The following is a 69,690-nucleotide window of genomic DNA, read 5'->3' as shown; positions in this document are numbered from 1 at the left end:
CGGACGGGTGACCGGCCATCGACGGCGACAGGGAGGAAGCTGGGATTGATGATGACGTCGTCACATCGATGCGATCATGTTGAGATCATATCACCGGAGCGCAGAGATATTGCGTCCAATCGATCCTCGCGTCGTCTCGTCGCGACGTCGGTCTCTCAAGGAATGATGATTAATTGGACTTTATCTTTTCCGGGGGAAGTTCTCCCAAAGGGAACACACCTTGTTTTAGTATCCTAGAATACTTTTACAAGATAATGCTCGTAGTCAATTTTATTACTCCTTCCGTCCCTCTAATACAAGGAATTTTGATATTTTACTTGTACTATTTGACCATTCGTCTTATTCAAGTTTTTTTTAAATTATTATTTATTTTATTTGTGACTTTCTTTATTATTTAAATTACTTTAAGCACAACTTTTAATTTTTTATATCTGTACAAATTTTTTTAATAAGACGAGTGGTCAAACAGTGTAAACAAAATATTAAAATCCCTTATATTATAGGACGGAGGGAGTAATGAGTTTTTAACACTTATTTATAGTTATTTAAGTTGAATTTGAACGGTACAATATTATATTATTTTCTAAGTTTTTAACACTTTCTAAACGACATACTCCATCCGTTTCAAAATGCTTGACATCGTTGACTTTTTAGTGCATGTTTGACCGTTCATCTTATTAAAAAAATTATAAAATATGTAAAACTATATGTGTACATAAAAGTATATTTAACAATGAATCAAATGATATAAAAAGAATAAATAATTACTCAATTTTTTTTGAATAAGACAAATGGTCAAATACGTACTAAATAGTCATCGGTGTCAAACATGGTCATCGATGTCAAACATTTTGAAACAGAGGGAGTATACAACATGAGTGGATGTCCACTTATAAACGAAAAAAATACCCGTTGGCTTCTTCCCCAAACATGAGTAGGCCGCATAGGTCCTTTTCCCATTGGCACGTAAACAAAAAAAGTTGGCAACAGGAAGAAAGCTAGCTAGAGTCCAAAATTTTTGTCACATCGATCGTCTATATGTTACGGCACCTTTCATTGTAGGAAAAGTGTAGGAAATTTAAAGAATTTTAATCCTATAAAAAAATTTCTATGAAAGACTTTGAAACAAAGGATTGAATTCTATACCATCCTTTAAAATTCTTATGGAATGATTAATCCTATAGAGATTTTAGTGGAAAGTTAGCAAGAGGTCCAACCTCTTAGAAAAATTCTTTTGAGTCTATCTCTCTCATCCGATTCCTGCGTTTTTGCTGTAGTCCAATCAAACGGTCATTCCTGTGTTTTTCCTGTATTTTCCAATCCTCTGTTTTACACCTGCATTCCTGATAGAATCCTACGTTTTTTCTATTCCTCTGTTTTTCCATTCCTACGATTCAAAGGGGCCCTACGTGTTACTCTCTGCATCCATAAATAATAAATTTAAAACCGGATATCATATCAGGTAAGACAGAGGGAGTATGTGTATACACAGTTAAAGATTTTTGAACCCGAGCAAATTTTAATATAACAAATATTTACTAATTTTATCATCGATTTACGCATCGATATTAAAATTTAATGGAGTTTGCATCGCCAATTGCTCCGCCCATTTGTGTGACACTCGTCTATATAACAACCTCTTCACATGTGTAAACACAATCTATTCAGAACACCTCTTCTCCCTCTCTTCTTCTGTTTGATCCATGGCAGCGCCGGCGCGCCGCTCCGCCGCCGACGAGCTGGACGAGGCGACGAGGGCGCAGGCCGACCCGGACTACCTCCTCTTCCTCAGCCACCTCTACCCAGACGGCGGCGGCGGCGGCGCCGCCGCGCCGTCGCCGTCGCCGTCGACCTACGTCCTCGACATCCCCGACCTCGGCCTCGTCGTCAGGTACGGACCCTTCGTCATCGGCGGCGACGGCGATGGCGGCGGAGATGCTGCTTCGAACAAGAACGCGACGGTAGGGCGCCGGCAGCTATCTTCGGCCGTGGTGATCAACGACGACGACCTCCCACCGCCGTCCGCCGCCCGAGAGGCGGAGGTGGCCGATTCGGCGCCGTCGAGATCGAGCGTCGCGAGCAACGACGACGACGACTTGGCGGCCGCCGGCACCGTCGACGACGGCGAGGAGGTCAGCAACGACGGCATTGCCGTTGCCGGCGAGGAGGGGGCAGCGCGCGGCGGCCGGCAAGTAGAAGAAATGCGTGCTATCTAACTCCTACTACTTCCTCCATTTTATATTATAAAACTTTTTATCATTTCTCATATTCATATATATATTAATGAATCTATATATGTTGTTTAGATTCATTAACATCTATATGAATGTGGATAATACTAAAAAGTCTTATAACCTATGAAGGTAGCAATAATAAAGATGATCTCTTTATATGTGATTTTTTTTGTTTGCTTAAGTGCTCAAGATTCTTCAGCATGATTATTTGCATTTCCCATAGCTACATTTTCAACTACATACATACAGTTAATTAGAATAATACAAGTAGTAAATCTACGAAAACTGCAGTTAAACAGATGCTGTCAATCAGTTCGTTAAGAAGCCCAGCCCAGTTGGAGTAAGAACTGGTTGACATGCGCCAGGTATTGGGCCCAAAATGCAGGGCAAGAAAATTTCACTTGATGGGCTGCAAAAATTGTGCCTCCATGGGCCAGCAATCAGGTGCTAGTAACTTTTGTATTAGCACGACCCAAAATACAGCAACATAAAACCATATTAGACACATTACTACTTCCTGTATTCCTAACAAGATTCATAGTAATATAATATGTCTAATCAAATTCTAGATTACTGCTATTTTTTTTAGAATAGGAGTTACTGTTTTGGGCCCTCCTTGCAATTCCAATGGATGGGGGTTTGAGATGATAGATCATTCTTACTCCTATTATGCAGAAGTATACATATCAAGTTGAAAGATAAAGACTATAGAGTTGTTTCACCGAATTTGAAAATAACGATCACCCATCGACCAACGTACATGGTTCCATTTCTCAAGCCAAGCAACCAATTATATATGAAATTAAACGGAGCGAGAAATTAAGTGCGTACAGAAAACGAAAACATCATATGAAAAAGATGGAGAGGATGGGATCAGGCTCGGGGTTGCAAGAGAAGAAGACTGATCTGTTATTGAGCAGGAGCAGATTTGCTACGGACTATCCACTTAATACAGACAAATTAAATATTATAAGAAATAAATTTAATAAATAGTTTAAAATAACCGGTCTAAACAAGATGGCAGAAGAAAGTGTTTTTTTTAAAAAAACATATTATTTCAAGCATAAAGTAAATAATCCAATAATCTGAAATGAACATTGCAACGATCTCTCCTCCAACCGCACAACATTTTTTATATAAAAATAATAAAGCTAGTTATTATGTCCCTTTGTTTTTATATAATGGAATTCATTTTACTCTTTGCTTCATAAAAAATTACAACCAATTAATACAAATAAAAGTTACAACCAATTAATACAAATGTTGTAGATAAAGATAATGCGAACTACAAAATCACAATTTGACTTGAAAATAAGAAAACTACGAGTGTGTTTGACCGTAAGTTTTCAAACAGCTGTTGCTGATGGACGCAGTGTACACGGCTGTGGTGCACAGCCGTGGCTACCCACCCACAGCTGCAGCCGCAGCAAAAAATAAAAAAGGCAGGCCAACACAACCAACAAAGATCACCAACTTAAAATAAAATACAAAAGATATCTTATATCGATGGTTGGCAAGAAACTGTTTAACCATTGTTTATTATAGCTGTAAGAAATAGAAACTTCAAAATCAGTGACCGATCATCATGCTTATGCTGATCGAATTCCGCTCGTATGATGTCGAACCTTCTTGAAATCGAGTTTTCCATATCACTGCCTGCAATTCCAATTTCAGCCAAACACGCATGTCCCTGGAATTCGATTTCTAATTATTCCATGATTCCAGCATCAGGCTGCACAGGCATGGCCTAACCTTTCCATGATCCATCGCTTTTGTACCTTTGCTACTTGTTGTTTAGCTCAACTTGTTCGTACTAGTATCACTCAACGACTCGATCTACGCAGACCTGCTGCTCGCGTGCTTTAATACTATTGTACTACAGTAATTCTTTTGCATATAGTACAAAAAGCAGCTAAAAATCTTGCAAATTGGAGTACTTTTTTTCATCAAATTAAGAAAAAACTGCAAATGCATATGAAATATTTACAAGCTTTTGTTTCATTCTTTGTATTCCTTCCATGAATACATGTACAAGATGGAATATTTACAGCGACTGTATACCCCCAATGCCAGTATACTGATGAAACTAATCCTACATGATTTTTTTTCCCTGACCTAAATTTTGAATTAACTTTCCCCCTATGTTTTGTACCATGTGTAAACCTATTTACACCACCCAGCCTACATCATCTTCGTCGTCGTCATAAATCTGAAATCATATTTACAGTAAAATCTAGAAGAAAAAAACATAAAACTAACTAACTAAGTAATTATTTACAGCTAATTAATTAACCCAGGTTGGAGTAAATTAATTAGGAGTAGAGCTTGATGAGGCTGAAGTTCTGGAACGGCCGGTAGAATTTGAAGAGATTCCCGAAGAGGAACGCCGTCGAGCCAGCGACGTCATCGGTGGCGCCGCCGCCGCCGCCGCCGGCGCCATCGCCGTCGGCGAAGGGGTTGTGCTTGACACGCAGCGTGGCCTCGCCGATCTGCGCGCGGATGGCGTCGATCGTCTTGGCCTCCACGGGGTGGCCCTGCGGGTCGGAGAGGTAGAACGTGTCCACGGCCTCGCCGCGCTCCGACGAGATCTCGGCGCGGCGGATGGTGAGGCCGTTCTCGCGGAAGATGCGGGTGACGTCGGAGAGGAGGCCGGCGCGGTCGCCGGTGCGGACCTCCAGCGCCAGCCCGTCGGCGGTGCGGCGCTCGATGGCGGCCTCGAGGCACTGCACCACGCGCTGCCGCTCCGCCTCGGAGCGGACGGGGTCGCCGTCGACGTGCCGGATGTAGTACTCCTGGTACGCGCCGCCGCGGGGCTCGCTGCTCACCGCGCCGTGGTGGATGACGTACCCCATGTCGGTGATGGTGCACACCGTGTCGAACAGCAGCTTGGGCCGGTCCCGGCACCGCACCACCACCGCGGTGTACCCGCGCTCCGCGCACGGCGTCACGGACACCTCCGTCGCCGGGGTCGGGGACCGCCCCCGCGGCGAGGAGGAGGCGGCGCCGCCGCCGCCGTCGTAGTCGCGGTCGTCGAACATCATCTGGTGGAGGCGGCGCTCCTTGTGGGTGAGCCCGCCCGGAGCGGCGGCGGCGGCGGCGCGCACGCCGCTCTGTCCGCGGAGGAGGTTCCCGAGGCGGGTGCTGATGTCGGCGATGCGGGCCTCGTCCTCGATGGCGCCGCCGGAGCCGCCGTCGTCGGTGACGTGCACGACGGCGGCGACGCGGGTGTTGTGCGTCCACAGCTCGGCGCTCCGCACGGCGCAGCGCATGCCGGCGAGCACCGCGCACACCTCGGAGAGGAGCCCCGGTCGGTCGGTGCCGGTGAGCTCGATCACCGTGTACTCCTCCGCCGGCACGATCCCCACCGTGTTCCTCACCTCCGGGTAGTACCAGTCATCCGCCTCCAGCGTCTAAAAATCAATCAACCAACCAAACCACAAATCAACAAACAAATTAATTCAATCCCCAAATTTCGATCAAGAACAGCACTAGTACCGTTTGGATGTAGGAGATGGTTTGGTCATCGAGCACCTTGTTGCCGTCGCGGTCGGTGACGTTGAACACTGCGGAATTTTCCTTTCAAGGGTTAGAATTTAGTAGAAACTCAAATCAAGAAACGGCGGCGAGAGACTGACCGTCCATGAACCAGCTGCCGTCGGAGGAGAAGTAGGCCTTGCGGATGACGAGGCCGAGGTCGGCGATGACCTGGACGACGGCGAGCAGCGTGCCGTGGCTGCTGACGCTGTCGACCCGGATCACCGTCGCCTCGTCGCACGCCTCGTTGTCCACCACCACCCTCGGCGGGTTCATCCCCCGCACCAGCTTCGCGTACTCGTCGTCGTGCGCGTCGCCGCCGCTCGCCGCCGCCGCCGTGAGCGCCATGCCGGCGACCAAAGCTAACTCACATGCGACGAGTACGTACGCGAGTGCGAGTGGTGGGTGGCTTAAGCTAAACACAGCTAAAAGTTCGTTGTGGGCGTAGTTCGTGCTGGCCTGGACCCGGACAGAGAGGAAACCGGGGAAATGCCTCCTCGCCTTTTTATCTGTGCGAGGAAGCCACGACTCTTCTCCCGCTATTGTCGCTGCTGCGGCAAAAATATATAGTTACCCAGATTTCGGATTCCTCTTGTTTTTTTTAAAAAAAAAGAATTTTAAAAAAATTGCTTGGTTTTTCCCTCGTGCGTCTTCTTTTTTGACGGCTTTCACGAGTTGCTTCTCACTTTGTCACCTTTCAGGATTGAAAGTGGCGGAACGCGCACCGTGTCCGTTCTTTTTTTTTTAATTTTTTTTTACATGTCGTTTTATGATTTTTCAAGTTCTTCCGGGGCATGCCTTTGAACATTAGGGAGTAATTTTCACGCCTTATGTTATGATATAATGATAAAAAAAATATGAGAGTATTTTCATTGACAAAGCTAGGGTTGTAATTTTAATAAAAAAATATATAGTTAAAAAGATTATTGTCCCGAAAGGTTGACGAGATGGATTGTGGGAGCATATGAGTAAAAAAACTTGTTAACTCACATGGGTTCAAGTTCTAGACTTAACACAAGTACTTTTATTTATGGCTAATTATTCTTTCGGTGATAGGTGATATACCCGTCGACAACAAGATGTCCATAATAGTTTCGTCAATCGAAAGATATGTTAACCCAGTTTTTTTTTACGACAATAGTTGTTAATAGTTCGCGCAAGGTAGGATTCAAGAATGTTCGAGACAATCTGTCATCATGTTTGATCAGCCATGTAACAATGTGAGATGAGAGCAAGAAAAAATCACATGTATACAACGAGTCATCACTCATCAGTATAGGCTAGCAGCATACCATGAGAGTGGAAGTTGATGTCATCCAATTAAAAATATAAGTCCTTTAAATTGAGAGGGACTATGGAGGATTCGAGGTTGCCCCTGCCGCCTCTTCTATTTGAGCCAAGAAGAGAGGGAGTGACGCTATCACGAGGAGGGGAACCGTCATTTGGCTCTAAAAACACATGGAGTGTAGGTTTTATGAGAAAACATCTTTTATAATTGCATTTTAGAAAAATAAGGAGATATCTTCTTAAAATGTGAAAACATTTTTCCGGTGTCTTGATTTAAGCTGGAGCCTTACCATAACTATTGTGGTTTTCACAACTCAAAATTGAAATAGTTACATTGAGAATGAGCTAGTTGTCAAGTCACTCGTCAGTTAGATAGAATATCACCTTAGGTCTTAACCATTTCCCATAGGATTGTTGTCCTTAAAGCTATCAATGAAAAGAGAAGTATCATGTGGGAATTGAAAAAACCAATGTACACGCACATTGATTAATCCTTCTAGTTCTTTTCTACTTTTTGAGTGAGTCCATTCCGGTGTTTATTTTTGTGAGGCTTGTTAGTTGATGATCCAAAAAAGAGGTGCCACCCACACTAGCTTCACGCATGCTTTAGATGCCTTTTGAACCACAACTCACTGTTTTTGTAACACATACTCGTGGTTTTTTAAGCGGCCATTTTCCTGTGCCTCAGTTTCGTTAGCAGGGTTATACTGGTCAAATATGACAACAAAAAGGCAATAATCCTCAACCTTTAAAAAACAAGCTATGTGCACAATAACTAAACAAATACGTTCGATGAAATGAAAACTTTCAAACTAAACGATTCCATGCAACAATTGTTAAATGGAGTGACATTTGTGCCTACAACCTCGAATTACACCACAATTCAGTGCAACAACTTAACAAGTATTGCACCGTTGCTAAGGTTTCATAATCCCAAATCCTTTCATTTTTAAAGAAAAAAAACAAAATTGCACCCCTAGTTGCCACGTTGAACCGAGGCGTGCCGCTGTAAAAGTTTTTCGCGCTAAATCAAACACGCTTGCCAAGCCGTTGTACCGCAGGCTGAGTGTTGCTTAATTATTCTTATTAGCTTTTCGAAAAGCCGAAAAGCCAGCTAATTTGGCGCCTCCTTTTTATCACTACTCTCCCTGTTGGTCCAAGGATTAGCTGGACGGCCACATTCCACACACATGCTCGCTTGCTTACTTGGTGGCTTGGCTGGCCCCTTTTGACCGGCACAGACGTACGTTGAGCAGCACAGCGAAGCAACGAATGGACAGAAACACCATCAGGTCGGCTGCCAACTTGGCCATCCTTTTCCTTTCATTTTTTTTTTCAAAAAAACTTGGGTATATTCCTTTTTCCTCTCCTCTTTGTGCAGTGGAAGCAATGAGTTAGCTAGGCTGGGGCTATGTTGACGGCGACGACCATTGTATTTTGATATGTGTACTTCTTTGTAGCGACAACGGGGCATTGCTTTGGCGGCTCAGCCGTGGCTTGACAACACGTGATGCTGGCTTGTTATTTTTAGTGCTAGTAGCCTAGAACTTGTTATTTTTGCAATAAGATTTGCTCACTTTTAACATTTTCTTGGAAATGGTAAGTTAGGAGATAGGAAGATCAAATAAGAGGGAGGTCAGAGCATTGGCCTTGTTCGGCTGCCGAGCAAGAAACCAAAGCAATCTCATATGTTTCAAGACAGCACTGTACTTAGAACCTGAACAGTCCCATTTATCAAAATTTTCTTTTCTTAGACCGCAATTTATCTCTTAGATTGTAGTGCATCATCCTTACAACCCTATTCGAAATGTAAGAATTTTACAGAATTTCACAGAAATTTTATACACACGACTTCATTTCTATTTTAAATGGGGCCTAATAAGATTTATTTTGGCGCCATTAATTCCCTTTTTTATCTGCCACAAACGTATTCTCCAGATCGAATAAAGAACAAGGAAACATTCTGAAGTGCAAAGTCTTATTCAGATTAAAGGTCTCTTCCATTTTAGCAGTACCCTTATCCAAGTTGTCCATTTATGTGAGCGAATCAAGTACAACAAATCAGGCATCGGATCTTAATTGTGCTAGAAGCTATCCCTTCTTTTAACAAGTCACTCGAGAACACAATCATTTTCTTTCAAATTTAAGGAGAAAAACTTGAATATTTGCACGCGGGAAACACGATTTTCACACCAACGAGATAGTGCCAAATAAATAAAGCCAAGCTATCTCCGATCCTTTCACCAAGTGAAAAAGCAAACATATATACCATCAACACACCCACCAACGTCCAAAAGGCAATCAGAAATCATACAAAATCGATCGATTTGACAGAGGAGTCTATCTTGCAGGGACCAAATTAATTAACTTGCACGATTAAGCAAGATATGTTAATTATCTTGGTGATACGATTAATTAGATAATCCTGGTGATAGACTAGCTACCTTTTCATATATATTTTTTTTCTACAGTCAGCTGTCCGGCTGATGAAGGATTAGGCTGCTGCTCCATTATTAAGCTCAAAATAACAGGTTAGTTTGGAGATAAACAGTGGGATTTATTGTCTACGATATAATGAGTCAAATCCAAGTCGTACAAGTAGCCATTATTAACAATTTTCCTGACCTGAATTGGAACATTTTTTTTAGATGTGAAATGAAACTTGATAAGCTTCTTGTGTCGTAGCTAGCTTGCACCGGAGGGCAAGGGATATTATGTCCTCTTTCTGCAACTGGGTCATTAAATTAACTGAACACAGATTTGCAAAAGTGATCATATTAAATTATGGACCATTCACATCTGAACTAACTTAAAATTGGCATGTAATCTCTATTTAGTTACCTGAGTGTATCAGCTTTTTTTCCTCTAAAAGAACATGTAGTTTTCTACATCTTAAAATATGTAAAAAAAAAGGCTTGCACTATGAAAAAAACAATTAATTAATTTCTACTCTAATTAATGTGGTTTTCTAGTTAGTGCCATAGTGAGGAGTCGATGTGATTGTCGACACGGACTAGTGGTTTAAGTGGACGAGAACTTCACGTGTGGAAAGTTCTACAGTAACCTGACAGAGAATCATCCATGGATGCTTAGCTTCGAGAATTAACGATTACACACGCGTAGATGCGAGAGAGAAAGAAACAACTAACATTCGACCTGGATACTTTAAGCTGCTTTATGGCATGTCACATTTTGGCACAAGATCCCCTTTCCTTTACATGGTGCAACTGAATCATCTGCAGGTCCAGAGGTATTAATTCGTTGTTCTCATCATCATTATATCATGCTGTGTTATTTATGAGTCTTGAACCTGGAAGGTACAATTAATAGATTTCATATGGGGCAATTGTTTATTTAACCCTGTTTTAAAGTCTAACTACCAATTTGACCCTACTTTTTCTAGTTTGCTTATTTGACCCTCCTTTTTACAAACAAACCTGCTATCTAACCCTATTCCGTTAAGGTGAGTTAACGGTGTTAAATTAGGGGTAAATAGTCATTTTTTCCCTTGCTAATTAGTTTTATTAAATTGAACATTGAATATATTTTCATAATATGTTTGTTTTCTATTGAAAACACTAGTATATTTTTCGCCAAACTTGATCAAACTTTAAGAAGTTTGACTTAAAAAAAAGTTAAATGACTTATAATATGAAACAGAGGGAGTACTACTTTCTCATACCACGAAAACATCAAAATTGAAAATGAAAAATAGGTACGGACTATACATCAGGTGACTGAAATTAACAAAACTCTCTATTACCTTTTCTTTTAACGTTGGATAAATAATAATAATCAGAAAGGATGGACAATCCAAGGGCTTTAAGTATCGACTAAGAGCGAAGTGAGCGTAATTCAATTGGTTAGGTTCCTTGTGTAGGAACCAACACATCTGGATTCAAGTTCTAAACTTGATACGGGTGCCCGTATTTGGTTAATTATTCTTTTAGTGGTAGATGATATACCCGTCAATAGCGAGATGTTCGTAGTGACTTCATTAATCTCAAGATATACCGACCCAATATTTCGGAAGTGCTTATAGGGATAGGGTATGCTTATATATGTATCTATAGGGACTAGTGTGCACGTTATAAGCGCCTACTTTTGTACCGTGTATTTTTTTTAAGAAAAAATATCGACTAAGAGTTAGTATGAAAGAATCAATCACCTGACAAATAGCAATTCCGTAAAAATATGGTACTTACTCCCTCCATCTAAAAACCTCAATATAGGAGAGGATATGACCCCTCATAATTCCTTGTACTAGAAGCTGTCAAATAGTACCTTGAGTTCTTTTTGACGGAGAGAGTATGCTGTAAAATTTCTTTATTATTTATAGATTGTTGTCAGGTCCTATGGGAATTAATTACCTTCTATTAAATTATACATAATTAAACTTCTGCATTGCAAACATGACCTAATTGATATTTATGTTTGTCTTGCCTACTTTTGTTGTGTTGTTGGAGGATCCAGCCATTTCCTTATCTAGCTAGGCAGATAGATAGATCCATCAAGCTAAAACAGCTCCAAGAAAATCACATTCCAGCAACTCCCAACCCAGCACCTAGTACTAATTAGCAGCAGCTACCTGACAAACATTAGTGTAGTATTATTGCCCAGACACGTGGGCGGTTTCCGATTTTCTACGTTAATTTTGATGAGATCACAAAGTGAAAAATATTCTCTTCTTCTTCACCGATCGATATCAGAGATCGAGAGATTTCTCTTGTTGGATCGATCGATCACCTACAACTGGTTACCACGTGTACTATAATTACTGTCCAATTAATTAATTTAACAATTTTTCCAGGGCAATGATTTCACTTAGGGACAGCTTAATTACCTTAATCTTGTTTACCCAAGGGGTTTCCCAGATTAGCGAGACAGCCGGTAGTTAAATTAATCAAACCGAGCTGGCTTAATTATTCACTGTTTGCTGACGTGGCGTCGACCGACAAAGCTGTATTTTAGGGTTTAGAGATGATGTTTTGGCGATGCTTAATCAGCAGGCACGCCCCGGCCCGACAGTAGCTGAGCTTAACTGACAAGGACCCCTGCGCTTTTTAGTTGATATAAGCTCGATTAATTACTGCTAATTGAATCGTCAACTGGCCAGTTTAACAACAATAATTAATTACTGCTTGCCTATTCAAACGTTAAACAGAGTTTTCAACTAAAGTCAGTGTAAGAAAGGTTATGGTTTGTATGTAGTTTTGGCCATTTGTGCCAGTTTCCAAGCATGTGCTCACTTTGTGCCTAGCTCCATAGTAATTAATGTTTTAAGTTATACAAAACTTTGGTTTAGGACATATGTAAAAAGTGAGACGGCTTGAGGACATAAAAGAATGGTAATTTGATTGAGGACATCACTCATTATTTTATCACTTTCAGAACAAATGTAGAGAGAAACGATTAGAGAAGATGACTTTACTCCTCAAGCCAGCAATATGTAACCTAATTTGATGGGGGAGGGAATGGAGCTCAGGTTTGGTTCCAATTAAACACAACTAGATTACATGTTGTTGATCTAAGGGGTAAATTCGTACGGTTTTTCTCTCTATTTGACTCGAAAATAATAAAATATTAGTTACGGTGTCTAATAAATTATTATTTTCTAGATGATCTCAAGTTACGTATCGTTTTTCAGATGTTCAGGAGCAAAGACCAAACTTTAAGTGGCTTGTTCCTTTAATTTAAGAATTCAAGAATTACAAATTTTGTCTTTAATTGAAGAATTGCAAGTTGCGCTAGTTCCTTTTGTCAAAGTTTTACTTTGGTTCACTGATCGCCCAATATGCAATATTTTCACTGCTTTGAACCGGTTTCTAGCACCAGATGTTAGTTTAGACAAGTGGCTCAATAGTCAGTTAAAAACCAATGGGGACACACTTGCGCGTGCTTTTTCGCTGTAATTGGGAAAAAATAAATTATTTAGCAATGTCGTCTCTGCAGTGCCCAATTAATTAATCACGGTCACGAATACGTCACCGTTCATGCGGAGGCGGAGGAGAAAGAGCCCTTTATTTTACGCAATTATTAAGGCCAGTTATCTAGGAGTAGTAGTGCCGAGAAAGCAACGAATAAGAGATTAAAAAAATGTTACTAAATCTTCCAATTAAACATTATTAGTACCCTTCTTTTCTGTTCAAATAAAGTCATGATCTTCTCTTGTGACATGCTAGCAAAAAAAAAAAGAAGATAATTGAATTGCTGTAGTACTTGCTAACTTATACCTGCCTGCCTTCTCTGATCAAGTGGCTATCTGATTTAATGATGTGTTAGAATAAATTAATTGTTTTGGTATCAAAAGCACAAAAGCTATAGACCAACTAAGTGATAGATCAGGATAGATAAAGAGCTTCATATCAAAAGCACAACTGGCAAATAGGATTAGCCCAAGTGGCCAAATCACATGACAGCATCAAGTGCTACAATATTTGATACATGCAAAGATATTAGTTAAAATTTGACACGTGCGAAGGTTAGTTTGAAATGGATAATCTTGTTCAGAACAATTTGCAAATGATAAAAATTAAGAAGGGCTTTGAATTTAAATTGTCCAAATAATTGAGTAACTTTTGTAGTAGTTAGTTAATATAACTAGGTGAAACCCCGTGCATTGCTGCGGGAATTTAGTATGATAACAATAAAAAAAATAACGTGTAAGATATCTAGATAATATCAGATTAAGTAAATTAATGTGGTTTATGATAATTTAAGTTTAAATAGTATGTAGAATGGTGATTCAAATGTAAAAAGTAAGGTGGTATGAGTTTATGGAAGAAGAAAAGTAGGGAGATAGTTTGGACCGTAGATTAATCATCTAAAGGGTAAAAACAATTGATGTGATATGACTTAATTAGAGGAAAAAAGGAGAAAGATAATTTGGACCATAGATTAATCATTTCAGGACTAAGTGAGAATGAACTATATAAGTAAAGATATACATTGAAACATTATGTGAATTATGTTGGATGATAATTTAATTTAATATGTTTGTATTTGAAAAGCTCTTAAATTATAAAAACTATAAAGATATAGCGTGCTTGCATGATGTTTAAATGTGATGATTGTTAGTGGATGATGATGTAGCATCTTGTTAATTAGTGGATGATGATACGTTATCTTGTTAGTGGATGATGATGTGTCATCTTTGCATGTTAAGCTTAAGGAGATAGTGGGGGATAACTTTATAGTAAGATAGGATTAGTGATCAAGACTATGTTAAGTTTAAGGAGATAGTGGGGATAATTTTATAATAAGATAGGATTAGTGATCAAGACTGAAACTCATTGTAACGTCCATATATAATATGACCAATTATTACACGATGATACGCACATATACATAAATAGATTATTAATGTTTGGATATGTCTAGTACCTAAGGGTTGGCCCTATATCACTTATATGCCACTGAATTTTGTTTTGTCATTTACATGCTCATGAGTTTATACACATTCCTGGACCATTAATTAGTTTCTTTAATTAGAAGGCAAAGTTTGCTAAGTACACTCAAAGTGTTTGATCTTTTCTCGTGGACATTGCATCAAGATATCGTAAAAAGCTAGTAATTTATTTGAGTACACCTAAACCATTATTTTATTATTTTCAGGTCAAATGGATAAAGAAACTGTGTAGAAAAGACAAGTTTGCCCCTTAGACCAACAACATGTACATAAGCCAACTGTGTCTGGTTCAAATTAGACACGAGCCTCATTCCCTCCCATGACACCCTCTCCGAAACTCTAAAATTAATTAAAGTATACTTTGAACCAGATACAACCGGGTTACATGCTGCTAAACCGAGGGGCAAACTTATCTTTCCTAATTGTTTTTCTCTCAATTTGACCCAAAAGTGATAAAATAATGGATATGGTATCTTTCGGCAAATTATCAGTTTTTTATGGTGTCGTCAAGCAGTGTCACGCTTTTTCGGTGTCTAGAAAAGACCATAAATTTTTAAGTGTCCTATAACAAATTTTACCTTTTAAAATGTTTTTGTAGCACCTCTCTTTTGCAAAAGGGCTAGCTTATTAAAAAATGATTATTAATGTGAAAATTCCATGTAAAAAAATCTACCAGGACAAATTGTTTGAAAATTTTAATTTTTCAAACAAATTGTAATAAAGGATAATAAAATTTTAGGGGAATTATAGATATCACTTTTTTTTATATTTTCCTCTCCTTAGAAACACTTTTTTTATATATATTTTTAACCAACTTCAGCCAAGTGTGAGGAGATTACTTGGAGAGAGGGGATATAATTACCGTTTAAGTTTAATCAAAATTAATTAAAATTCATTTGAAAATTATTTTTTGGTTTTCCAAATTTGCGGTTAAAAATTCATCTATCTAAAATCGTTTTTCCTTAACAACTGATTTTAAGCTAGCTTTTTTTTTTAAATAGAAGGCAACTCATAGTTAACTAACATAATGGATATAAAAGGAATAAAAAAAATAAGAACTCAGAAACATGCATGTAGGGGATAGGCAAAACTCAATAACACAGAAGAAATAGAGCACACAAGTAATTTCTCATATATGTACATCAATCGATATAAGGGCCACATATCTACACTAAGATATTTTGAGAGTTATTCGATCATGAGTTGGCTCCCCTTTCTCTCAAGGCAAAATTTGCTACAGTACACGCAAAAAACATGTAATTGGCTGGGAGACACTGCAAAAATGTGACACTGCCCATAGACACTACAAAAGTTGTGTAATTGGCCATAGGACACCGGAGGCAATATTTTATAATTTCAGAGACAAAAGAGGGGAGAGAATTTTCTAAATGACCTGATTGCCTCCGGTATCGCACCATCTAAACCCGCAGTTGGAGTCCGCTAATCGGGTTGGGCCCACATGTCAGCGAGGTGGTGGATGGGAGGCAGCTAGGCAGGGCAACGGCGAGGTTTGCGGCGTCGCCTGCAGTGAACGGCGGCTTGGATGAGGTTGCAGTCAAAAGAGAATTTGTAGAGGGGTCCAAGGCGAAGCTACCGTGGTCTTCTTGCAAGCAATGGTGAACGGAATCAGTGGTGTCAGCGGTACGGGCACCGGCCAAGTTTGGGATAGTGGTGCATGTCGTGTTAGAGCTCGATTTAGCCTAAGGGAATGCATGCATGTGGTTTCTAGAGGCTCTAGAGTACTCACCGAATCGCACACAGGGTTCGGCAAGGTCTAGACATCGATGGTGATGGAGAAAGTCTCTAGGCGGCGATGTAGAGCTTCATGACGACGATGATGGCGCGAAAGGGTCGATGAGCCGCTAGCTTGTGGCATGCATGAGCGTGGTGAGGTCATAGGGACAGCACGTGTATAGGGAATCGGGCAATGGCTCACTGGCGTGGACGGATTTGACGACGATGGCGGTAGACCGGCGCCGGAGAAGAAAAGGTTGATCTCCCTCCTCGCTTCATCGATCTTGGTGGTTATTGGGGCGTTTTGAAGAGGTGCTCGAGGTGATAATGATGGCGAGGCAGCTTGGCCGGTAATGCTCCACGGTGGTCGGAACGCCGAGGTCGCTATGGCGGCGGTGCTCGGAGCATGCTCCCGAGCTCTGGTGGCGAGGTCGTGTTCCGACGCCGTCACTGCACGAAATGGGGTGGGATTAGATGGAATGGAGATGGCACTGAAAGGAGATGATGGAACGGGCAAAAGATAGAGACGACCGCGACTCGATGGCGATGACAGCCTTCGTCTTCACCACGGCCGGCAGAGAAGATGAGGGCGAGGAGGATGAGATGGAATACCCCGCATCAGTTTCTTGGCAATGGGGTGAAGAGTGATGTCGTGCGACGTTGCTGGGTGAGCTAGAGGGCGAGGAGAAGCTTGGAGCCGTCGACACGTCGTGGCCATGCAACCTCATCACCGCTGGCAACACCGCAAACATCGCCGCTACCCTGCCTCCCATCCACCACCTCGCTCACATGTAGGCCCAACCCCATTAGCGGACTCTGACTGGGACTGGTTCGACCGGACCCGGTCGAGTTTAGATTGTGCAATGTCGGGGGCAATCTGGTCATTTGAAAAATTTTCTCCCCTCTTTTGTGTTGGAAATTATAAAATATTGCCTCCGGTGTCCTACAGCTAATTACACAACTTTTGTAGTGTCCATGGGCAGTGTCACGTTTTTCGGTGTCTCCTAGCTAATTACACATTTTTTGCGTGTTCTGTAGCAAATTTTGCCTTCTCTCAGCGCGCGCACCACAGTGAAACACCTATGTTGCATAGGTTAGAGATCAATGCTTATTTTTGTATTTTACTTGCTCGTCTTTTCCACAGTTACTTTGTTAAAGAAAATCTCGCGCTCGCTGATCTTAATAAATTTCAAAGAGTTTAGATAGTTGTTATTTTTGCAGGGAAAAGAGTTTAGATAGTTAACTCCATAAGGTATACGAGTATTGGTTTAGGCCTCAATTTGATGGTGCATGCGGAGTGGACTCGAGGTGTTTTCATGTGTAATTCATTACTAAATGGCACGGCACTTCCTTCTAATTATTTTTCCGTGCGATTCAATTTTCACATACGGGTGGGTGACCCACATGCGATTTTCACATACGGGTGGGTGATCCACATGCACCCAGGTATCCGTGAAAATCGGATTTTTGCGTATGGGTAGAACAACCGCACGCGAAAAATCGGATTTTCGCATACGGACGTTTAAGTAGTCCCCACGCAAAAATGAGAACTCGCCAAAAACAAATTCCGAAAATCACTACTCTAGCTTAGAATCCTAATCCTAGCCGTCCGCCGCCGCCAGTGGATCTGCGCACGTGAGAGGCGGTGGGATCCGCGCAGGAGGGGGAGGGAGTGTCGGATCCGCCCCTCCTGTCGCAGCCGGTGGATCCGCGCGTGTGGGGGCGGCGGGATCGACACGGGAGGGGGAGGGGGTGCTGGATCGTTTGCCCTTTCCCTCGCCCTCGCTCGCTGCCGCCGCCATCGCTCTCGCCTAAGCTAGCTGCCGCCGTCGCTCTCGCTCGAGCTAGCCAGCGTGGTCGCCCTCACCCTCACCCTCGCTCGAGCTAGTCACCGCCATCGCTCTCCCCCACCACCGCCGCCTCCGGAGCCCGCCGTCGGGAGGGAGGAGAGGGGAGAGGAGTGGTGTGGGGGAGAGGAGGAGATGGTTGTGAGGAGTGGGAGAGAGAGGAGGGGAGAAAAAAAAGAATAGGAAGAGAGGAGGGTATTTTCGCATGCGGGCCACTTAAGAGATATTTTCGTATGTGGGTCTGTTAAGAGGCTTACGTGCGAAAAATGATTTTTTTTACATGCGGGCTTCTTAAGAAGTCTGTGAAAATGCAGGTCAATTTTTACAAGCGCGATCGGTTACCGTGCACTTGTAAATTATAACGGTGCTTACACAGAAAAAATCAAATCGTTGTCGTAGTAGTGCTAGGAAAAAAAACCAACCTACGTACGCTTGATGTTTCCATATGAGAGATGTCTATCATGAAGCTATAATATTGATTTCTATATTTTTTACATAATTAAAGTCGTCTCACTTTGTTCCCTTAAAAAAAAGTCGTCTCTCTTTGTACACTCATAATTGAAACCATAAACCCATATTAAATATGATCCCACTATGCCCTCTTGCAATTTTGTCTGAAGAAGAGGAATATGTCTCTTCTCATCTTCTCGAGCTATAGCTTAGCTAGATACTCTTGAATCTTTGATCACTTTATCCGTTAAGGGATAAGAGAGTGGATAAGATAACCGGTTTTATTCATACAAAGGCGCTGCCACATCATCCTGATCATAGTATACTGTCACTGTAGCAGAAGGTTAGTGAGTGGTCACCTGTGGCTTGGGATGCTGCAAGGGTCGCCAACACCACTACTACGTCCGTGCATGCTTGTTATCTCTGAGATCTTGATTCTTGGCTAATTTTGCTTTACTTGATTAGCAGAATTATCCATTGAATTATCTTGTATGTCACCGTTTTTTTTTTTTTGCTTAGTTTGCATTTGTGAGGTAGGTTAATTTATTAAATGCCAATAAGTATTTGACCATTCCCTTCTCTATAAACAGTCTCTAATTTCTAACGGTTCTCGATCAGAACTGCTATGTATAATTTTTCATCATCTCGATCTAACCATTTTAAATTTTATAACTGCTAGACACTTGGTGTAGGCACATCTCCCACACTTTATACATATTGCTAACGGTTTATGTTTTACACAAACAATTTCCAACAATTCCCTCATAGAACTATATCATAGATTTTTTAGAAATTGTGTCAAATATGTGTGTTAACTCGTTTACAAACCAGAATTTAGAGTTGTAATAGTTTGTAGGATATAATTAGAGTCGGGCTCGGTCCTAATCTCTTTTTAAAATAAAAAGGCATACCTATTATAATTGCATGACATTTATAGTGTATGCGAAGGAACAACAGTCAACCACGTAGTTAGTCGATATCTATGGTTGTTGATACCCACACTAGAACGGATACCCTCATCTCAATCGGGCGGTAAGCCCCATCTCAATCGGGTATGGCGTCCGTCACAGGCTAGAAGTCACTGATGTGAAGAGCTATCTCAATCGGGCAAACGGCCATCACGGATGATTCTATCTCAATCGGGCCCTAAGTAAAGCCCGTCACCGATAGCTTTGACCCAGACGACCAGTCAAACTATAGCCCGTCACAGATGACCTATCTCAATCGGGCCACAACTAGCGCCCGTCACAGATGACCCTTATCTGTGACGGGCATTAACTATAGCTCACAGATGACCTATCTCAATCGGGCCACAACTAGCGCCCGTCACAGATGACCCTTATCTGTGACGGGCATTAACTATAGCCCGTCACAGATGAGTCATCTGTGACGGGCATTAACTTATGCTAGAGTTAATGCCCGTCATAGATGAGTATATTCCAAAAATAAATAAATTTTATTTTTTGGCTAGCCCTCACTCGTGTACACCCACGCGGGAAGTTCAAACTTCCCGGTCGGTCACCCATCCCGAAATTGCTCGAGACCAAGCACACTTAACGTGCAAAGTTCTTTAGAGATTGGCTTCTGGAAAAGTAATTGTAACATGTTGGTATGAGTATTCTATTAATCCTATTATGCCCTAGGCCAGGATGTCAAATTGGGGTTATTAAATGATTTCAAATGGAAAAGTCACCAAAACCAAAGTTGTAGAACTCATCGAGGTGCAAAATTTTTATTTTGGTCATTTCTCCATCTGACTCTATTTAAACAATTTGAAATTTGAAATTCAAAGTTTGAAAAGTTCAAATAGAATTTTAGATCAGTGAACGACTTCAACTGAAAAGTCATCAACAACAAAGTTGTATAACTCATCAAAATCTATAACTTTTATTTTGGTCATTTTTCTATATAACATTTTTTGAACCGTTTGAATTTGAATTTGAAAATATAACAACTTCAAACAACATTTTCAAATACTAAATGATATCAACTGAAAAAGTCATCAACAACAAAGTTGAATAACTCATCAAGATCTAAAACTTTTATTTTGGTCATTTCTTCATACGACAAAGTGATAGTAACATTATTCACAAAATTGACATATCTCTTATCTGGTTTTATAAACTATAACACATATATGTAAAATTTGTGAATAATATTACTAACATTTCGTCAAATGAAGAAATAACAAAAATAAAAGTTTTAGATCTTGATGAGTTATTCAACTTTGTTGTTGATGACTTTTTCAATTGAAATCATTTAGTATTTAAAAATATTGTTTGAAGTTGTCATATTTTTAAATTCAAATTCAAACTGTTCAAAAAAAATGTTATATTGAAAAATGACCAAACTAAAAGTTGTAAATATTGATAAGTTATACAACTTTGTTGTTGACATTTTTTCCATTTGAAATCATTTACTACCCGTAAAATTATTTTGCTATAGTCAACTTACAAATATAAACATTTCATATGAAAAATGGAAAAATAGTCATCGGTGACGGGCTTTAGTTAATGCCCGATAGAGATTAAGTATATAGCCCGTCATTGATGAGTCATCTGTGACGGGCCTAGTTGTTATCTCAAACGGGCCTCAAGTTGGTGCACGTCACAGATGATGGTCATTTGTGACGGGCCACAACTTTAGGCCCATTTAAGATATGAGATATGGAATGTTATCTCAAACGGTCCTAAAGTTGTGGCCCGTCACTGATAGGTGTCATCCGTGACGGGCTTAAGTTTTATACCCATCTAACATGTTTGTGCGACCATATCTCAATCGGGCTTAAAGTTGTGGCCCGTCACTGATAGGTGTCATCCGTGACGGACTTAAGTTTTATACCCATCTAACATGTCTATGCGACCATATCTCAATTGGGCACTTTTCGGCCCGATTGAGATGACTTCCTTGTGACGGCCCGCTATTTCTAAGCATATTAGAGCTCGTCACAGATAGAAGGATCTGTACTAGTGCCAATAATTATGCTGGACCAGAAAAGAACACTCGTAATCAGTGCTCTAGTATAGGTTTCGGTTGAACCTCGTTAGTAAATACCATACATTAGTGTCACCATCCTTTTGTATTTTCTACAGTGGTCTTCTGCGTGTTTGGCTACCAAGATCCATGTTGGTGCAGTTTTTATATGTCAAGTGACCTCAAAGAGGTTCTCTTGGAATTGGTAGATATCAAGTGTTCTCTCAACCCTGGACAATTATGCTCTGCTATGTTCAAGTCAACTCCAGGCTATTTTGGTGGTTGAAATGCATGCTTCTTTGTGGCAGCTAATTGTCTTCCTTGCAAATTGCAATGTGTGGCATATATATCCACCTGCAGCAACACATGCAAACAGCCACTCGTGCAGTTTGAGCAAACTTGTTCCTGGCATCTCTCGACTAATTATTCCCTTCCATGGTTGTGAAGTTGCGACATGGCATTCTTGGAGGAGAGCTTTGAAGCCCATGGAAGTCAGAAAGGTCACTACTTGTTGGCCACAAAACTTAATATTATTCCTCGGAACAATGGATATACTATACTCTCTGGGACCATTAATGTGACATGCACACAAGATGGATTCTAGGGCTGTTTTGGATCCATGTCAAAATAAACCCTTAATTATTTGTAGGTAGTTTGAATAGTAAATGTGATAATTTAGTTTCAAGCGAAATGATAATGCTCGTGATCAATTTAACACAATTCTAAAACTTTCTTCATTATAATATAAATTTTGGTTTTTACTTGGCATTAATCCAAACACATATGCTATACCTTATCAAAATATTAGTAATGCCAAAATTTGATTTGGTTTTGACACTGTCAGTATTTTGGTACGACACTAAACCAAATAAAGCCTCTAAGCACTGTAGTGTCGACTTATAGAAGCCATGGCAACTCGTCCACGTATGCATATGTAAGCCACGCGTTGCTTGCGTGGAGCTAATGAAAGCACCATCCAGTACACTTTTGGATAAGGCCATGTGGCAAAGCTCCACAAGAAAATCTTAGCGGTCGACTTCCAAGTCTCTCAACTGGACGAAGAAATGGACATGAGAAGAACCCCACTACGTATATATTGTATACTTCGTTTATAGTCGCTACAAACTATCCCTGTCCACAGCGATTTTGTGGAAGGATTTTATGCATGTTGAAGTTTAGTTTGATTTTTAGTTATCAAGCAGATTACTACCACATATTATCTACTTCACTATATGAACAAACTAAATATCATCTAAAAAATAATCTAAACAGATATGTTGAAACAACTTGTATAAATAATATAGTAGTAGAAAGTTTCCTGACAAAACATATTTTCTTTTGAGTCTCTGAAGAACTGGATTTAAATTATGTGGGCATACAATAAGAGATTAAAAGGGGAGTGAAAAAGCAGACGCTTTTCTTGTACAATAGGAGTTCGTTGCTTAGGTATATGTAGCTAGCTGCCAGAGTGGCACATCAAAGGAAGATCAAAGCAGAGGTGAAAGTATGTGTGCCGTGGGCCGGTGACGAACGTGTCTCCCTCGTCGCCATGCTTCCGTTATCCGACACCGCCACAACCACAAGAGGATTCCACCGCATACCATTCTTAGGAGCTAGCTAGCTTGTCGGCTACGAGGGCATTCCCAAGCCATAGTGTTCATAAATAGTATCTATGATACCATGTCAATAAGAGATCACAATAGAAACTACACTCTACGACCCATGGTTTCTTAAAGTGGGCCATTAATAAATACATCATCTCTCTTCTCTACCAATCATATTTATTCTTTATCTATTATGAAGACGCTATTCTCTCCCAATGCAAAACTTAATAGTATCTAGTGCATAGGTTCTCTGTTGAAGCTGTGTCTTGTATGAGACCCAGTTTCTTCCTCTCTTCACTCTCTCTCTTAATTAATATAGTGCCACATAAGCTAAAAATCTTACATGGCAATGTAGTTAATACCATAGACTCCTAGGTGGAGGGTTGGGATTGCCCTGATAGCAACACTTGCGCATTTGAATTAGATTATTCATTATATTATTATTTTCATGTATGTTTGATTACATTTGAACTACACTCTTTGTATGAGTGATACTTTGTAATAATTGGTTGTAACTCTGTTGAGTCAAGGCCGGGATATAAATTCTATTATCTAAAAACAATTTATTATTTTTATGTATTATATAGGATAGATAAATATTTTAAGAAATAAACTAGACGAACAACGCCTTAAAACAAGTGGTTTAAACTATACATTCAATTTTTTTAAAAAAAAAACATATTTTGAGAAGTACTCCCTCTATTTCACATTATAAGTCGTTTTGATTTTTTTTTCAAACTTCTTAAAAGTTTGATAAATTTATATAAAATTAGTTTTATTAAATATAGCATTGAATATATTTTGATATTTTTTATTTTATTTTATGTTGAAACTATTACTATTTTTTTATAAATTTACTCAAAACTAAATAAATTCAATAAAAAAAGAGTCGAAACGACTTATAATATAAAAACGGAGGGAGCTCAAATTAAGTAATCCGCAAAATAATCCTACGAAATAAGTTGAAAGGAACCGAGCAGATAGAATCTACACGCATTGATCCGTATCCGTATCCGTATCCATCCATGGGCACCCGAGAATCACATGTCTCCACTCATGAGTCCCTAAAGCAACACCATTGTCGATGTTGTTGTTGCCACAGTATGCATATGCATGGGTTTGGGACCTGAGAGCGACGGTCACACGGCCGTTGGGGATAAGCACGGAATGGGAGCTGAGATGAGAAGAGGAATTTTTTTTTAAAAAAAAAGGATTATTTTTGTTGATGGTTCACTGGTGGATTCATATTCGTGCGCATCCATCTCTAAGTTGGATTGACAGTGAGTTGCTTGCTTGCTCGTGGTAATTAATTTGGTACTGATTCGTTGATTAAAGTTAACCTTGTTTTTTTAGCAATGTGTAGGTAATTAATCAATTAATTAATCTTTGCACGAGTGATAGTTAATTAATCATAAAAAATTGAACTGTGTGTAGCTTTGTGTGGCGATTGCTTGGGTCGCTAGGAGTAGTAGCTTGTGCATCTGTGGTTAGTAGTGAAGTTTGATCGGTTAATCTGACGTGTGAATTCTCTCTTGCTTACTTGCCAAGGCAGCTTTAGATCATGATACTTTACTTCCCGTGCATGGCTGACTGCGATCGAGAATCACTGGACGTTTCACACACCGAATTAACTATTTGAATGTTCTTTCCACCTTGGAATGTTCGTTTACTGACCATTGATCTAAAAAAATCAACGTATCAGATCTTCCCCTAATTCCCCATTTTCCGTTGCCTGTCCTGCTGCATGCTCCTGCCGTCTCAAAATAACTTAATCTAGAATGGGATGTGATCCATCTAAAGACAATAAATTTAGATAAAGACTTGGATATGTCACATCTAATTCTAAGTTAAGTTATTTTAAGACGAAAGTAGTACGTGGCACCGATGTCCTGTCCTGCCTTGCCGCCGTCGCCGGTATTGCCCGAAGAAGATGGCTAGAGCATGAATGAACTTGATAGGCATAAGTGAATTTCGCATGTAGAAGACACCAAAAATCATGCGAACATTCTTTAGGCTGTTTTATTTAGCTAAGGTCGGAACCGACACGTAAAACAGAACAACTAATTAGCACAGGGGTAATTAAGTATTATCTAAAAACTTAAAAAATAGATTAATATGATTTTTTAAAAGTAATTTTTCAATAGAATCTTTTGGAAAAAGCATTATTTAACAGTTTAATAAACATGCATACATGCAGAGAAGTGAAGTTAGAAAAGTTGTGCAAAGAACTGTTATACATATATGTACGTGTGCAAGCATGGCTTATCGACCATGATCAATTTCATAATAATCGTCCGAAATGATTTTCCTGACGATGCATAGAGATACTTTTCTAATAAGTGTCCGATATATACTTGAATGTGACGTGTACTGCAGCCATGCATATTATAAGATATCCTTTGCAGATGGAAATATCTTCCCTCGGTTGGACTTTTCGAGTGTTGAAACCACAGAGTTTCACACTAGGTAGGATTACGCATGAAGAGGTCAGAGTGAGATGAGAGATTTATTTATCGATGGGCATAGCCTGTTGGACCAAGGGGAGCACCGCACACAAGGGTTGATTATTTTCGTTGTTAGATGGAGCTGATTAGCCGTTTGTGTCCTTAATTGGACTACTTTCTGAAGTGTTCTTTTCTCGTGAAAATAAAGATGAAGTTGAAGATTAAGTTTTTTACGCAAAACGAGGTGGTATTAACGTATAATTGATTGAGTTTTAATTATTACAAATTTAAAAAATATATTAATATGATATTTTAGAGCAACTTTCATATAGAAAGTTTTTGCACAAAACGCACCGTTTAACAGTTTAAAAAGCGTACAACGGAAATCTTAATCTTCATCTAACTCTTGTCTTGTTGGAGAAAAGAACTAGCAGTAAGTTGTCGTAACGAGTACTTTTAACTAACTACAGACTAAACAAGTGAAAAAGGACATGGATCAATTTATTGTTCAGAATTCAAAACTAGCACTACTACTGCTGCAAAAAGCAAAATTGTTAAAAAAACATATAACTGGACTTAGGCTGTATTCTTTATCCTATTTTTCTAACTTATTTTTCTTATTTTTTCTACGCACATTTCCTAAACTATTAAACGGTGTGTTTTTGAAAAAAAAATATAAGGCATATTCAGATTGTAGCTAAAATAAACTTTACTAAGTTCTGGCAATATCAAAATTTTAGTAAATTTTAGTAAGATGGCAATATTGCCAAAATTTTGGCAGGATTTCTTATATATTGACTAAATTTGACAACAAACTAAATATAGGCTTTTTTTAACTTTATAAAAAAAATAGTATGTTTGAAAATGGCATCAAAATGCCTATATATGAGAGTTGCTTTAAGAAATATATATTTGTCTATTTTTAAAAAGAGTATAATATTTAATTAATTATGCGCTAATAAATCATTCCGTTTTACGTGCGTGAGGGATTAGTTTCTCAACATCAATAACCAAACATATCATTAGTGGGGTACTCAACAAGAATTCCACATGAAAACTTTGCTCATGTTTAGAAACTAACATGCGCATTTCTAAAAATGGAGATGATTATTTGATAAGTACAAATATTACGCGCGACCAGGACCAGGCAAGTCATGCCTCACGTGCCGGTTGACGATGCCGCCGCCGCCACAAACCGTGGCTAAGCTTCACCACGTGGATCGATCGATCGGTATCTATCTCGATCACGCTCGCTCGTCCCCCCAATAAAAACTTGGGGGAAAAAAATCTCCGTGAACTGATGAGGCGACGACACGGTCGGTCGTATCAATCGAACTGATCGTCGGATGAGCTGATGAGCATGGATCGCTTTGAGGGTTTCTCAAACCACCGGGACCGAGGTTACCGCGCCCCGGCGGTGAGCACGGTTACCGCGCGGTACCCGTGAAAAACCGTACAAAACCGTGTAAAATTTATCAAAATTTAAATTATTTTTTAAATTTATTTGAATTTAAGAAGATTACCGCGGTATTTAAATTACCGTACCTCCGCGGTAAGCTCAGTAATCGACGGTAAGTCGAACCTGTCGCTTTCTCGATTCGGGAGAATTGATTATTAATAGTATATATCGCGTGTGCTTGTGGTCGCTTGCTTGACCAGAGAGGCAGAGATACGATTGGGGATGGAACCGATGTGTCGATCGATCGCAAATTCGCAATAATCGCAGCATGGTTTTTGGCTTGCCACCGCACGCTTGAACATGTTTGATTTGATTTGCGTGGCCAGTTGCTTGATTGGCTCACAGGAGGGCTGAGGGCAGCCGCCGCCGCCGCCGGAGCAGCAGCACACGGTACAGCTACAGCGCACGGTTGGTTTGTGATGAGTTGCTGCACTTGCATTATAGGGTATCCCCTTTATCGTCGTGTTAGGACAATAGCAATGCACCATAAATTTATACCGAATCTCATATACCGTATAGACTAAGAACTGTATTTGCCACATGCTCCACAATGCAGATCGTTTGTGGAGGGTCCCGCCACTATCTCTTCTTCACTTTTCCTCCCCATCTCTCTCCTCTCTCAGCGATTTTGCCTGGCGGAGAGAAAGTGAGTGACGACGCTGAGCGCCTCCCTGGCGACGAAGCTAAGAGAAGCGGCGGATGCGCGGCTAGAGAGGTGGCGGGCTCCTCCTCTGACCGGCGGCCCGAGTGGCGCCGGCGAGGCTCCACCTCTCCTCCGATGACGACTGGCGGATGGCGTGGGGGGAGCTCAACGGCGCAACGCAGGGGACGACGCGACAGATATTGGCACAGTCGATCTGTCGCTGTTGCGTCCTAGGCCACCACAGTCACCATCTTTCCTTCTTCTCCCTATGCTGCCGTTGCACAGGTATGGAGGCATCGCATGGGGCCACGCCCCTCCCAATGCGCCCCTCGCCCGTGTCCGAATTTTCAACGTGGACGATCGGAGCTGAATTACCATCTATACGCACTGTGAATAGCCTTATGGCCAAAGCCCAAACATGATGATCAATCCGGACGAAAGACCGATAAACATGATGATGACGAAAGATCGAGGTCCCGCGTGTTCAAGTTCCTGACGAGAATGCCAAGCAAAGAAAAAGACAAAAGAAAAAAAGATGCGTCTGCCGGGAGTCGAACCCGGGTCTATTGCTTGGAAGGCAATTATCCTAACCGTTGGACTACAGACGCTTTTTGTTTTAATCGAGTACTACATGATTATTATTACAATGTCCAACTAAATACTCTCAAAAGTCACTTCAATATGATCTCATGTATATTTTAAAAATTTTATTTTTGTGGCTACGATGCTCTAGGAACAGTGGAGTTATGAAATGTGTAAAACTATATGTATACATAAAAGTATATTTAACAATAAATCAAATGATGGGAAAAGAATTAATAATTACTTAAATTTTTTGAATAAGACGAACAGTCAAACATATTTAAAAAAGTCAACGGCGTCAAACATTTAGGGAAGGAGGGAGTACATGTTTTAACTTTTAATATGTGGAGGAGTTGATATATCCGACTGAGTAAAACAAATCAAATTTAACATTAGAGTGAATTGTATTTTAGACCACTTATTATTGTCATAGTTTCACTTAGAACTAGGCTATGTTTCATGTCTTTCACTTTGGATGGGGAATTTGTTACCTTCTATTGCACATTGGATCATTCTTGTGTTCCATGCCTCTAACCTAGCTACTTTTGCTGCCACTCACTATTTCCTTGGCTCACCAGTAACTAAACACACCCATCAATACTCTATCATAATCATTCAGGACCTTGATTTTTTTCCTTTTGGCTCCTTTTCTCCCTCCAACATCATGTGAGCTGGAAAAAATCACTTGATTGTGAGATCACAGGCAACAACCGCAGCAGCGAGCAGCCATGTGGTTTGGTTTTGTGAGTTCGAGCTCAGGAATGGATCCGAGAGAAGGAATCCTAGTCATGTGTTTGTTCGAGTTGATCCATAGCAGCATCTCAATGGTGAAAAAACCAGAAGAAGAGAGATGGAGAAGAAAGTCAGTCCAGTTTGAAACTTTTGCAAAATCACCTAGTCCAAAGCGAAAAGATTTGTCTACCCTTAGTCCAAAATGAAACATGGGTAAAAAGTACTACTCCCTCCATTTCATATTATAAGGCTTTCTAGCATCATTAACATATATATGAATGTGGGCAATGCCACAATGCTAGAAGGTCTTACAATATGAAACGGAGGAAGTAGCTCAAAGTGCAATTCACTCTTTTAACATGTCCTGGAGGGAGTCAATTTGGACTTCTTTTCCTTACCCTTTTCCCTATTTAGGCCTCCTCACCCAGGCCGACAATATCCCAACCTTCCAGGCTTCCAGCCCATCTCGGTCCAAAAATTCGGCACTGACATATGGGCCCCACATGTCATCCCCAACTTTCCCCCCTTCCAAAACCCTCTTCCCCTCATTTCCAAACTTTGGAGGGAAACCACCAAAATCTCCCAAACCCCACGATCAACCAACAAAAATTTCTCCCCCAAAATGAGGCGCCGAAACCTAATCATCACCTCCGACTCCGACTCCGACGACGGCGGCGGCGGCGGCGGCGCGGCCACCGCCTCCACCCCCGCGTCCGCCTCGGCGTCCGCCTCCTTCCCGAGCGTAAGCGGCGGCGGCTGCGGCGATGGCTGGCCCTCGCCGCAAAACCCTAGGTCAGTCCCCGTTCAGTTCCCCTCCCCGTCCTCGCCTCCCCCTTCCCCTCCCATAGAGATTTCCGATGAGGAGGAGGCGGAGGCGGAGGTGGTGGTGGAGGAGGAGGAGGTGGTGGTGGTGGAGGACGAGGAGGAGGAGTATGAGGAGGTGGAGGAGATCGAGGACCCCGATGGGGACTCCCCCTTCGTCGACGCCCCCGAGCACATCTCCCCTCCGCCGCCCCCTCCGCCTCCGGCGCGAACGCCGATGCCGACGCCGACGCCGACCCCGACCCCGACCCCGACCCGACCCCCCGTTCCCGTGTGGGCTGCCCCTCTTCCGGCCCGAACCCCAACTCCTACTCCATCTGCGCCGCCCCGAGCCGCGGCGCCATCCCCTGCGGGAACCCCGTCGCCGTCCCCGATTCCGCCGTCGAGCACCCCGGTGTCTGCGCTGAGCGGGCCGCTGCGGCAGGTGGACGAGTTCCTGAGGGGGCTCGGGCTGCGGCTGCGCCCGGAGTGGCTCGAGTCCTGCGCCGCCGGGGTACCCGGGTTCTACGGCCTCGGCGGCGTGGAGGCGATGGCCAGGCGGTGCTTCGAGCAGTTCCTCTTCGCCGACATGAACGCGTGCGGCGCGGGCGTGCTCCCGGAGGGCGTTGGGAGCATGCACAACGCCGTCCTCGATGGCCCCCTCGTGCTGCAGGTTATACCATTTTCTCTTTACTTAGAATGCGTGGTTAAATTTTTTGGTCATACTTTTGTTACTGAGCTCTAGGTTCCCTATACCTGTACTGCTGTGGTGCCGCCTAGTGTGGCATGCTTGGTGTGATCTGCGGAATTTTGGAAGGCACTTAAGATCAAATATCTGCTAGTATTTTCAGGGAATAAATATGTGCTTCAAGCTTGAGCCCGTCGATGTTTACTTGTTTCAGTTCGGTAGTTCATGATTCATCTGACACTCAATAGAATGGAAAGCTGTGGTTTTCTTCTTTTGTATATCAACTCATCAAGTGTGCCATGAGTGCTGAATTTCGTAGCACAAATGGTACCGCGCCGAAATAAACATGATTTTGATAGCACAGTAAATTGCTTATTCTGAAAAGTAGTTGTCAGTTCCTGTGTATTTCTTTCCTAGCACTGATGCCTTTATACGTCTTGTAAGTTCAATTTCCAATCTCCATACAGGCATACACTAGCTCATGCCATATTCAATAATTTTTTAACTTTAGCATACACTAATTGTACATTGTTGTAGTTTTGCATTTTTTTTTGTGATAATGTGTTCTGGGGTTTTCCTTTTGTTCTTTTTTTCCTATGGTTTAACTGACTCTTGAGTTTGTAAGGTTGATGAGATTGTCAACCTGTCAGCTCCTTTAAGGGAAAGATATCGTGATGCACATGCGGGGCCCAAAAGATGTTTAAAGTTATCAATGACAGATGGGATCCAACGCATATATGGAATGGAATACAGGCCGATCAAAGACCTGGAAGTTCTTGCCCCTGCTGGTTTTAAGGTCATTGCTTTCTCTGTTCCTTTTTCTTCAGAACATTTGTATTTTGCGTTCATTTTATTAGTTTACATTTAAAAATTATCAGTGAATTTTTTTTTCACACAACATAGTTAGATTTATCCATTAGCATTCAATATAGCAAACTAATTATCACAAAACTCTGGTTTTTCCCTCCTAGATAGTAGCTTCCATGGTCACTGGTGCTCTGTTAGACTCCCTGCCTTTTCAATTTACTTTTCTCTTAAGAAATGGTTTCTGGAGACAGGCTTCTACAATTAAACGATAAATGCTTATCAATCTATGTAAACAATTTGATTGCGAACAAACTATTGACTAAGTGATAATACAAAATAGTGTGACTGGAAGAGACATTTTTTCCATTTGCTATTTTTTGTATCAACAGCTCATAACTTGTCAACACATCTCAGATTGTTATAAGAAATGTGCACATAAGGAGAGGCCTTTTTATGCTGGTGCCCGAGGTCATTGAGATTCTTGGGGGTGTTGATGATGAACTGGATGAAGCACGTAATAGGCTTGTTTCTGAAGTAAACAAACCGCCACGTGGCAAAAGGTATATGTTGTGCATTAGTGAATTGAGCAGATTTACATACATGACATTTAATTGCAACACATGCTTCAAACTTGGATTTTAAGCAATGACTTGAGAGTTATTTTTGCGAATATCCTAGTAGTTGGATAAATCATATCATTCAAATGCAAATGTGCCTGTTTAGGATCTGTGGTAGTGGCCTTTCTGTGGTAATGGTGGGAGCCATATGCTGGGAGGTCCTTTATGAACAACGGAACTTTCTTTGCCTTCCATTTCTTTTCAATTTCATGGAATTTATTTAGCTTCTAAGTTTAAACAAAACAAATACTCAATGTTCACATCTATCCAGTCAGTTGCATGCCAGAAATTTTGTTTTTCAATGTGTATATAACATTTCTTGACAGGACACTGCTTGTTTGTTCACAAGTCACAACTCTTCATGCTGCAGGAAACAAGGTGGATTACCATTGTCTTCGAGAGCCACTCTAGCAGCCTGGCCAACAAATGCCAATGCTACAAATGATGCCGAGCAAGGAGCCTCAGTGCCAAGAACAGTGAATACCCCTCATCCAACCAGATTAGGTACTATATAGATTTCATTGATAGATTGATTGTGTGGCGAACTAGCTTTTGTTCTTAGAAAGAATGGAAACTGAATTATAAATTAGTAGTAATTGTTTTGCTGGAACACAGAGCATTGCTATAACGTGGCCGTTTTTTTAATCCATTGGCTTTCAATGCTAAGTTAGGCTAGTTTGTCCACAATTGCTGCAACAAGCACTCTCAGTAGACTACCTGCCAGATTTTTTTCGTTCTCCATTCATGTGGTAACGACGAACCGAGTTTAGCCAAATTAAATGGGATTAACATTGCAACTCCTCAGTTTTATATAATATTCTTCATCATGTTTTGTGATCTCAAAATTTCAATGCGCAGGTAATGCTTCCCATGCTTCTCAGGTTGGTAGAACTACACAACCTATGGTGGACAATCTTATCCCTCATGTTGTAGTAAGCAATGCCCAAGAGCAAAGCCGACATATCCAAGAAATCACCATGCAGGGCCAACCTACTTCTCTTAATAGGCACAATAAAGAAGCTTCTGCATCATATAGATATAATGCCCAATGCAGCATTAGTGGAACTACACGAGCTATGGCAGACGAACATGTTTTAGTAAGCAATGCCCAAGAGCAAAGCCCGCATATCCAGGAAATCACCATGCAGGACCAATCTACTTCTCTTAATGGGCGCAATAAAGAAGCTTCTGCATCTACTTCTTATAGATATAATGCCCAATGCAGCATTAGTGGAACTACACGAGCTATGGCAGATGAACGTGTTGACCCTTCCTTTGTTGGTAATAACGTACATGAACAAATGCAACGTGTTCAAGGTATCACCATGCAGGACCACATTAGTGCTTCTAGTGAGAGCAAAAGGGAACTTTCTGTGACTACCCCTTCTGGATATGATTCCCGACTTGCGCCACATGGTGTTGGCAATACTGGCACAAGAAGTGGGGAAGCCACACGATCTTCAAATGTGGATGATGGGATCAATAACATTGGGCATCCGATCAGTCTATGTGGCGAAAATGAAAAGCCTTTTACTTACATATTCAACATGTTAGCTGATTGGGGTGTTCAACAGGATACAGTACCTTATATTCAAGGAAAAATTAAGGTTTGCTTGCTTCTTAGTACATTAGTTGCTCATTTCCAAATGGTTTTGTTTACCAAAAACTTTTTAGGAGTACTTCAACTGCATCAGTTCCATATTTCCAGTTTGACCAAACTAGTTTTCAATGGCTCAAGAATGTTGGAACATTCTCTTGCACACATTATTTTTTTAATAATATATGGAAATGAGTAAACGTTGATTGATATAACTGCTACAGGGTTTGATCACTTCTGTCAAACGGTTTCAATACAAGCAATCCATGCAATACGATCTTTATGTCTACATAGATGATGGTAGTTTTATTACAGAGGCCTTTGTTGACCGTGATGTAAGTAAATCTATTTGTATTAGTAATTTATCCTAGTGTGCTTACTTGTGATTGCCATCTTACCTTATTGCATCATCATGTGTTCTGCCATTCTGTTTGATAGATTGTACAGAACATGATTGGCCTTTCCGCTGAGGAGCTTGCAGCTGCTCTTTCTTCTGGTGGCCCAGCACAAGCCAATATAAGAAAAACTATGAAAGCATTTGAGCATTTCCTGGTGAACTTTGAGGTCATTCTTGCTCTCATATTATTGTACCTGTTTTCATTGTGAGTTTGTGACGTTTCTGCATTGGTAAAACCTTGCATTCTAATGGCAGGCACTCAGCAACCATACTAGTTGAGTACCATGTCCAAAAGTGAATACATAATCTTTCTTTATCCTAGTGGAACAGGAATAGACTACTGTGTTGAAGTAAAAGATTCTTCATTTTTCCTTGTTCAGATAACATAGGCAGGCATAGCGATAGACATTAGCCAATTGAAATTCAAAGAATGGTAATAAAAATAGCAGGCTATAGAATTTAGATGAATAATTTAGAGTATTTTTAAGAAACATTTTGCTGTTTAAGGAAAGTAATACCAGCACAGAGAACCTATTTGACATTGCATATTCTTGAAGCAGCCAAATTTGATGATATTATAGCTCGTAAATATTGAAGCACATAAGCCCGACATGCTATTTTGATTATAAACCCTTGCAAACTTGCGTGGTTCATATTATTGCTACATCAATAACGTTTCATTACATGGAATTTTAGTTCAATTTTGTTTGTAGCATTCTGAAATATGAAATGTGTTTTGAGCTCTACTTCCCTTGATTGCAGGGCACAATCCTTATTGAGCTCAACAGAGATTCTTCTGTTCCTATTGTACGTGAGATGAATAAAGGTTGTTCAAGTTCGGATGCGTGGCAGCTGCTTCGGAGGGTGAAAACATTTTCTGGTCAGGGCTACATGCGGAGCCTGGATTTTATGGACACCACTCCATGAATATATTCAGCTTCTCCGAGGCGCTATGCAAAAGATAAGGCCAGTCATACGATTGTGGCCTTAATATGCCAAATTTGCCAAGACAAGGTGCGTTTCATAGGTACTCTGCTCCCGCATTCAGCGGCCCTGTTCGTCAGCTCCTTGTCAGGTATACTTACGTAACTCCATTTGCTGAATATTATTCTCTCCTTTCCGGTAGTTAGGTGCTTATGACTTTATTCTTCTCCAGCAGCAGTTGCAGTGGGATGCACTACGAAACCAATGGTTGGCAGCCTGGCTTTTTGGAAGGATGGATGGCTGACTAGAGTAGTTAGGAAGATGACCTGTGTGTTTACTAATTAGTACACACTGTCCATCACAACCTTTTGCCCAGCTAGCAGAATTTTCATGTTACACAGAAGCATCAATGCTTGGGATATCGCATCTGTTTGACTGAAGTAAATTATGCACACGCAGTTTAACATAAAGCATGTTTGAAACACGTACATAAACAACATCTACCAGTCACTAGTACAACAAGATCAGCAAGGAACCCGTCTTATCAATTATCACGCCTGCAAGGCTGCCGTTGAGACACGATCAATTAAAGGACGGACGACGATGCACGCTGCAAATCCGGCTAAAGGCCTAGCCAAGCAGCCCATCTACATGAGAATTGGAGGATTTGAGTGGCAATACGTGTGTGTTTCAACCCTATGATCCCGTGTTGAATCCCCAGGACAATCACAATCTCTTAAAAATGTTTGGTCTTTCCCTCCTAATTTTTTTTTCTTTAGAATTGTAGGACTTGGTGGAGCGCGTGGTGAGGAGATAAGTTTGTCTCTCTCTCTCGATCTGATCGTTCCCCTCTCTCTTGCGCGTCTCTCTCTCATCATGCCTCTCTCGTGAAGCGGTGGTAGCAACGGCGGTCTAGCGGCAATGGCGGTCTCCCACGGGCGGCTGCGGCACCCTCCCCTTCGCCAGATCCAAGGGGAGGCGACGGCGGTGGGCTTCCCACCGCTAGATCCGGCGGCCTCTCCGTCCGCCTCCCCTCGCCTGCCATGGCCTCTCCTCTCTATTCGGCGGCAACGGCGGTCTCCCACGGGCGGCTGCGGCACCCTCCCCTTCGCCAGATCCAAGGGGAGGCGACGGCGGTAGGCTTCCCACCGCTAGATCCGGCGGCCTCTCCGTCCGCCTCCCCTCGCCTGCCATGGCCTCTCCTCTCTATTCGGCGAGCAGTGGTGGCCGACATGTCCTACTGCTTCTGTCTCTGGTGAGCACCCATGATAACTTGCATCCTCTTTCTTTCTCCCTCCATCTCATTCTACCTTAACCTATCTTCGTTTCTAGATCTAGAAGAAGCTTTTGTCCGATGGATCTAGCCGACGGCCACCCGACTACATGATTTGTTGGTGATTTTTATGATGTTTTATTCAATGATGTGAATATTTGATGAACATTTGCTCCATAAACTTCTTGTTGATTATCCGATGTTAGTTTTCTCCTTTTTTTTTGATTTTTGGATCTATTTCTGGTGCTTTGGAGCATCATCTCGGCTCAATTTGAGCAAAGCCGGGTTTTTTTTTTAAAATCGCATACCTCAAAGGTGTCGGTTTCTAAATCGACACATCTATATCCTCTAATCAGTACCACCTCCATGGTGCTGATAAAAACCGGCACCTATAGGGTTTTCCAACTAACACCTATTAAGGTTTTTTTTTAAGTAGTGCTATCTTATATTTTGAGACCGAGGTAGGAGTATTCCTAACAAATGAAAATCACCCTGGAACACGTTTATTACATACAGACTGCAGGCTGCTGTTGAGAAAGAGAAGACCAAAACTCAATACGACGAAGCTAGCTAGCTAGCCAAAGCCGGGCAGCACACAACTCCAGCCTTCACCGAGCCTTGATCTCCGGCGACCGGAGCGACGCCGGCTGGGAGAGCCATCGCTGGCCGGGGACGCCGAGGAGCAGCCACCGGCCCACCGTGTCCGTCGTCGCCGGACCGAGCCGCCACACCGTCAGCAGCCGGGCGCACCACTCCAGGGCCTCCGGGAAGCACACCCTGAGCGTGTACGCCGCCCTGTACCACCGCGGCTCGAACACGTACCTCTCCCCGCCGCACACGCCCCGCACCGCCGCCCTCGCGAACTCGCCGGCGCGCTCCACCGGCGCCGCCCCTAGGATCGCCTGACATCGATATACAATGTGACATCAAGATATGATCAAGCATTAATATAATTGGCACTGTAAATTAAATTGAAGTATGATCTTAAAGATGTGGATAAAACGGGGTTTCGTGTCGGTTATAAGGGTTGGGTTTTAGACGATCTTAGCTATAGTTTCTTTGTTGGCCTAGCAACGGCCGGTCACGTTTAACGGCGACCGGTCCGGTGCAGACCTTCTCCTAGGTATATATGGGTTGATGTTATCGGTGTGTGGGTGGTGATATTCTTTTTTTTTCGTTTTCCTGATTACGAACTTACATGATTGTAATCTTGTATTTTTTTTCATGTTATATCAATATCAAGAGTTGTTCAAGATTTAATCCTGTATTTTTTTTCTCTATCGATACGAGAGTTGTTCAAAAATAAAAATGGACGTACGTCTCGTTCATCTTGGTCTACTCTCATGTCGCCCTCCTTGGTGAGCATCTTCCCCTTGGTGATCTCCGACTCGACCACACCCGGGATGACCTCGGTAATGGCGATGCCGTCGCCGGCGAGCTCCATCCTCAGCGTCTCGTACAAGTTGGCCGCCGCCGCCTTGCTGGCCTGCATGCACACACCGCCGATCGACCATGTATATGTAATAATATAATTCAACTCCATTATTGTACTCCCTCCGTTCTTAAATATTTAACGCTGTTAATCTTTTTAAAAACTGTTCTTTTTCTTTTTATGAAATATGTAAAACTATACTTAGATATAAAACTATATTTAACAATGAATTAAGGGTATGATAGGAAAAGAATTAATAATTATTTAACTTTTTTAATAAGACTAAAGATCAAATATATTTTAAAAAATTAACTGCGTCAAATATTTAGGACAGAACGGAGAGAATTTTAGGGATTGATTAATTTGAGGATGTGAGTGGAGAGTTCAAACATTGTAGAAGGTGTTTCTTGGCATGAAGATGTAGGACGAGTTGGAGGTGACGCCGACGATCCGGCCACGCGTCTTCTTCAGGTGAGGGATGGCGTGGCGGGTCGGATACACGTGGCCCCAAAAGTTGATGTCCTGATTAGTTAGGGCAAGAATCATCATGAATTAATGAATTTACTCAATCAACAAAATGCATTCACGAATGAAGTAATTGAGCTTATTCAGAGTTTCAGACTAGTCAATGTACTGAAATGGTGTTCTCAAGAAATTGATTGGGTGAAGAAATATTGATTTTACCATCAGTTTCCTGAAGTGGTTGACATCGGTGAGCTCTTCGAACTTGCCAACCTGCCAGATCGACGCGTTGTTCACCAGGTGATCCACTGCAAAAAAAAAAAAAATGCACCAGGGGATTTTATTTGAGAAATTAAACCCAGCTAATTTAACTGATTAATTACTTTTTGTAACACTGATTAGTTGTTGGTTAATCAATTAGCAGCAGATGATCACTAGTGTGGATCGCTTACATCTACCGAAGTAGCGGATGGTGTCATCGACGAACTTGCGGCAGTCGTCGGGGCTGGAGACGTCGCCGGCGACGACGAGGACGCCCGGCGAGCCGGCCGCCAGCGCCGCGTCGCCGACCTCCCGGAGGCTCTCCTCCCTCCTCGCCACCAGCGCCAGGTACGCCCCCCTCCTCGCGTACTCGTAAGCCAGATGCTGCGTTATACAAACACACACGTCATCCACCGACATGGTCGGAGACGAACACTAGGTAGGTAGGTAGCTAGGCTAGATAATAACCTCGCCGATGCCGGAGGAGGCGCCGGTGATGAGGACGACCTTGCCGGCGACGTCGTCGTCGGCGGCGGCGGCGAGGAGGGCGCCGAGGAAGGAGGCGGTGAGCCTGTAGACGCGGTAGGCCGGGAGGAGCAGCGCCAGCAAGGCGGCGAGCGCCACCCGCACCGCCGCTCCGGCGAGCTGCGCCAGGGCTGCCATGGCTTGCCGGCCGTTCGTTCGAGCTCGATCGAGGAGCTCGAATTATATGCGGCGTTGCGAGCGGCGATGCGGCGGCGGCGGACACGTGGAGACGGGGGGCGCGCCACGTTGGAGGACACGTGGGCTGCCACTGAGCTCGCCGCCGCCGCTGCCCCTTTTCACACATTTTTAAATTAAGCCCCCTGGGAGCTTCCGATTTTATAACGGGGTCCAAAATAAAGGATAAGTGATAAGTTTGTGATCCCGCGTAGAGGTGGGTATTCGGTTTAACCGAGAAATTTGGTTCGGTTCCGTGGTCTTTTGAAAAATTCGATCTTCAGTATCACAAGACCGATCGATCTTCAAGAAAACTCAAGACCAAGCACTTCGGTCTTCGGTTAGTTTGGTTCGGTCTCGGTTATAGACCGAACTAACCATAACAACAGTTTAAACAGCAAATAAATTAATAAAAAAGTACTCTATACACGATCAATGAATCGAAGCAAGTCAGATAAAGAACTACAATATGATACTACTAGAAAATAGAGCATATTGATTGAAAAAAAACAAATAAAAGCAAATCGATCTTGCCATGATTGGATCCGTTTTTGTTTTTCGAAACTCGATTGTGGGATTGGGGAGGATAAGGTTTTGGGGATGGGGTGGATAAGTCGTGCGGTAGTGATAGTGAGGATAAGGTTTTGCCAGATGAGTTTGCTTTAGGTGAGGAGGTATTGGTGCTAATGAGCTGACATATCTAGGAGTGGAAACGAGCCGAGCCGCCGGCTCGGCTTGCAGTGGCTCGTAAAAAAATAGGCTTGGCTTGGCTCGGTTTGGTTAGAAAAACAAGCTAAAACTTAACCTCGGCTCGGCTCGTTTCCTGGCTCGAGCTGGCTTGCAAGCCTTCCTGTTGAAACACCTAACACTATATAAAGTAAAATAATCAATATAAACACACGATGGCCTAGGCTCGCAAGCCAAAACAAGCGGCTCGCGAGCTAGCTCGGCTCGGTTCATTTCAGCAACGAGCTAAAAAGGAGGCTTGGGCTTGGCTTGTTTGGCTTACGAGCTGAGCCAAGCCAACCAAGCTCGAGCCAAGCCCGAGCAGAACTCACGAGCTCGAGCTTTTTTTCCACCCCTAGACATATCATACATGTTATTGGGCCAGTGATATATTCGGTTTTTTCGGTTAATTCGATCTCGGTTAGTTTTTGTCATGTTATTGGGCCAGTGATATATTCGGTTTTTTCGGTTAATTCGATCTCGGTTAGTTTTTGTCTCGGTCATTTTGGTTCGGTATTTTTCTGCTCACCTCTAATCCCGCTGTAGTAAGCTGTAAATTTCGTACTTGAATTTATTACTCGAACCAAGAAATTTCATGGATATTTTGGAGCGAACGAGCTAATTCAATTGATAGTCCTGTAAAATTTCTGTCTGCTGGAACAGCGTGCTTTAATCGAGGCAAGATTTTAGATATAGAAGAAAATATAGAATATATATGACTGATTTAAGCTGATTTAATAAGGTACAAATATTTCACACATTGGAAATGATCGATCACCACAAGCACGTACATTTTCCCAAACTTTTATTCCCCATTTTTTCTTTCTCAACACAAAGCTTGCAACAGCAAAAGAAGCCGCGCGCCTTCACATCGTCATCTACTCCACTTTGATCTCCGAGCTGCGCAGCGACGGCGGCTGCAGCACGGCCTTGGCGCCGGTGGCCTCCAGCGCCGCCCTCGCCCTCCCTCCGCCGCCGGCGGCGGAGCTCCGCCGGTGGTAGAACACGCGCTGGCACGCGTCCGCCACCTCGGGCGCCATCGTCCGCCACAGGAACAGCGCCCCGTACCACGCCGGCGAGGTGACCCGCCGCCGCCCGCGCGCCACCGCGTCCACGATCGCCTCCGCGCACCGCTCGCCGCGCTCCACCGGGAACACCCCCACCTGAGCCTGCACAGCCAAAAGCACAAATTAAAGACATACACGATTAATTACCTGAAATATTCAGATTAGCGATGGGTTTAATTTAACTGTAAACCTCTTGTTACTCACATCCCTGGTGTCCTGGTCGACTTCCATTGCGCCATGGCTGGACAGGTGCTTCCCCTTGGTCATCTCCGAGTCCACCCACCCCGGCGTCGCCACCGTCACGCCGACCTCGCCGTGGAGCTCCATCCGCAGCGTCTCGGCGAAGTTGTGCACCGCGGCCTTGCTAGCCTGAAACACAACAGTATCTAACTATCTATATATATACTCCAGTAATGTGTTCATGATGATTCCAATCCCAGTAGAGATAAAAGAGTTGGGAGTAAAAAATGTACGATTAATACATTGTAGAAACTCATCCTTGGCATGGCGAGCACAGCCGATGCCGAGGAGTTGACGAAGATCTTCCCGCGGCTCGCCTTGAGATGGGGGAGAGCGGCGTGCGTCGGGTGAACCGTACCCCAGAAGTTCACATCCTGCAGCAATTGAACAAGGTAGTTCAGATTAATTCAGAGTTCTGACAAAACTCAATTCATCCTTTGTTTGTCACATGGATTACTGAACATATATACTGATGGTAATTTTTCACGAACTCAGTAAAATGATTGCACATCAATATATTAGATATACTGATGGTAATGCATGTATCATGGTGGTTCAAATGGTGAGAGAAGTGATTGTTAATCAATTACATGTTAAATTTTCTTACTGAAACTGTACTGTGTTTCATTAACATCATCAAATTCTTCGATCCGTTGACTCACTTGACTGTGAGTTGAATCAAGAAAGAAGAAAAAGACAGGAGTATGAAATAGTAGTAGTAGAGGAAAATGCAGTAGTACCAAGACTTGTTTGAAATTAGCAACATCTGGCACCTCCTCAAACCAGCACACGTTGGCCAAGCCAGCATTGTTCACAAGATGATCCACTGCACGAATGCGAAAAGAGATAAATTCAGACTCTAAAATTCAGGCAAACATGCAGGTCCGTCAATACAGTCTCTGCAAAATTCAGGCAAAAACGCATGCAAAGAATGACACTTACGGCGGCCGAAGTGTTCGACGGTGGCCTGGACGAAGCGCCGGCAGTCGTCGGGCCTCGCGACGTCGCCGGGGACGGCGAGCACGTCGGGCGAGCCGAGCGCCCTCGCCCTCGCCGCCACCTCCCCCAGGCTCGCCTCCCTCCTCGCCACCAGCGCCAGCCGCGCGCCCCTCCGCGCGTACCGGTACGCGACCTGCTCGCCGATCCCCGACGAGGCGCCCGTGACGAGGACGACCTTGCCGGCGACGTCCTCCGGCGACGCGGCGGCTAGCGCCGAGGAGGCGAGCCTGTAGGCGAGGTAGGGCGGCACGAAGACGGCGAGGAGGAGCAGCGAGCGGCGCGCCGCCCAGTCCATGAAGGCGTTGACGAGGTCCGTCGCCGGCGTCTCGCTCCGCAGCAGGGTGTACCCCACCTTCAGCATGCTCAGCGTCTCCATGGCGGTCGATCGATCTCGGCAGCTGCCTGCCTCCTCCGATCTCCTCTTCTTCCTCGTCGTCGTACGTCGACGTCGTATGTATGCTGAATTGCTGATCTGAGCTCTGCACTGTGCAGCTCGTGTGTGCGCGAGGTGAGGCCGTGAGGGAGAGAAGCCTAGCGCCGCTGCATGAGAATGCACCACGTGTCCTGCCGTTGCGACACGTCACGGGTGGCTGGACACGTGGCGCGGTGTCCAAAGGCGAGCAGGGGGGTAGCCGTGAGCCTTCTACACAAAACACAACAGGTTGCTCTGCCTCGCTGGGCCATCACAATTTTTCATTTTGAAAGAAGGGTAAAAGTTTTGTCACTTTTATATTGACTAGAAAAAATATTCGTGCGTTGTAATAGATGAATACTATTTTAATCTTATTATTATTATACGTTTTAGTTGGGATAAAATTTATTGTGAGAATTCGCTTTTTTAAAAAAAAAATCATGAGCTGCAATGAGAAGTCCAACTTTCATATCAAATTAGTATGCAAGTTATTTTTAAAGAAATTTCTTATACGACTTCTTTTTTATTTCCAAAAGCAAACAAACTTAAAATCCGACTCATACACATATCTATATTTCCAAAAGCGAACGAACTTAAAAACTGGCTAAAATACAAATAACGTACCAAAATACCGACAAAAACATCTTAAATTTTTATAATGGTAAAGATAAAGATAAAGAAGGAGTAAAAACTGGACACAAACAAAAGTCACAAAGTATTTGCAAAGTCCAGGAAAGGAGCCGACCCGCAAAAGAAGTGTTTAAGACGCCTACTCTCCTGTTGGGATGATCTTTGTGAGCTTTGCAGCTCCCGCCGCGATCCAGGTTCGCGCCTCCTCTTTAATTTTGGCGATGATGATAGCGGGCATGGAAGCTCGCTGTCTGAAGATACAGGCATTTCTCTCGCACCAGAGTTCCTAGGCCATTAAGATGAACAACGACTTGAGGGTCTTTCTAGGGCAGCTGGCCGAGTGTGAGATTATGTGCCACCAATCTTCAACCATTGCGCAATCTCCCATTCCTGTAGACGCATATCGATCCCTGTCCAGTTTTGCATTTGGGCTGGGCCATCACATTGATCATGTGGTCAGTTCGGGCAGCAAACCGAGGAACTAATAATCTAATCTAAGATTATGATATGAGAAGATTAAAAATATCCTCCGCGATATAAATAGTAATAATAAATTAAAAGATCCATCGTGCGTTCTAAAATAGTAGCAATTTTTAATTATGTATCTTTGTATTTCGAAATGAGGTGGAGGTAGTAAGGAGAGAATTTACCAATTTTGTATCAATTGATTATGAACTCAATTAAAGAGGATTAAACTGGATTTCATTGTTTCCAAATGTTAAAAAACATTTGGATGAGCAAAAATCCCTCCTTCCAAAAAAAAATAATTACCGGCTCCCCCCCCCCCAACACAACAAAAAAAAACAAAATTCTGTTCATCGTGGACAACGGCTCTAAATTCCAATGTCCCATTTTCTACACAATTGTACACAGAAGTAGAAAATATACACAACACAAATCTACTTTGTATGAATGCATTTACAGAGGCTCAGCTTCAATCATATAACCGCATGAAAACTCCAAAGTTTTGATCCATCGTCTCATACAGAAGCTGAAGATGGCCTGAAGGACATGCAGATCGGTGGATCAACTCCCAGGATGGACAGAACAGCAGAAGGAATGCTCCAGACCCCATCTCCACAGATCAAGCCGGACGCAACTGCCACCGCATAGTCATCAGCCTCTCTCCGGTCTATCTTCTGCCAGGCGAACAGGATCAATGTCCCTATGAACATGTCCACGCCGAAATACGCGCCAATGTAGAATGGCACGGCCATCGCCATCGGAATGGGGATGAACCTGGAGACATGGTTTGGTACAACATCCTTCATGAGGTTGATGATCAGTGCTGCCAAGAAGAACACACAGCAGATCTCAAGGCAGTGCCTTGGCAGCGCCGCAAAGCCTTCGATGCCGATGATGGCCATCTCCCTGAAGATGATGGCAAATGGGGCCTTGTACTCGCCGTCAGGGTCACCGATGTCAAACGCTGTCCAGAAGAGCCAGAGTGTGAGTGGAGCGATTATGCACCCGAGGGCGACACCGATCATCTGGGAAATGAACATCGATCGAGGCGAGGAGAGGGTGAGATAGCCGCTCTTGAAGTCCTGCATGAGATCCGCTGTGGAGCAGACGATTGACATGATTACACCACATGCTGCAAGGCCAGCAATGACACCACCATCACTGCCAACAAGCGAGGCAAACACGAAGAGGGCAATCTTGCCATATGTGGGTGCAAGGTTCAAGTTTGTGAGGCCCATCCCGTAAGAGTTGCAGAAGGCAATGGCAGGAGCAAGGAAGTAGCAGACAAGGACAAGGTACCACTTCAGTTGGGGAAATATGATGGGTACAGCCACGGTAGATATTGCTGCAAGAACAATGTAACCAGAAACAGCAAGCCAAGTAGGTATGCTGTCTTTAAGGAATATCTCAGTTTGACGTTTCTCGTCCAATAATTGTCTGGAACTGTCATCATCTGAAAAATACCAACAAACATTTTCAGTGCTCAAAATTAGGACAAATGAGAGATGATATTCTGCAAGCAAATAAGTGCATAGTTAAAGCCAAAAACAGTAAAACTCCAAGAATTAGTCTGAATTAGTGAAGAAAAATGCCAAGATATTGTAGAACAGATAAACATAGGCCAAAAATGTCATGAGCTATTCATGCTACCTTGAAGTAGAGCTTGAACAGGTAGGTCATGTTCTTTTGATCGTGCATTACATATTTCCTTTGCAATAATAAGGAATACTTTTACCAAGTTGTAGAGGCCATCACCAAGTATGACAGAAATTGCTATGAAAACCTGTGGGGATATAATACAATTATGAGAAGATCATGCATTATCATTTACATAAAATTTTATTTTACAAAATTGTTAAATATATTAAAGAAAAACAAATTCCCTGAGACCATATTACTTCAGTGGTACTGAGTACTAACAGTAGGAATGTTGGTTGCCAAGAGAATCTCTTCAAAGAGGTCCAATGAAAGATTTTTAAATTTCAAAAATAGTTGCTCAAAATTGGACCCAGCGAGGACCATCATCAATTTAATGGATACGAGGATAAATATATGTACCTTGTACCCATATAGGCCTCTGAAGTCAGTGTTACTAAGGTTATCTGGGTACCAATCACCAGCTTGCTTAGCGATAAATGGCCAAAGAAAACCCCAAGATATGACTGACCCAAGAAAAACTGAGCAGTTGACAATATGGGGGGAAATAAGACCATACCCAACATAACTAGGATTAAAGTTGAAATAAAACCTGCCAGCATATGAGAAAGAGAACTTCAGGCAAATAAGACATTCTCAAGTTGGTTGGCACATGTGATATTCTGAATATGATCATACATTACATATTATAACTTACAATGAGTACATGCTGCTACTGGAAAATGTGGATGACTATTGCAAAATGACTTGTACTTTGTACCAGTAAGCTACAAAAGATATAAATATATCATATGGCATACGATAGTCATTGACTCATTGGTAATGCACCTTCTGTTCTTAATAAATTGAATGGTCAATTAATGGTGATAGGAATTATTCAATTGTTGTTCTGAGAATGGTTTAAAATGAATTAGTCCATCCGAGTTTGTACATATTATCTAAAAGAGTAAGTCTTGTGATCGCAGATAGTCCCTGGTGATAAAAAAGGTGAGATTACAAATAAATGGTAGATATAACATCTAGAAAGATGAAATACATCCCACAATCATCCATAGCTTATTGCCACTAATCAAAGCACTGAGGACAGTCACATTGATAAATTTGTGGAGAAGGATACAGAAAAGAAAAGAATATTGAGAACATACGTGTTCTTAAAAGCTTCAATTCCAAACGATGGGAAATTGTCGAAACCACAAGAATCACCAACTCCACTGAAGAACCACTTAAAGAAGCTCCAGCCAAAACTAAGACTCATGTACTTGACTAGACAATGAACTTTTCTTCTGCAAAACAACAGAATAACAGAAGGTGTAAAATAGGAAAAATGGCTGCAGAACCAATTAAACTGCAACATTTCATACAACAAACATGCACCGAAATTCTTTGAGTACAAATAAAAATTGCATTTTGTGTAATATACTTTGTTTTATCACTTGTCTTGTGTTAAAAAAAAAAATCAGACTCAAACCTTAGGCTCTCATCGTGTACATATTTAATTCAAGCAATTCAAATGTACGCTTATAAGTACTGCTTGGCCCCAAAATTGATTTGACAGTAGGATCACTAAGTTAGATATGAGGAATTTCTATAGACTATAGAACATCTTTGCATTTGGTTTCTGTGCGTATATTCTTTTGGCACCAAGTGCATAGGACTGAGAACAGATCCAGCAAGAACAACACTACAACAGTGTGCAGAGATGAAGTATTTCCAAGTAAGCATGGATACAAGTTTGCATGATTTTGTGCCAATCACTAGGTTGGTAGATTTAGAAATCATGCCTCATGAATGGCATGGCATGTCATATGTATTTACTTGACTAGTTGTCCAATGTAGAAGAGTAAGTTCTTGACTCCTGCCTCAGCATGAAAAAACTTGCAAAACTGAAGTGTAAAAGATATGATGTCATATTCTAAAATCTTTCTTGAGTACCCATTGCCTTACCCTGCAAGATCGGCTTCTGTTTTTCCATGCAAGCTATTAATCATTAGAGCTGTTGCAGTCCCACCAGGGAATGCGAGCTTATAATCAATTACCATTACCTGCAATAGTATACAGAACATCTTGATTAATAAGAACTAGAACTGCACGCACTATGCAGCTAAGGCCTAAGAGGTAAAAGTTCTATGTGGCATCTTGATTTATCAGCACTACGACGTACAGTGTAACGTGTATGAACTGCAATATAAGAAAATAAGCAGATTATTCAGCAGTATCATTTCCTTCTTATTTTGCAGTTCCGAGATTTCTTGACAAGAAAAAGTAATACCTTTCGCAGCATTACAATGCTAAATGGACCGATGAGAGCGATGAGGAACATGAAACCGATCATCCAACCAAGAGAAGGATCTCTTATGTCTTCCATACGATTACCTGGATAGTCTTGTCCCACAAGCTCATACGTCTTCCGGTCCATCGCAAAGATATACGAGGACGAGCACCCTAACAAGAAAGAACACAATGCTCTATAATTACTCCAGAAATGAGAAATCCACTATAAAATTGCAGCAATTAACACTAGAAAAACACTTCCAATTCATGTTAATAGCTCATAATTATCACTAAAAATGCTCTAAGCAACAAATTTAGCACCCTTTTGTCTCTGATCTGAAAATAGAGGGGGCCAAAAAAAATGATTTCTCGAAATAGCAGAATTCAACCAGAGCGGGGGAGTCCCTGTAGCCTCGTACCGCTGAAGGCGAGGCTGCCGCAGGCGATGGCGCAGGTCTGGATGACGGTGTTCTCCTGCCTGGTGAACGGCCTCCCGCGGTGGTGGCCGAGCCCTAGCACTGCGGCGGCGCCACGCCACGCCGTGGCGAGGAAGAAGGCGAGGAGGCCCGAGGCGACGTTGAGCGCCGGGATGACCCCGACGGTGAGGTTGAGGCGGTGGATGACCACGCACAGCAGCGACCCCAGGACCGCCGCGACGGCGACGCCGCGGAGGGTGAGCTGATCCCGCCACGGCGGCGGCGGCGGGGGAGGGGGAGGGGGAGAGGCGGGGTCAATCTCGCGCTCCCGTGGGTGGAGGAGGAGCGGGGAGGCGAGGGGGTCAGGGGAAGGAGGAGACGGCGCCGCCGCCGACGAGGTCTCCGGCGGCGGCATCTCCGGTGGATTTGGCGCGCGCGAGAGAGGATTTTGGTTGCTTTTTCTTCCTTCTCGTTGACGACTACCCATCTGGACTCCTGAGGTCAATTTTTCAAAATTTTCACATTCAACTTTTTTAAAATTTTAGTGTAGATGACTGTACCTCTGTTCCAAAATAAAAATAAGTTAACCTAGGCCGAGTTTAGTCGAAAATACTTAAAGATCAGTCGACCGATTCAGGGAGAGTAAATCGGTCGCTCCCCCATCCCCCATCACGTGCGCATCAGCCCATCTGGGCTCCCACCACATGTCCCATGTCCCCACCTATCACTTATTCACACACAAACAACTCCATTGCAGCAAAAACCCACATATTTTGAAAACTCTTTATTAAGAGAATTTGGTTTTTTTTGTTCTACCAAAAATATTTCATCTAGTGTATTCACAATGTTTCACTATGTATAGATCTAATATTGCAGTGAACGAAACATTCCATTGCAACAAAAAAACCCACATATTTTGGAAACCCCCTATTAAGGGAAGTTGGATTATTTTTTTGTTCCACCGAAAAATATTTCACCTAGTGTACTCACAATGTTTCACTATGTATAGATCTAATGTTGCAATGAACTAAAACATTCTTTCGTTATTTGCTGAAATATTGTTTTTATATAAGGTGAAACAACACCCGATTTAAACGAGTGAAACATTTTCGATCTACTTAGTGAAACAATTCCGATATTTTAAAAATAATTCAATAATAAGCTAATTTTTTCCGTCGGAATATATTCATGTGTAGTCTTGTTTTGAATATTTAATTGCAATGAATTTAATAGTGCAATCGGATCATGATTTGGATAAGTAATTTAAGAGAAAAATCAGTTTAAAGTAATTTTGCACGTAAATCGGGTGATGACATCATGCTAACACCAGTGCCCGATTTTACCCCCTCCCATTCGGGCGTCCGACCGGGAGTCGTCTCCGAGTTTTCCAAATTTTTTCTTCAAACTTCCAACTTTTCCATTACATCAAAACTTTCCTACACACACAAACTTCCAACTTTTCTGTCACATCGTTCCAATTTTAACCAAACTTCCAATTTTGGCGTGAACTAAACACACCCCTAGTACAAGAATGTGACACATTAGTATAAATCTGAACAGATGAAAATAAGTTTATCTATGCGGGATGTGATATATTAGTACTCACGTCCCGTATTAGATTAACTTATTCTGTGACGGAGGAAGTTTTTTTTTTTGACCAAAAATACTGCCAGGGCTTTGCCCAACAGTGTAATTTTATAGAACTCAAAAAATATTTACAAAGTTACAGAGGAAAGAAACCAAACAAAAACTATAAAGTTTATAACCAATCGGAAACAATTTGTTTTAAGGGATCCTTCATTCTGCACATATGCAGAAGAACCTCTTTCACAAAAAGTGATCTCCAAGCTTGGAAGGAGGGCTGAATATTCTATAAGATTAAGCCATTTCGTTGTTTCCAAATGTGTTATGCTGCTAAGAAGAAAACCTCCAGGAAGCCCTTTCGAGCAAACTTGAGTCTTGCTAGAGTGATCATCTGAAAGAACTCCAAATTTTGATTCCACTGAATTCCAAATTGTGACGGAGGAAGTTGATGAAATTCTTAATAGAAAAACTGCTCTCTAGCAAAGATGAATGGCGATTAAGGTTAAACCAATTTCTTATTAGAAACAATTTAGAAATCCTCTATTGGCATCTTTTAAGGGCTCCTTTCAAATACAGGATTTAGTCAAAATCCTTAAAAAATCCAGCAAAATTCATCTATTGCCAACAAGGCTTTATGATAATACAAAATGTCTGCAGCAGCTGACTTTTTAATCTCACGTCTCCAGCTAACATGAGACGATAAGTCGTAGTTTTATATTTTTGCAGAACAGAAAGAATTTTCAAGCCAAAAGCATCTCCCAGCAGCAGACCATTTTAGGTGGAGCCACTTTAATAAGCAAATTAACGAATCAACAAATCAGTATGGATATTCTGGTATTTGGTTCAGTAATGAACATATCATAAACAGAGAAATATATTAACAGAAAGAACAAAGTTACTGCACTTTTGCGCAGTCTAATTTACAACAGAGAGAAATATATACATGTGAAAATTCTTTTCTATTTTGGCATCCAAATAAACAACGGATTTTGCGCTATTTTCAGCTGGTAAGGGATGGCTTGAAGTACATGCACATTGGTGGGTCAATCCTCATGATGGACAATATCGCAGATGGAACACTCCAGATCCCATCACCGCAGATCAAACCAGATGCAATCGCGCCTGCAAAGTCCTCAGATTCCTTGCGGTTCACCCTCTCCCAGACAAACAGGATAACCGTCCCAACGAACATGTCGATCGCAAAGTACGCCCCAATGTAGAATGGGACAGCCATAGCCATCGGGAGCGGGATGAACTTGGAGACGCTCTTCGGAGTGACGTCCCGCAGGAGGTTGATCAAAATAGCTGCGACAAAGAAGACCGAGCAGATCGCCAGGCAATGTTGGGGCAGCGCTGAGAATCCTTCGACACCCAGGATTGACATCTCACGGTAGATGACGGCATATGGAGCCTTGAACATGCCATCAGGATTGCCGATATCGAAAGCAGTCCAGTAGAGCCAAAAGGTCAGAGGGGCGATGATGCAGCCAAGGGTGGTCCCAATCAACTGTGACACAAACATGGACCTTGGTGAAGAGAGGGTCAGGTAACCAGTCCTGAAGTCCTGCATGAGATCGGCAGCGGTGGATACGATGGACATCATAACACCGCAAGCTGCTAGGCCAGCAATCACGCCACCGCTTCGGCCAACCAAGGAGGCAAAAATAAAAAGGCCAATCTTTCCATACGTGGACGCAAGGTTCCAGTCTGTGAGGCCACAGCCGTATGAGTTGCAGAAGGCGAGCAGGGGAGCTACAACATAGGCACACAGGACAAGGTACCACTTGACCTGCGGGAAGATCATTGGCACAGTTGCTGTTGAGATTGCTGCAAGGCCAACATAACCTGATCCTGCTAACCATGATGGAATTCTGTCTTTTAGAAACGTGTCATTCCGAAGCTTTTCTTCAGCTGATAATTTAGAGCCTTCATCATCTGAAAGAATGAAATAAAAGAAAAATCAGATTAATGGTACGTCATTTGTTGGTAGATGTGCACCATACAGTAAGAATATTGCCTTACCATCATGAACCCGCACAAGGGGAAGTCTTCCTTGCTTCGACCGTGCATTCATTACTTCCTTGATAGTAGCATAGATGATCTTGATGAGGTTATAAAGACCATCACCAAGTATCACAGATACAGATATAAAAACCTGGAAAGCAGGAACAGAATTAGCAGTTGCTGAGCAAGAAGATGCAAGGACTGATACAGTATGTGAACCCAAAGAACAGTTTTTCAAAGCTCGGTGTACCATCTGTATGTTATTCAGTATGGACATTTTTTTCCCAATAACTCCAATCTTTGCCCGTATTTAACAAAATTGCCGATCACTATGTCCACCCATAAATGCAATTCTCATGTTCACAACAGTAGCTTCCAGTTGTTCAGATTTAGTGGGTTTGTTAAGCATGGAGAGGTAAAAGGTGATTTTCGTTTATGGGATTTTTTATAGACAATTTCATTCTAAATCTCAAGAGAAAGGACGGTTTGATGGATTGTCAAGATGCACAGATGATTGTCGATGAATAAAATACATGACATGAAAAAGGTGAATAGCTTATGTCAAAATACCTTGTATCCGTATAGCCCTTTGAAATCATTGCTTCCTAGGTTAGCTGGATACCAGTCCCCAGCTTTTGTAGATATATATGGCCAGAGGAAACCCCAAGATATGATTGCTCCAAGAAGTGTAGAGCAGTTAACAATATGTGGGCATATAAGACCACATCCAATATAGGTTGGACTGAAATCAAAATAAAACCTACAAAAGTGGAAACAGGTAAGTTTTCTGTATGTAAAATGCATAGTACCAGTTGAAGAGACAAGCTGTTTCATTTGACGATACGAAATATACTAAGTTACTACAGCCACCACTTGTGAATTTATGAAAAATAGCAAAACATAGAACTGAAAACTTACGTGTTCTTAAATGCTGCAAGTCCCAGAGATGGGAAATTGTCAAAACCACAAGAATCCCCAACGCCGCTGAAGAACCACTTGAAGCAGTTCCAGAAAAAACTAATGCTCAAATACTTTCCGAGACAGCTAACTTGCTTTCTGCAACCATAGAGAAGCAGTTTGGTTAAAACTTACAAATTGCAGCAACTGAAAATTCTATTATCAACTAGTGGGGATGAACTTTATTTAAGATCTTCAGGTCCAAAGAGTATGCTTTATTTACAAATTTATTGCAGAAGGAAGTAACTGGCAGATAATAAGTAGATAAACATATAAACCCTTGTGATTAACACTTGCTAATTCATCGCATAATCATATTGACACAAAAATTCAGTATAGATGGAAAAGGTACCTATTGGACAGAAGCTTTTTTTTTGTTACACGGGAAGTTATTGACGTTTATACATATAAAGAAGATCAATTAGATTTAAATGGCTATCACAGAATTGAAAGATGGCCAGCTGATGGTTCGGAGATGCCACTAAAAATAGATAATCGATGGTAAAAGATGGGCTGTCTTTTATAAACAGTACAAGCACATAGCAATCATTCTTTTTATTATTCAGTGTTACCATATTGACATCCTAAAGCCATCAATACAGTCATGACAAGGTGAGGAATCCTTTATAATATGTTATAGACATAGTAAAAAAATTACAAATTGAACAAATGAGAGTGCCTGCACTGCACTGCACGTCTAATATCTTCATGTGCATATGCATCACATCTATACTGTACAAAATTTAAGAACAATGCTTATCTATATCTTACTCTGCAAGCTCTGCTCCACTGGTAGTGTGGAAGCTATTTATCAACATAGCTGTCGCAGTTCCACTGGGATAGGTCAACTTGTAATCAATCACCATTACCTAACAAGCACCAAAACAGACTTTAGTTATAGCATTAATTAGACAAAGAACTGTCCAAGTTACTCTAGTACATTAAAAAGAACATCTATTTAGATAAACATAATGGATGATGTGTGATTCCAAGATATAAATGAATACCTTGCGCAGTGCAACAAGACTAAATAGTCCAAGGAAGCTAACAACAAACATGAACCCGATCATCCAACCCAATGAAGGATTCATAACATCGATCGCCCTGTTACCAGGATAATCTGGCCCAATAAGTTCGTATGTTTTCTGATCCATTGCAAGCATATATGACCCAAAACCCCCTGCATCAACATAGAAATAGCAATGATAATCTGAACTCAACATGAAAGGATCAACTATAGTGGCCAATACTGCAGTGAAGCACCAATGTCAGAAATTTATGGTGCGAAACTTAGAATTTCCCTCTGAATATATACCACCCACACAAATGAATCACAACTTGATCCCCGAGAATAACATTCATAAACTGGTAAAGTGAAACAAAAATACTATGCCTTGTCATGTTATATCACTATTTGATGACTCGATGTACTCTAATCACGCTAACAGGTTATAGCAGAAGAAAATCCATGAAGCAGAACACATATTAATACTAGTAACATTTTGGTCCCTCAAACAGTCAAAACTAAAACATGATGAGAAGCGAAGTCCGACCTTTATAGAACCTCTAAAACTCTAGCACCCAAATTCAACACACAAACGTCATAATCCCACATAATACTAATCAGTACTACTAACTAAAATCAAAAGGGGAAGTACTACTAATCAGTAGTACTAATCAGTAATACTAATCATGTTCATCGAATTCTAGAACTAACTAAAAAATAAAAGGGGAGCATCTCGTTTCTCCAACCACGGCACGACAGCTTGGACGGTCAAAAGTGAGACCCAGAATCGCATCTCCTCCACCTAGTAGACAAGCAAAGCCCAAGATTCCCCTCTCCCTCTCCCGCGCACGCACATACCGCTGAAGGCGAGGCCGTAGCAGGCGACGACGCAGGTCTGGATGACGGTGTTCTCCTGCTTGGTGAAGGGCGCGATGACGAACCCTAGCCTCCCGAGCACCGCCGTCCACGACCGCACCAGGAAGTACCCGAGCAGCCCCGCAGAGACGTTGAGCGACGGGATCACCCCCACCGTGAGGTTCAGCTTGTGCGTGATGAGGCAGAACAGCACGCCCAGCACCGCGCTCACCACGATCCCCCGCACCGTCACCTGCTCCCTCCACGCCGGCACCCTCTCCACCCCCGCCGCCGCGGCGCTGTCACCGCCGCCGCCGGCGGCGGCGGCGAGGAGCGGGCCGGTGATCTCCGCATCGTCCGCCACCGAGCCCATCGGCAATGCCTCTCCTCCTCTCCCAACCTACTCCTCCTCCTCTGCTTCTTCTCCTCCTCGAATTAAATTAAATATAAGAGGAAAAAAAAAAGAAAAATCTCTTGGTTCTTCGCGTGTGGTGGGAGGTAGACGACGACGAGGCGGCGAGGGGGTGAGGTTTTATTAATACAGCAATTTTTTTATACTAATAATAATAATAATAATATAATCTGAAGTGGCTTCGGATACTAGCGCCGTAAATACACAGAGCTCTCTTCTACCCTAGAGTGCATGACGTGCGGGGCCCGGAGCCCGCGAGCTTCGTGGGCTGTCCTGTGGGCCCACCTGTCAGTGTATTGGGCTGGACGAAGGGTCGCGTGAGGTTCGTTGGAAGTTGGAACATCCGGAGGACGACGTGGACTCTGATTATACCTGGACCCACCTGTCAGCCTGTCGCACTCCGGGTAGAGGGGGAGGGAGTGGGCGATGCGGCGAGATTCGTGCCACGCGCCCGGTGGGGTGGGGCCAAGTGGTCAGTGAGAGAGGTGGAAGAGCGGGTAAGGTGGTTGGTTGTTTCTTTTCTCGACCGGTGGGCCCGGGCATTGGTTTGGTGGTGGCGTGACGATAGGGACTTGTCAAGGCGTACGCTTTCTCCCCGCCTTCCCTTCGCTCTCACCGTTTTGGACTTGTATATCCTTATTCCATCTCTCTCTCGCTGTCAGGTGGGCCCAGATACGAGTCTGACACGTAGAGGATGCCATGCACTACTACGTGTTAGGCGTATGCACGGTTTACGGTTATCCATGGTCGTCGGTAACCTTGTTTTTTTTTTAAAAAAAAAGCTACGGTATATCTCACGATAACCGCGCGGTTTTCACAATAACTAAGTGGTTACTGCTATAACAGTGTTAAACCACATGTGACTCTACCTCAAACGATTTGGTAAACCGTAGACATATGTATCCACGTATAGTGTAGTTATCTGTTATCCTCTTATAAATCAAAACCGCAGCCGGCAAGCTCCTCGGCAGGTGCTGCTTATCTAGCTGGATTATCTGAGTATCATCAAAATACGTATTTGATCTTTGTAGAAAAGACGCATACGTATGTACTACGTACAGTTGTAGCTAGGTAGAGTAGCAAACAGACTAACCTGCCCAACGATATTTTTTTTTGTGTCCGTCACATCGTCACGTCGTTGTTGCCTCGATTAATATACGGTAGTAGTAGTATATATAAAGAAAGTTTATTTTGGAACAATATAAATAAAGTTTGTTAACCATTTTCTCCCTACATACGAGAAGCACAGTATGGGAATTGGGATCAGTATGACTGTATGAGCATGGACACCAGTGACGGAAAGAGGGATTTCAAAATTAAAGATACAAAATTACCGAAGTGTTGTTCTATAGAAAATACTTAAGGTGTAAAATATGAAGAGAGAAAAAACAGTACTACCTTTCATACTATATCATACGATACATTTTTTCAGAAATTACAAATAGTTACAACATGTACTATATCCCTTTGGAAAACAGATATTACTATGATCTAGTTACAAATAATTGTTTCCCTTTGCTTCTATTTCACAAAGATTTCAACTCTACCGTCTTCTACTTTTGAATTGCTGTACGGTCTAAATTCAATCACACATAACCCTTTGACATAGCTGAAACTTATGTTGCATAGGCTTTATCGGTGTCTTATTTTGCATAGGCTTTATTACTCTCTCATTCAGCTTGTGCAAAAGCACAAATGCAGAGGCTTGGTTCTCCTTTTAGAGTGTCAGGACTCAGGACCCTCATGAGGCCGTGGTGGCAGCGGGATTGAGTGTGTTTGGGGCCTTACTAGCAATGCAACCCTCAATTTGCTGCGCTTGGGCTGCCAAATAGGCTGAGGAATCTCAAAAGACATATGAAATCAGATTAGTAAAGTATGAAGACACAGATGGAGGCTACTTGATCCACAGTGGGCAAGAACATGATCGAGTCCCAAGTGACGAGCTTCTTCTGGTTGATGAACGTGCTTCTCTAGCGACTCCGAGGCATCGCCGCCGCCGCCGCCGAGCAGGCAAAGATCATCCAAGATCTCGTCGGACTCCTGTTCGACCAAGAACTGTACCACTTCTATACGACAGAGCATGAGCGCCGGGAGGGCACACGGCCCCGTAGCCGCGGCAAGCTCCGCCGTGGCCCCACCGCCGTTGGCATGGCCCTGCGCGAAGTAGTACACGCGGGAGTGTGCCGCCGGCATCCTCACCATCCCGCTCGCGGCAGGCATGCCACACAAAATCAAACCTTTTCCACCCAATCAAATGCAATCACCACAAAGACAACCAAAACTGAATCGAATCATCGAAAAGCAACAAAGGAAACGATACCTCATGGCTTCCTCCTTCGACTGGCACAGATCAAGAACCGGTGCGCGCGAGAGGAGGAAAAGGAAACCGTCGCGCGCGGGAAGGAGCGGGAGGGGTGAGGGCGCGCGCGGAGAAACGAGGCCAAAACCACTCGCACCACAGCGCGGCCACCTCGCGCTCCCCTTGCCCCACGCGACTTCATTGTTGCCGAAGAACGGGGAGCCTTCTTTAGACGCGCGTGCTTGGTTTTGGTGGGCCCAATTAATAACATGGCGTCAAAATTTCTCTCCGCGCCGACGTGGGACGGTGAGGCTGAATGCTATCTCACCGCATTGTGAAGGTCCTTAGTCGAACAGGAACGAATCTATGCTCTCGATGTGCCCCGGAGCTAGTCAATAACTAGTTTGTTTGCAGATGAAGTTATTTTTGGGTTACATATGGACACACTGTTTTTTGGCGTGCCTACGATTTTTTTTCTCAAATTTTGCTATGGTTAAAGGGCATTAAATACTAGTAATTTGTTAAGGGATATTTTTAGCCTAATTAAAAACGTATTTATATAGAAAAGATGAGAATATCCTTAGAGTCAAAAGCATCTAACCTAGCGTTGAAGTGAAGATGAAATATGATGCATGCTAGCCTTATTTGGGGCAATGCAGATCTAGTGTTGAATAATTTCTAATTTTCTCACTCAACACCCATGTTACAAGTGGTTGTATGGGCATTCTCGCATATTAATAAAGAATTTCTCTCTTTTAGTTGAACTGAGAGTGTCCTCTATCAATTACCAAGTTTTTAAGGTGTCCTCTAATTATGGCACATTTTTGCAATGTAGCAAATTATGTTTAGTATTACACTATTACTGATTGATGATGGTGCTTACTGTTTAGTGCTGGATAAACAATTATTAAAAACAAAAACAGTGAAGCATAGTAAAAAAAGCAAGGACACCCAAGCTAAAGCGCCCAACAGGAACTAGAGCGACAAGAAACAGTTTAACCAAAAATAGATATACAGGATGCAAAAGAAAAGAAAAGGTTAGATATACAGGGGCTTAACTGCAGAGGATATACAAGGACTTAACTGCAAAGGAAATCAAAATGTACAATGCAACAGGACAGGGACCAGTACGTAAGACAAAAACTAGCTCGAGGGACTCATCCGTAAGAAAAAACTACACCGCCAGGGACCAGTGCGTAAAACCTCAAAAAAATTTGGACCATTTCTCGATTTGTGCGTGTCATCCTTGCGCAGGGGCCATGCTAATCTTCTCTGTATCGTTCCAATTTTATCGGATGTCCCCGAAGGGACAACCTGAGCCTCAGCGCAGCAGCTTATAAGCAAGTGGTCGCGTCGTTGCGTGAGCGAGGTGGTACTAAACTGTTGTTTCCGCCCACGCGCTCTGCAATCCCACCGTCCCACGGGGCAAGGGCCACTTGTGGGCCGGACCTCTAGCTGGATCTCCCCACCACGGAGAAAAGTGGGCCGTGGCCTGTGGGCCCCCTCATTTCTTTCCCTTTGTATTGCTGGGCCGACTGGAGGGAATTTGGTCCATTGTACTGAGAGTCATATGCCCATTTCTTAGAAATTGTTCATTTGTCCCATATTACAAGTCCCTCTTTCTCAAAAGGTGTCATGTAAAAAATAATACGTTCCCTAATTAAAATTTTTATAGTAAAGAATATTTTTTAAATTCTGGGTTTACATGATTATTGTATCATCTCTCCGGGAAGAAAAAGAAAACGTACCTACGTAATGCTGTACATATCTCTGGAAGTACAATGTGGATAATGTGCTTTTTTCCTTTACGTGCTTAAGAATTGTTGGGAGCAACAAAAACCCCATATTCCCTCTCTGTTCAGAAGTATATGCCGTACGTTTAACCTTTCTCTCGTCATATTTTTGAAATTTTAACCATCAATAAATTCTATATACTTGGTTTAAAAAACATAAAAAGAATTAATTCGTATGCATTTATTTTTCTCGAAGTACCTTTTTTATATAATGAAAATTATTTACATCTCCGACTTCTACCAACATGCATACCGCTAATGAGTTAAGAAAAGATAGATAAAAAAAAACTTGAGGTTATGGGATAAACCCCATCACCCTATCCAAACGAAATACCGAATAGATAACACGTAGAAAAGTACTTTTCACAACCTCATAAACTCTTTTGTTTTTTTAAACACCGTAAACACACAGACGAGCTAGGAGAAATAACCTGTAGGACGGTTTAAAAATTTGTATATTATCAATTGAGCTAATATGTATTTCACACCACCTCTATTATTGTACAACTTTACTCTACCACAGTCAGATAATGAATTCGTGACGTTCTCTCTTTCTATTGTCAATTGTACATTTATGTAGATGCTGAAGCTAACATGAAAAAAAAAATGAAACTGCCATGCGTACGTGCTTCTGTTTAATTGGCCCACATCATATTGGATCTACGCCAAATATTTTCCAATCGGCAACATAATTACCAGGATTGACAACCACTCGACCTAGTACATCATCCAGATGCATAGAAAAGACTCGAGAAACAATAACCTACAGAAAAATGAAGACTCACGGGACATCCTAGCTAGAGTGATCATATATATAAGAGCAAAAATACCGCATCAGCAACGTGCATTATTGCAGGCATGCGTGACCAAATAAACACAAGCATAGCGCAACTCGCAATAATATTACAAAGAACTTTTGAAATGTACCCTCACTTTAGGGCGGGCCAGCCATCTAGATTCAAGGATATCTAAATGTATACATAAGATTTTTGAAAAAAAAAGAGAGTATATGCAATATATAATGGAGTACGTATGTTGGGTATGCAGGAAAAAAAAAGAGGCTGCCAAAAAAATATTTTTTTTTAACCTTAGATTGCGTTTGGAGGTGGAGTTTGCAACTCCACCTACGACACAGAAAACGTGATGGTTTATTAATATATGATTAATTAAGTATTAGCTAAAAATTTAAAAATTAACTAATATGATTTTTTTAAAGCAACTTTTATATATATATATATATATATATATATATATATATATATATATATATATATATATATATATATATATATATATATATATATATATATATATATATATATATATATATATATATATATATATATATATATATATATATATATATATACATTTATATTTATATTTACAGAAAATATATCGTTTAGCAGTTTAGGAAGCGTGCATGCGGAAAACGAAAAGGGTGAGTTAGGAAATAAGGGGAAAGAACACAGCTAGAATCAGAACTAGGCTCGCCCCTGCTCACTTAGTCGAGAAAATCGATCAACAACGCCATAAAAAATTATAATATAATGGTACCGTTTGTCACAACTACATATTCTAATCCATGTTAGATTTAGAGATTATAAGTTAAGCTTGGTTTTAAATTTTATTTTTTCTTTAAAATAAGAATGAAATGAATAATTCAAATGTTATCAATATAATCACTTTTCAATATACATAGATTTCTAAAGCTGGGAATAACCTGTTCTTAAGAAAAATCTCAGATTAAAAACTATCTCAAACAGGCCGGGCCAATAGATAACTCATAATAACTGTGTATGGTTGAATGAACACAATGGCATGCAGAGCCCACCAACGTTAGGTTTGGTTGGTGTGGTTGTAAGGGGGGTACAATCACGCAATTCTGCTACTTCCATAGTGTCTGTAGATCGAAAGATATTCCCCTCCCTCTTGTAATTAAGCCTCTTTTTCTCACGTGTGTGGTGGTCTCTACTGTCGCAAACGATTGAAGCTTTTTTTGTGGGGGAGTGCATGTGACTCTCGCTGACTCTGATCGCCCAACATACATGCATATGCAACAAGGGACGTTACATATTACATATATGTAGCGTATGTGTACAGCCACATGCATGGGTCCAACATGTGTGTGAGCCCTTAGAACATATTCTCCATGTGCAATAATGTAAAGCAACACTAAAATTATTAGTCTTACTCGTGGTAGAGCCAGCTCTCAGGTAGGTCGTGAGGCCGCCAGGCTCGGTTACTGGCGACTCTACTGCGAATAGCCTTTGACGTCTGAAAAATGCTATTAGTCGTCTGGGCTTCGTGGCACCTTGGCACTGCTGGTACTCTTACTCAATTTAAAACGGATTATGAGCGGATTGTTGCTGAGTACTTAATTGTAAAGGTAAATTAAATATTTTAATAAATAAGCTTAACAAATAAAATAAGTTAAAACAAGTGGTCCAAATATAGTTTTTTTTATAGAAATTGTATCATTGAAAGCATGAAGCAAATAGTCTATTTCAACAATTCTGTAAAAAATCTAAAAGAACTAATTTGTGAACAAGTTGCAACTTTTTTTTTCAGAAGCCGATCTCGAAAGAACTCTGAGGTTAAGCATGCTTGGCCTGGAGCAATTTCGGGATGGGTGACCGATCGGGAAATTCTTCCCCCGGGAAATTCAATTCGGGATGGGTGACCGACCGCACCCATCGGGAAATTCTTCCCCCGGGAAATTCAATTTCGGGATGGGTAACCGACCGCACCCATCGGGAAATTCAATTTCGGGATGGGTGACCGACCGGGAAATTCAATTTCTGGATGGGTGACCGACTGGGAAATTCTTCCCGGATGCACACGAGTGAGGATTTCTGTTGGTTTGTAAGGGTAGTCTATGACCTATAAAAGCTGCCAGATGTAAGCGGACCTAGCATGGGAGAAACGGGATGTTACATAATCTCTCTATTGTAGTAATTACTCTTAGACTTATGCTTAATTTTTTGTATTAAAATAAAGTCATAACATCTAATAAATTATGGCATTATAAAAGTGCTTCTCAAAAAAGAAGAAAAGGAAAAAACTATCACACATTATTCATGTTTTCAATCAACGTATTTTAAAGTTATTGTTAGAGTGAACATTTTAAAACTTTGATCAAACATGTCATAAAACATCAAGTATTTATGACCTGAGGAATTAATTGTACTCGGATTTTCTTTTCCGCTTTGAATTGAGCTGATTGTAAATATTTCCACCCTTCAAAAGAGACACCATAACTCTTTTTTTTTTCAAAAAAAAAAAGAGTAACTAGAAATCACTTTTTTCTGTTCCTAGCTTTTTTTTTTCTAGAAGAGGAGAATCATCCAGGACGAAAACACTGTGCTTGAGAGGACTCAAGTTAGGCGCGTGTGTGCATTGGATCGATGGTGTGTGTACGTTTTACATGCATACTTGCAAGTTGGATCATCAAATCGTTCCCGACAAACAGATCGATCAGCGCTCGAGAAAGTGTGTGCCAAGTCAACGCCACTGTGCAGCTTACGTCCGCCGACATGACTTCGCATCACGCAACGCATCATCTACTGCCGCCAAAAACAGCTTAACTCGTACTACAACTACATGAATTTTGCATGTATGGCCGTTCACAGTGTATCTAGATGTGTCATTCTCCCTCGTCTAGCCAACTCAAAGATTCCCCTCCAGGTAGGTATAGCTCCCCGTTCTTCGTTAGTTCGCAGCTTTGGGGTCCACAACAGGAGGTGAAGAAGGGAGAGGGAGGGGAGAAACACTAATGCTGAACCCGCGCCGCCGCCGGAGGGGAGAGGTGGCCGCTCGTCGCGGGCGCCGCCAGATCCGCCCCGCCGAGCTCTTGGAAGGCCGCGCCGGCATCGGAGCCGGAGAGGAGAGGGGAGAGGCGGCCGCTCGTCGCTGGCGCCGCCAGATCCGCTCCACCAAGCTCCCGGGAAGCCGCGCCGGCACCGGAGGAGAGAGGGGAGAGGCTGCCGCCGGCGCCGGAGGGGAGGGGAAGCCGCTCGTCGCTGGTGTCGCCAGATCCGCCCCGCTGAGCTCCCGGGAGGCCGCGCCGGTACCGGAGGGGAGAGGGGAGAGGCCGCCGCTCGTCACCGACGTCACTTGCAAATCTCAGCCGCTTGAAGAGGAAGAGAGAGAGAGAGAGATGGGAAGGAGCCGAGTGAGGAAGAGGAAGAGAGAGAGAGACGGTCTGGGAAGATGGAAAAAAGTCGTGGTGGGACCAGCCTTAAAAAAGATTACGCTCCTGAAGCCACGCCTACGTGTGCGCGTGCACTGTGGAGTGAGGAGCTTGACTCCTTTTTTTCGAGTTTTTATCCTATGTGGACAAACTTGCTCCTCGCTTTTGTGCGACGCACTGCTACTGCCCTAAGAAGGCCTTGTTTAGTTCCCAAAAAATTTCCCAAAAATACCACATCGAATATTTGGACACATGCATGGAGCACTAAATATAGATTAAAAAACTAATTACACAGTTTGCATGGAAATCGCGAAACGAATCATTTGAGACAAATTAGTTCATGATTAGCCATAAGTGCTACAATAACCTATATGTGCTAATGATGGATTAATTAGGCTTAATAAATTTGTCTTGCGGTTTCCAGGCAAGTTATGAAATTAGTTTTTTCATTCGTGTCCAAAAACCCCTTCCGGCATCTGGTTAAACGTCCGATGTGACACCCAAAAATTTTTCTTTTCGTGAACTAAACACACCCGAAGTGTTTAAGGACTGTTCCCTCGGTTTCATATTATAAATTATTTTAACTTTTTATCCAATAAAACTTTATTATGTTTGATTAAGTTTATAAAAAAATAATAACATTTTAAACATCAAATTAAATTCATTAAATCTAGCATTGAATATATTTTAATAATATGTTTGTTTTGTGTTAAAAATACTACTATATTTTTCTATAAACTTAGTCAAACATAAATACATTTGACTAGAGAAAATGTCAAAATGACTTATATTATGAAAGAGAGGGAGTATAACGGAATGACGTACATGCTATATGCAAATATTAAATCTGTGTACGTAGTGTGCGCACGCGTTTTTACAAAGATGAGTATGCGCACGTTGTGAACGTGTGTGTGTCTATATATATATATATATATATATATATATATATATATATATATATATATATATATATATATATATATATATATATATATATATATATATATATATATATATATATATATATATATATATATATATATATATATATATATATATATATATATATATATCTATATATAAAAGAATCTATGTGTACGTAGCATGTACTCGTAAATTTACTCGCTTAAGACATACTACTACGCACAATTGAGAACGGACCCAAGTGTGTGCATAATTGTATCCACTGTAGGCGTTAGGAAATTAGAATTGAGGTTATAATAGATGAAGTCACATGAAGTACCTACGACTACGAGTCGATCTACGACTTGTATATCATTATACACCTTCGATTTTCCCTATTGACATGTACTATGTTAACACAATGACGAAACGTTGTCACATTTATTTTAATTATAATTAGAGATCAACCTGAAACAAGAAACATATGCACACTATTGTGTTTTGGTACGTAGGATCTGCTGGTTTAATTTGTCTACCACTTTGGTATGCTGCAAGCCACCTGTGTTTTGTTAGCCAACACTACTACAGAAATGGTCTTTGCAAACGGCCAAAACCGGTTTTTGCAGACGACCAAACCGGCTTTCACATACGCGAAAAGTTCTGCGAAAATAGGTAATTTGCCATGCATGCTGCAAATCACTAGCCATTTCCCAATTTCCATTGTCCTCTCTACGACATCTTGGGCTTATATGGCAAATTGAGACAAAAATGTATCCTACACTGCTAATGCCCTTAGTTATTTTTATATCAGCCCATATGATATTTTTTAGTACCGAAGCAACCGATACTTTTATATTTTACATATGATAGAAAAAAAAGGGTACATATATACCTATAACCTTCTGCCGAACCCATATATTAGTTCATCAGGGGGAACCTATCTAGCGCGTGCGCGCCAACGGCGCACACTTCCGGTGTAACTAACTTCATTAGTTTAACACTAATGATAGTAATTAGAAAAAAATGTGAAGATTTTTTTACTAATAGATTGAAAATTTTTTAAGTTAGATTTGAAAACTTTTGACTTAAGATTTAAATTTTAAAGTCAATTTTGAAAACTTTCAACTCAGATTAGAAAACTTTCAACTCGAGATTCGAAAACCTTCAAGTCCAGATTTGAAAATTTTGAAAACTTTCAGCTTCAAATTTGAAAATTTTCAACTCGAGATTCAAAAACTTACAAGTCCAGATTTGAAAATTTTGAAAACTTTCAACTTGAGATTTGAAAATTTTTAACTCGAGATTTGAAAACTTTCAACTAAAGATTCGAAAACTTTCAAGTCCAGATTTGAAAACTTTCAATTTGAGATTTGAAAATTTTTAACTTGAGATTTGAAAATTTTCAACTCGAGATTCGAAAATTTTCAAGTCCACATTTAAAAAATTTTTAGTTCAGATTTAAAAATTACTAGTAAACTAATCACTAGTAAAAATAGGAAACTAATCACTAGTAAACTAATTACGATTTTTTTCTCCTACCCATACGGCATCAAACTGCGAAAAAAGCAAAAAAGAAAAAAGAAACGGCGGTAGGTTAGCGAAAAAAAAGAAAAAAAGAATCGCGTGTGCGCGCCGGCAACGCGCGCGTGCAAATTAGCATTCTCGAGTTCATCATTCCATCCTTTTTCTCTACCCTACCCCCTCTCTCTCCCCACCACGCTTTCTCTCTCTCCCAAATCGATTCATCCCGAATCAGATCAGGGCCTGACAGCCAAAAGGTCGCCTCGATCTACTCTTGCCCGATTGCCACACCCTTAACTCTCCTCTCCTCTTCTTCACTCTCTCCGCCTCCTAGCACGTCAAGCTTCCTGCCAGACTCTGCACCACTAAGCTCGAGCTCGCCGAGAGCAAACCGAGTTCACTGGCATCCTCAAATGGGAAGCTCGATAGAGTCGGCGAGGATATGGGCGAGAGCTCTCTTAGACCCCTCCTCTTCTCCTCCCGTAGCCGACACTCCCCTCGATCTCTCAACCGACGACGAGGAGAAAGAACATCGAGGGCTTAGAGGGCGATGTGCTCATATTGATCTCTCCTTCACCCGTCACCGGATGAGCTCCTTGCTGCAAATAAGGTGAGGGGGGCTGATTGGGGCGACCACCTCAACGGCGGCGACAAGCATGGGCGGCATCACGAATCTAGAGGGATCGAGGTGAGTTCATTGTGTCGTCTTTTTCTTCCATTTCAGTCGACGTCTGCAATCACCCCCGCTGCTCTCTACTCTCTTCAACCCGTGGACTGTTGGATCCCTCCTCCTCTTCCTCACCAAATCCAGCAGAAGACGAGCACACTAGCAAGGGCACGAGGAGACGGCTGGGGTCACTCGATCCCAGTCGGGGCATCCGTGTCTTCGTAGAGGGATGATGGGTTTCATGGGGGACACGACAGGTACAAACGTGGAGGGGAATCTGCTACCTGGCAGATCGAACTCCACGTCACTTGTGCACAGTAATTTGCATGAGATCGAGACACCGTACATACATGCATGGAGAAGCAAAGCATGGCAAAAGGGGTGGAAATGACGCAGTGATATGTGGGTGGCACCGGTGGCCGGCCTGCAGAATCCAGAAAGCTAGGCCGGCCGGGACATCTCTCTCTCGCGATGTTATCTCTCAGCTCGCATGCAATTCCCAAGGCTATATGCTATAGCTATCTGCAGTGGCCGTGATAAGGATGGATCATATCATTTGACGACACATTGGGCCTGCAGTACAGCATATGCAGGGCGGATCCATGTATATGTGTACTATCTCGGCCAATAATTCTACTACGCATCTAGTAGCAGTACATTCTTTTACTGCACACGTACGCACCTAGTGCCTTACATAGTACTCCAGCCATCTGCATCTCTGTAGCACTACGCTTTACAACGCATATGCATACTTGGGGTCTTTATTTTCCTGCTGCTAGCTAGCAGCTGGTACTGAGTACTGCTCCCTCCGTCAAAAAAAAAATGACAACCGATACCTTCTAGTCCAAAGAATCTGGATACCCCGTGTCACATTCCCTCCTAGATTGTCTAGTACAGTAAATCTAGATAACCTAAGTCACATCCTTTTGATGTTGCTTTTTTTTTCTTGAGACTGAGGGAGTTGTTGCATTGCGATAGAACTAGCAGCTGCTATGCTATGCCAGTACGCACAAGCATGCATATATGCATGAGTGCATGGCCGAGTGGATATCGTCTGTGGTGGTGAGATTTGGGTGTGCATGCATATGATGGATGGCTCTACATACACAGGCTCCTCATGCCAACTCTCCATTAGGATCTCATGTTCTCATGCATGATCCTTAGTTTGACAGTTTGAATTACCCGGTAAACTGAAAAGCAAACATTTTATATCCTAAACTTTTTAAAACTAACTCAATCTAGAGCGATTTTAATCCTACGTAACGGGTGTGTGGCAATCTAGTCGACAAAAGAATATTAAAAGTTTACAGCGCCTACATGTCATATTTTCCTTCTTCCTTACCCCCTTATGCGGCGAGAAAGAAGGGGAAGAAAATATGATAGTTTATAGGGTAATTCAGTCTTTTTTGTTTTTTTTCCTTAGTCCCCGTGTCATGTGACTTTTGGTGCAAAATTTACATATATGATGCCTACTTAAATTAGATTCATAGTTTGAAGCCATAAAATGGATTAAAATTAGCCACAAGTATGAATCTACTCACCATTAGAGATATGTAAAACCATAGATATTTCTTAGCATTCATTATATAACCTAAGCTAGCTAGGTTCTTCCCTCAATCGGAACCATTATTTGTGGTACCAACCTTTTGAAACCGCCTGAGATAAGCCGTGCACAACTCTCTTCATTAATAACGACTACTCCTCCATTTCAAAATATATAACACCCATTGATTTTTTTCATAACATTTAACCTTTCGACTTATAAAAAAAATATAAATATAATTTATTTTATGGTGACTTGTTTTATCATCAAATAAAACATAATCTAAACTTATACTTTTACATATTTATACTAATTTTTTGAATTCAACGAATGATCAAACATTGTGTAAAAAGTCGACATTATCATACATTTTAAAAGGTGGTAGCATGCATATATCTAAGTCATACGATTATGCAGCACATGCCGGTTTCGGTAGTAGTATATATTGTCTTTCCCCTTGACATCTCAATCAAACCAAATAAGATGCATATCCCACATATCCACGATTGGTACGAGAGCGTTAGAACGATACATACCATCGTACCAACCACCATCACACATATTACTGATAACTCCACAACTACAAGATCAACAGCAAATACAAGTAATAACAAACTGAAAGCAGCCATACACATGTGGCTGCTATATATGCATTTCCTCATCACCTGGAGCCCAAAAGATTATAAGCTTTGCCCATTTGGTGTAGAAGATCACCCAAACCCAAACGTGGGGGCCCACACCCCTGTGGGTTGGCCCACATCAATGGGCCCAACACCGCCCACGCGCGACCCAAAGTAGCCTTAGCTAGCTGCTAGCATATGCATGCACGCACGCAGCGCTTTACACCTTTTCTTCCCCACTTGAGACTTGAGACAGAGAGAGATCGATTGGGTTTCAATTGGCCCAGGCAGCTAGCAGCATAAAGCTTGGCTAAGCTACATGGAGAAAGCTGCAGGAACTAACAAAATTTAAAGGGAGGTGATGAAATACACTCCATATATCTGCTAATTGCAGCCATCTTTGCAGCTCTTTTTGTTCCCTTCGTAATGAGGATATTGCTACCACAACCGAATCGGAACCAAATTAAATATTACTCAGTCCTACTAATTAGCAATGTACTTCCTCCATTTCATATTATAAGTCATTAGACTTTTTCCTTAATCAAACTTCTTTAAGTTTAACAAATTTATAGTAAAATAAAGTAATATTTTCAATATAAAACAAATATTGTACCAAAATATACTCAATGTTAAATTTAATTAAACTAATTTTATGTTGTAGATGTTGCTAATTTTTTTATAAACTTGATCAAACCTAATAAAACTTTGATTAAGAAAAAAAATCAAACGACTTATAATATGAAACGGAGGGGCTAAAAAAAGTAGCTAGCGTTTTTAAGCTGGCTGCTTTTTCTAGCGCGAGTACCATCTATATAGACCACATGGTTTTTTTTTTTGTCGATTATATACTAACTTACAAGTTATGAGTTTGCGTATGTGTTCTTTCATATTTAAATTTAAACTTAAACAACCTTAAGTATTTACACTATCTTCAAACATAAACCTATTGGGGAAGCGCACCAGAGGTGTGTAGCGATCCGGTTTACATGAGGGTCGAGTATAGTCACATTTTCGTGTATTATGTTCACAACTCAAGCAGCCTGTGCCACCTCGTATCAAACCTTGCGATGACATGGAAAGTCGTAAGCCATGGACATATTTTCAAAATGGACCATGCTTTCAACTCCATCATCTGTCCTTAGCCTTGTCACCCCCAATGTGCCCCACATCAAGCTTTGCACATGCATTGGCACCCTATTTTGCAAAAAGAAAAATAAGATACTGGTGGTTGCAGCTGATCACTAAGCTCAGTACAGGTCATTGTTTACGATAACAACTAATCAGTGTATAACAAAAACCAAACATTCTCTGATAAACAATGTCTACATTTCAAAACAAAAAGAAAACCAAAGTATAAAGTATAAGGGAATCGATCGTTTGAACGGTCCAATATGCTAGTACACTGTATATGCTAATATATGCACCAATGATTCGATCTAAAAGGGAGAATTAAAGAAAATACTGCTACATCCGTCCTATTTTAAACGTAGCCATGAGTTTTCGTATCCGATTTTAATCGTCCGTCTTATTTAAATTTTTTTAAAAAAATATAAAACATAAGTC

The 69,690-nt window shown here is 41.8% G+C and overlaps 6 protein-coding genes, 2 long non-coding RNA genes and 2 other non-coding genes across 14 annotated transcripts; 2 read left to right on the top strand and 8 right to left on the bottom strand.

Annotated features, from left to right (window-relative positions):
* Positions 1-4,214: 4,214 nt before the first annotated feature.
* On the bottom strand, positions 4,215-6,239 carry LOC4335682 (ACT domain-containing protein ACR6). The gene is made up of 3 exons (XM_015777992.2): positions 5,870-6,239; positions 5,730-5,797; positions 4,215-5,644 (listed from the first exon to the last, which is right to left on the bottom strand). The coding sequence occupies exons 1-3, from the start codon at positions 6,114-6,116 to the stop codon at positions 4,547-4,549; spliced, it is 1,413 nt and encodes a 470-aa protein (XP_015633478.1). The 5' UTR covers positions 6,117-6,239; the 3' UTR covers positions 4,215-4,546.
* Positions 6,240-15,574: 9,335 nt separating this feature from the next.
* LOC136356404 (uncharacterized) lies at positions 15,575-16,846 on the bottom strand. Its single transcript, XR_010741189.1, has 2 exons — positions 16,729-16,846; positions 15,575-16,647 (listed from the first exon to the last, which is right to left on the bottom strand). It is a non-coding gene; the product is annotated as an uncharacterized lncRNA (long non-coding RNA).
* Positions 16,847-28,153: 11,307 nt separating this feature from the next.
* TRNAG-UCC (transfer RNA glycine (anticodon UCC)) lies at positions 28,154-28,225 on the bottom strand. Its single transcript has one exon. It is a non-coding gene; the product is annotated as a tRNA-Gly (tRNA).
* A 1,255-nt stretch (positions 28,226-29,480) lies between these two features.
* On the top strand, positions 29,481-35,315 carry LOC4335680 (recQ-mediated genome instability protein 1). 3 transcript variants are annotated; one of them, NM_001419288.1, is made up of 9 exons: positions 29,481-30,405; positions 31,046-31,216; positions 31,642-31,787; positions 32,215-32,348; positions 32,703-33,451; positions 33,666-33,776; positions 33,880-34,005; positions 34,601-34,913; positions 34,998-35,315. In NM_001419288.1, exons 1-8 carry the CDS (start codon positions 29,554-29,556, stop codon positions 34,763-34,765), a joined length of 2,454 nt encoding a protein of 817 aa, NP_001406217.1. In that variant the 5' UTR covers positions 29,481-29,553; the 3' UTR covers positions 34,766-34,913; positions 34,998-35,315. The 3 variants fall into 3 exon arrangements, with proteins under 3 accessions (NP_001406217.1, XP_015633698.1, XP_015633697.1); XM_015778212.3 differs by having other exon boundaries at positions 29,492-30,405; positions 35,001-35,259; XM_015778211.3 differs by having other exon boundaries at positions 29,492-30,405; positions 34,995-35,259.
* Positions 35,316-35,605: 290 nt separating this feature from the next.
* On the top strand, positions 35,606-36,852 carry LOC136356106 (uncharacterized). Its single transcript, XR_010740805.1, has 2 exons — positions 35,606-36,017; positions 36,095-36,852. It is a non-coding gene; the product is annotated as an uncharacterized lncRNA (long non-coding RNA).
* On the bottom strand, positions 36,498-38,869 carry LOC4335679 (11-beta-hydroxysteroid dehydrogenase 1A-like). Its single transcript, XM_066309621.1, has 6 exons — positions 38,659-38,869; positions 38,382-38,574; positions 38,152-38,237; positions 37,858-37,989; positions 37,354-37,521; positions 36,498-36,937 (listed from the first exon to the last, which is right to left on the bottom strand). The coding sequence occupies exons 1-6, from the start codon at positions 38,851-38,853 to the stop codon at positions 36,644-36,646; spliced, it is 1,068 nt and encodes a 355-aa protein (XP_066165718.1). The 5' UTR covers positions 38,854-38,869; the 3' UTR covers positions 36,498-36,643.
* Positions 38,870-40,299: 1,430 nt separating this feature from the next.
* LOC4335678 (11-beta-hydroxysteroid dehydrogenase 1A) lies at positions 40,300-42,418 on the bottom strand. The gene is made up of 5 exons (XM_015779516.3): positions 41,865-42,418; positions 41,663-41,748; positions 41,165-41,296; positions 40,887-41,051; positions 40,300-40,784 (listed from the first exon to the last, which is right to left on the bottom strand). The coding sequence occupies exons 1-5, from the start codon at positions 42,295-42,297 to the stop codon at positions 40,494-40,496; spliced, it is 1,107 nt and encodes a 368-aa protein (XP_015635002.1). The 5' UTR covers positions 42,298-42,418; the 3' UTR covers positions 40,300-40,493.
* A 1,198-nt stretch (positions 42,419-43,616) lies between these two features.
* Positions 43,617-48,282, bottom strand: LOC4335677 (probable metal-nicotianamine transporter YSL5). 2 transcript variants are annotated; one of them, XM_066309151.1, is made up of 7 exons: positions 47,775-48,282; positions 47,354-47,526; positions 47,029-47,126; positions 46,230-46,367; positions 45,487-45,676; positions 45,079-45,211; positions 43,617-44,941 (listed from the first exon to the last, which is right to left on the bottom strand). In XM_066309151.1, the coding sequence occupies exons 1-7, from the start codon at positions 48,256-48,258 to the stop codon at positions 43,944-43,946; spliced, it is 2,214 nt and encodes a 737-aa protein (XP_066165248.1). In that variant the 5' UTR covers positions 48,259-48,282; the 3' UTR covers positions 43,617-43,943.
* Positions 48,283-50,146: 1,864 nt separating this feature from the next.
* On the bottom strand, positions 50,147-54,722 carry LOC4335676 (probable metal-nicotianamine transporter YSL6). 2 transcript variants are annotated; one of them, NM_001419260.1, is made up of 7 exons: positions 54,181-54,722; positions 53,324-53,496; positions 53,088-53,185; positions 52,278-52,415; positions 51,930-52,119; positions 51,378-51,510; positions 50,147-51,290 (listed from the first exon to the last, which is right to left on the bottom strand). In NM_001419260.1, the coding sequence occupies exons 1-7, from the start codon at positions 54,548-54,550 to the stop codon at positions 50,356-50,358; spliced, it is 2,037 nt and encodes a 678-aa protein (NP_001406189.1). In that variant the 5' UTR covers positions 54,551-54,722; the 3' UTR covers positions 50,147-50,355. The 2 variants fall into 2 exon arrangements, with proteins under 2 accessions (NP_001406189.1, NP_001389280.1); NM_001402351.1 differs by having other exon boundaries at positions 50,159-51,290.
* A 3,374-nt stretch (positions 54,723-58,096) lies between these two features.
* Positions 58,097-58,199, bottom strand: LOC112938844 (U6 spliceosomal RNA). Its single transcript, XR_003242164.1, has one exon. It is a non-coding gene; the product is annotated as a U6 spliceosomal RNA (small nuclear RNA).
* Positions 58,200-69,690: the final 11,491 nt, after the last annotated feature.

Source organism: Oryza sativa, chromosome 4, assembly GCF_034140825.1.
Source record: "Oryza sativa Japonica Group chromosome 4, ASM3414082v1".
Classification (NCBI taxonomy): domain Eukaryota; kingdom Viridiplantae; phylum Streptophyta; class Magnoliopsida; order Poales; family Poaceae; genus Oryza; species Oryza sativa.
This window is presented reverse-complemented; position numbering and strand designations above follow the sequence as displayed.

Bases quoted from the DNA above. Each gene is read 5' to 3' on its own strand.
- LOC4335679 (XM_066309621.1), bottom strand. From the start codon at position 38,853: ATGGCAGCCCTGGCGCAGCTCGCCGGAGCGGCGGTGCGGGTGGCGCTC. The intron at 38,238-38,381 runs GTAAGCGATCCA...TTTTTTTTGCAG, and splicing joins CATCCGCTACTTCGGTAGAT to TGGATCACCTGGTGAACAAC. The intron at 37,990-38,151 runs GTAAAATCAATA...CTAACTAATCAG, and splicing joins ACCACTTCAGGAAACTGATG to GACATCAACTTTTGGGGCCA.
- LOC4335678 (XM_015779516.3), bottom strand. From the start codon at position 42,297: ATGGAGACGCTGAGCATGCTGAAGGTGGGGTACACCCTGCTGCGGAGC. The intron at 41,749-41,864 runs GTAAGTGTCATT...GCATTCGTGCAG, and splicing joins CGTCGAACACTTCGGCCGCC to TGGATCATCTTGTGAACAAT. The intron at 41,052-41,164 runs GTATTAATCGTA...GTTGTGTTTCAG, and splicing joins CAAGGATGAGTTTCTACAAT to GCTAGCAAGGCCGCGGTGCA.
- LOC4335682 (XM_015777992.2), bottom strand. From the start codon at position 6,116: ATGGCGCTCACGGCGGCGGCGGCGAGCGGCGGCGACGCGCACGACGAC. The intron at 5,798-5,869 runs GTCAGTCTCTCG...AAAATTCCGCAG, and splicing joins CGGCAGCTGGTTCATGGACG to TGTTCAACGTCACCGACCGC. The intron at 5,645-5,729 runs GTACTAGTGCTG...ATTGATTTTTAG, and splicing joins CCATCTCCTACATCCAAACG to ACGCTGGAGGCGGATGACTG.
- LOC4335677 (XM_066309151.1), bottom strand. From the start codon at position 48,258: ATGGGTAGTCGTCAACGAGAAGGAAGAAAAAGCAACCAAAATCCTCTC. The intron at 47,527-47,774 runs GTACGAGGCTAC...CTTTCTTGTTAG, and splicing joins CGGCAGCCTCGCCTTCAGCG to GGTGCTCGTCCTCGTATATC. The intron at 45,212-45,486 runs GTACATATATTT...ATATCCCCACAG, and splicing joins GAGGCCTATATGGGTACAAG to GTTTTCATAGCAATTTCTGT.
- LOC4335676 (NM_001419260.1), bottom strand. From the start codon at position 54,550: ATGGGCTCGGTGGCGGACGATGCGGAGATCACCGGCCCGCTCCTCGCC. The intron at 53,186-53,323 runs GTATTCATTTAT...GGTGCTTGTTAG, and splicing joins GTCTTGTTGCACTGCGCAAG to GTAATGGTGATTGATTACAA. The intron at 52,416-53,087 runs GTAAGATATAGA...CTATGGTTGCAG, and splicing joins AGTGGAGCAGAGCTTGCAGA to AAAGCAAGTTAGCTGTCTCG.
- LOC4335680 (NM_001419288.1), top strand. From the start codon at position 29,554: ATGAGGCGCCGAAACCTAATCATCACCTCCGACTCCGACTCCGACGAC. The intron at 31,788-32,214 runs GTATATGTTGTG...TTCATGCTGCAG, and splicing joins AAACCGCCACGTGGCAAAAG to GAAACAAGGTGGATTACCAT. The intron at 33,452-33,665 runs GTTTGCTTGCTT...TAACTGCTACAG, and splicing joins ATATTCAAGGAAAAATTAAG to GGTTTGATCACTTCTGTCAA.